Source organism: Centropristis striata, chromosome 14 (genome assembly GCF_030273125.1).
Source record: "Centropristis striata isolate RG_2023a ecotype Rhode Island chromosome 14, C.striata_1.0, whole genome shotgun sequence".
Taxonomy (NCBI): domain Eukaryota; kingdom Metazoa; phylum Chordata; class Actinopteri; order Perciformes; family Serranidae; genus Centropristis; species Centropristis striata.
In genome coordinates, this window is record NC_081530.1 from 28,065,314 (window position 1) to 28,125,613 (window position 60,300).

Consider the following 60,300-nt stretch of genomic DNA (forward strand, 5'->3'; position numbering starts at 1 on the left):
AGCAGAGCAAAGGGACCACGGGATGCGCTAGTTAGCTTAGTTGTTCACTTGAGTTCACTGTGCACTGTTATTCATGGACATAATGTTACCTTATGCATTAGTATGGTGGCTGGCATGAGACGTAGTGAGCTGGATCAATAAATTAGGTCTCCGCTGGATTACTATGTTGCAAAATGCATAACAAAATGATGGTGTGTGGCAGAAAAAATGCTTTATCACTGTTACTGAGTATATTTCTTTGACATTGAATGATTTATAATTACTCTCTGACCTATCGCCTGGTGTTTCCCGTGTTTCCCCTCAAGTTAGAACAACTAGAGACAGTTACGTTTATTTGATGCCATTGACAAACAAGCAAATGAAAGGCATCATTAAATTAATTTAAATGACAGATTTCTCTGGTGTTGAACAATTTTAGAAAAAATATAATAATGTAAATACTAACTCAGCAAAATATATAACATGGATCTATAGTTTTTAGACATTTTAATGTGGAAATACATATTATACCTTTAAATATAGATAAGATAACGGAATGTGCAAATAAGTCTAAGTGAAATGTACACTATGTTTTATTAGGACGACATTTTCATATTTCTATGTGTATTTTTATATTATCCATATGATTTGGACAGTGTGCGGCATTTGAATTAGGAAGCCCCCACTCAGCAGGTTTACCTCATTTGAATAGAGAAGCTGGAAGTCTGTTGCAAAACATCACGAAGACCATTATTCTTATCCTGAGCCATAGTTCACATGAAAACAAAATCATAAAAATTATGTATTCTTAATTAGAATTAATGTACCCTAAAAGAAAGGCTGCGCTGCAGCATCTCACTGAGGTTAAGAAGCAAAGGAGGAGGTCTATTTGTCTGTTTCTTGTCTGTGGCTGTCTAGTCACCCGGCCACATGCTCCATCATAGTTTAAATATTCATAGCCCTTCTTCTGAATATTCATGAGGCCCCTATTAATATTTATGAGCTTCACTTGTTGAGGTGTCACTCGATCTCTTGTACACACATGCACACACAGACATTTACACACACTGATGATCAAAGGGGATAGCTATGTCTACACAGGCAGATTCTCCAGCAATGGTGTAAGTTTCTCTGGAGCTGTGATGTAATGGTAAATAAAAACGGTGACAAATAACAGCTGTAAAACTGGTGCCAGGAAACAGGAAAAAGCTATCCTGGCTCGTCCAGAAGCAACTCTAAAGTGCACTAATTAACGTGAATTAATTAACAAAAAACTTAAGTGCAAAAGCAACAATTCACCATTTTACAGTTAAATGCCAAGCAAGGCTGTTCTCATTCGCTGTTTGTATTTAGGGATTTTTGTTGCAATACCGTGAGTACCCACTGGGAAAAATTGGCTGCAAGGCTGAGTGGCAGCATCATACTGAGTCCTGGCATCCAACCAGTATAGATTCAAAAAAATGTTCTCTCAGCTAAGAAAAAGTCAAACACACAATATTCTGTAAAATAGTGGTGCTGGTTGGCAATTTTGTCGTCTTAAGACTTTTTCCCTTGTTTCCGGTCTTTATGCTAAGCTAAGCTAAGCTAAGCTAAGCTAACCAGCTGCTAGGTCAAGCCTTATATTTACCGCACAGACTTGACTAATTGTGTCAAACTTCATCTAATTCTCGTCAGTGACAGTAATGAGCATATTTCCCCAACTGTGAGACCATCCCTTTAAAACGCATACCATGTAGAACAGAGAAACAACAGACACATACTAAGTCTTCACAGGAATGTAACACTGACAGCGTCCTTTTAAGGGCAATGTATTGGTCGATAAATATTTGATTTTATATGGACTTACTTTATGTGTCTACCAGACGAGGTAGTGAGTTTACCCTTCACGGCCCGCCGGAGAGGAGGGCCGCTCTGATCACAGTTCCAGTAAGGCCTTTAACAGACTTCCCTGCACCTCAGTGAGGCTCCCTGGAACTGATGTAACAGTATGACAGACACACACACACACACATATACACACAGTCAGCTGTGCACTTTCTAATGAGGTGAGTTTATATAACAGGCCACAACAGTAGCAGTATTTTAGTGCGTGAGCAACGGGAAACGAGCGCCACAGAGTCTCTATCCTGTGCGCGCACATGCCAACCATAGTGCCAGAACAGGCAGACAGCAGGTGTTTGTGTATGTGTGTATGTGTATATGTCTATCATAGGCCACTTTGTCGGACAGATTTTAGATTAGATTAGATTAGATTAGATATACACACCAGTTGTCTGTGGATGACTCCAATCAGATTTAGCTGCATTTGTGTTGACCATGATGTGGAATTGCTCCTTGTCAAGTCAATGAAGTGCCATTCAAACATGACAAACCAAAACAAGTGTGTGTATGTGGAGCGAGACAAGGAGAGATCAGAGGGGTACACACATGGCAATGTCTGCTGGCTTTTGGATGACGCACATCCTGAGGCCTGTGCATAGTCATCTCTGTAGTTTGTGGTTTATAACTCAGAGTGTTTGTTACCCCATAGATCATATATAGCATACAATATGTACTGTCAGGTATGCAACATCATCACAAAAGCAGAAATATATGTCTTAACTTAAATAATATATTTCTTCTCTGTATTTCCATACAATTATATTCATATATAACAGCTACTGAGAATAAGAAATAACAAAGTTCAAAGTTCTTCAGGCCTTGAGGTACAGATAAGATGCTACTAAATTTTATAAGACTCTAAAAGTCTGCCCTTGTGCTTTCAAGGTGTATAGTGTTTTTAATTAACTAATTTAACAATGAAGACTTCCTTTTCTTGGAGTACTTAAGGGGAATATTCTGAGCATTGATTAAGCGATAAGAGACAATATGTTGTTGTCTTAAGGGCCAAAATCATTTTGGAGATTCCCAAAACTATTAAAACAGGGTCCGGTTCAATATTGATATTAACTACTTCAGAAAGTTCAGAGCAGTAATTTTCTATCTTGGGACAAGGGGTGAAGCCGTGATGTCGGTTTTTGCTCCTTCAGGCTACATTTATCACATATCGGAGAGATCTCGGGTCCTATCTTGTGTAATTTTGTCTTTGAATAATGGAGTCTGTGAATGACTTTGAACTGAATGAGATGAGAATTAATGGAACAAGAATGAATCTGCTCTGCACTTGATGCTCCTATCTCCTCATAGATCTGTGTTTCCAGTTCATTCTACCATTTGGTCTTATTTTGTAGGAATAGATAAACATCATAGAGTGTAGTAAGGCAGGACCAGTTTTTTTAGGCGAGACGTGTCAAAAACAGAAACACTTTGAAAATTAGATGTGTGGGTGTGCACATAGTTTCTGATTTGCACTAACCTGAAGACATTTTTCGTAGGAAGTCCACATGTTTCTTGCAACTAAAAAGAAGCAGAAGTTACAGACAGATGAGGGTTACTGACAGTGCATGTTCCAGTGTCCTTCAACTGTGAGAAATCATTAACAAGTGAATATTATAATACTATAAAAACCTGTATGCATGGGAGGGAATGTAAGATTAACACCTCATTTTTCCCTAGGACCCTCGCAGGTTAAGCTGGCCATGCCCTCAATTAATTGTATTTGCCAAGGATGGGTGCAATCAGGGCTGCAGCTAACACTGGACATGGACATATGACCTCAGTATGTTTAAAACGGACCTGGCTGCGATACAGATATAAAGCTTGGTAACATTCAACTAGATGCCATTCATGTAAAAAGATATGTTATTACTTGCATCTGCTGTGGTGAAACCAAAGATAGATGAGACTTGATGAGTCAGCTTCAGATGGGCTCTATGGTAGGTGCAAACAGACATGTGGGTACAGATTACTCCTGTCCCCTTCCCCAAGGCTGCAGCTACCAGGTCACTGAGGTCCCATCGTCTCTTATACGCATCACACATGTCGTCTTTTAAAGATCATTCTTGAACTTGTTTACACAATTTTCATTTAAATAAATGTCTGTTCAGTCACCATCTATCATCAAATGTGGTAACACAATTGATTGAGCATGTGGTCAACTGATGCAAGCCCTTGCATTTGTAGTATGTCTGTGGTGATATATATTTTTTTTTTCAAGTGGAGCAGGGTTAGAGACCATTTTGCCATCATCCGACAGTGGTTGGTCCCCAGTAGAGGGTAGGCAGAGCTCCAATTGGCCCCTTCCCTACTTCCTACCCTCTACTTCTGGTGTCCTTGCTCTGACTCCAGCCACCTTTAAATTCAGCCTTCATTTGGATGTCAGCTACACACCTTTACACTCTTCTGGTTATGGTTATCGGGGGTTCGTGTTCGACTGCATCTTGTGTGGTTGTGATGTTATCGTGGGGACAAAATCTGTCCGCTAGTCCCAGTGGTGTCTCCAGGACCACATTCTGTCATAATGAAACACACAAACGCTGCTATTGCTTCTGGTAAAGAGTGAGATCCATAAACACACCTACAGTTATCATTTATTGGCATGTAGGTGCCACCAAAGACAATAAAACAGATATTATAAGATTGTAACTGAGATCTTAAAGTTTGATTGTTTTAAACCTGTTTTCATCAGTAATGGACAATTTTGAACTACTTCCAATTTTACTTCCTTTGTATGCTACCTTGTACTTTTGTTAGATACATTTTTACAGGGGAATGTTTGTCAACAGCACCACAGTCAATCATCATTCATTAGATATGATGCTCTTTTATAGATCACGCCACCATGATCAACCAGTGTGTAAAGCAGTAGAAATTATCCAGTTTTTAGCTGTTTTATATTGTGGCAGTTTTTATTATTACTGCACAATCCATAGGTCTTTGTATGTATAGATCCAGTCTAAGAGCCAGGAGATCTACAGACTATATTTTGTTGATCTACAGACTGTGTTTTTGAGTCAATGTCTTTTTTATATTTCAGGATGATTTTGTAGTATCTGTCATACTGAAGCAGTACCTGAAATGAAAGTGACATTCACAGTCTTCTGAACAAATAACATAAAATTCAAACATAAATACGTTTTTTGTTCCCAAGGATTGTCAGGTCTCTAGGGAACAGATGAAAGGCTGGCAAATCTTATTGAACGCTACAAGGCTCTCCCTTAAAATGCCTTCAAGGTGTATAGTGTTTATTAATTCATTATGGCTTCATTTGACCATGGGAACCTCATGTTTCTTCCAGTACATAAGACCATTGGTGGGGAACTTATTCAGCTCCTTTGAAGTACAGTAAAAATGAACAGTATTACAATATAGAAAATATGAAATTAGAGTCAGAAGTCATAGCTGCATTGAAAATGTCACTTAGGTAAAAGTACATAAGTATCATTAGCACAATAGCCTACTTACAGCATGAAGCAAAGGTAAGTTAAAGTACTCACAGTGCATACAATGGTCCTTGTGAGTGTTACAATATGCTATTATATTATAATGTGTAGGCAGCGTTGTAGCTGGTCGAGGATGATGCTAATTTTAACTACCTCTTATACTATTGGGTAGTTTAACCTATAACAGTGCCTTCTAGATTTTGTGTGTAAAATCTTCGTGTGTAAAGTAAAATAGGCTGTCAAATAAAGTACCCTCTGAATTACACAACTATAACTTAACATGAAATACAAAGTATTGGCTTCAAAATATACCTAAAATACCAAAAGTAAAAGTACTCATTATGCAGAACGACCCATTTTAGTTTAATATTAAAACATCAGCTGATTTATATTTGTATTATTAATCTGAATATTAAAATTAAATAGTAACCAAAACTATCAGATAAAGTACAGTATTTTCTCTGAAATGTAGTGGAGTAGAAGTATAAATTAGCAGAAAATGGCATTGTTCAAGTGACAAGTACTTCAGAATTGAACCTCAGCATAAGAGGAATATTTTACCTTTGATACAGCTACAAGAGAGTATTTCTTGCTGTGTCCCCTCAAGTGTTGAAGTCAGTTATTGCAGTAATATTGCAGTAGTAAAGAAGATTTAATTGAGTTGAAATCAAATGGAAGATAAAGACAGTATGGGAGTGAGAGACAGGGACAGACAGTATTGGAGCGAGAGACAGGGACAGAGTCAAACTGTATTGGAGCAAGAGACGGGGCAGAGGCAGTTTATGGGAGAGAGAGAGACGGGGAAAGAGAGAGAGTATGGGAGAGAGAGACAGGGACATAGACAGTATTGGGGAGAGAGACAGGGACAGAGACAGACAGTATTGGAGAGAGAGACAGGGACAGAGACAGACAGTATTGGAGAGAGAGACAGGGACAGAGTCAAACTGTATTGGAGCAAGAGACGGGACAGAGACAGTTTATGGGAGAGAGAGAGACGGGGAAAGAGAGAGAGTATGGGAGAGAGAGACAGGGACATAGACAGTATTGGAGAGAGAGACAGGAACAGAGACAGACAGTATGGGAGAGAGAGACAGGTACATAGACGAACAGTATGGGAGAGAGAGACAGGGACAGACAGACAGTATGGGAGAGAGAGACAGGGACAGAGACAGACAGTATTAGAGAGAGAGACAGGGACAGAGATAGACAGTATTGGACAGAGAGACAGGGACAGAGATAGACTGTATGGAAGACAGGGACAGAGACAGATGGTATGGTGTGTGTATATATATATATATATATATATATATATATATATATATATATATATAAAGAGAGAGAGACAGAGACAGAGAGACAGAGACAGACAGTATTGGAGAGAGAGACAGAGACAGAGACAGACAGTATTGGAGAGAGAGACAGGGACAGAGACAGACAGTATGATATAGAGAGAGAGAGACAGGGACAGAGATAGAGATGAGTGGGCTGCTGGTGAAGGGCTGGCTCTCGTGCATTCCTCGCGTGTGTGTGGGCGCGTGGCTCAGGGTTCAGAGCTGTCGGCCCTCCTCCTCCTCCTCCTCTCCTCCCCTCCTCCCCCCGAGCTCCCCCTGCTCCTCCCCTCCTCCTCCCCCCGAGCTGCCCCTGCTCCGACAGAGACAGGCAAAAGGCGGAGGAGGAGCAATGGACCTCACAGTCAACAGACACTGGGTGTGCGTACAGCAGTCGGTCGGTCGGTCGGTAGCTCCACCGGCAGCAGCCCACGGAGAGAGAAGACATCACCTCACGGTAAGCTCACGGTCTCTGTCCCCGCGAGGACATCTCCTCCACGAGCTGGTTACTCCACCGGTTGACATCGACGCCTTTTGCTGTCTTTTGAGGCTGTTTTTTGCGCCTTTTGCTTGCACTTTTGTGACATTAACCGCACCAGATCACGAGTTGAGGTGACGAGAAAACACAGTGAGTTAAGAAAATATTTTAAATTTAGCCGAAACTCCTCTAAGATGACGGTTGAATTCGGGGGTCTAACTAGCTAACTGCGCCCCGGAGCGCCGTCGCGTGTCCCCCGGGTCTGTAACGATAGCAACGCCGCTGAATGAATGATAACGGTCATTTAGGAGACAATAAACGTGTTGGTTTCTATTTCAAAGCTTAGGATGTTTAGCGCGACTTAAACGAAGAGGGCAGTTTGTAAAGGATTTTTTTCGTTTATTTTTTTATATTTCTGGTTTCGTGTGTGTTTGGTGTGTATAAATGTGAGTTTTAAGGCGATTTAAGCCGCGTATTCCGCCGTATTTATGTCGGGCAAGAGTCTTAAATAACGTTAGCGAAGTATATTGAGTTCATGTCCTCAGGGTTCATACGGATGCTTGAAATCCTTGAAAATGCTTACATTTTACTGTTGTATTTTGAAGGTTTGAAAAGTGCTTGGATTTTGGATAAAGTGCTTGAAAATGCTTGAAATTCTTACTGTATTTCTCGTGCAATCTGACTATAGATAATCACATGTTCAATGAAAAAATACTAAATTGAATATTGAGATTAGCAAACTGTACTTTTGGTTGTTAAAAGCGTAAAACCATCGCTGTTGGTATGGTTGAGTGAAATGACCCCTTTAGCATGTAAGTAGGCCTACTCATCTAAAACATGAAACAACAACCATTGTAAGATACTGGAAAAGCTTGAAAATGGACCTTGAAAGTCCTTGAAAAGTGCTTGAATTTGACCACTGAAAAACTGTATGAACCTTGTGTCCACCGTCCTCCGCGCTCCACATGCAGCTGACAGCACGGTGAAGTCCCGGAGCAGGAGGTCCACTCCCTCCCCGGGTGTAAAAATAGCCCGGTGTGTCAGCTTAGCCTGGGTCGCGGTAATGCGACACACAAACACACACTTTCAGACACGGCTCCCACCGGTCCCATCCCGAGAGTAGATCGCCCAAACCCGACCCCGCTCAGTTTGCCGGTTTGTCTCGTTATGTGGGTCAACAGGATGCCGCAAAACTTGTGCATGAAGATGACACCTGTTTGTTTTAGCCTACTTACCGCATCCTCCGTTTAAACGTGTGACACAGACAATATGCCATCAGTTTAAGAATAAGCCATAAAGAGTTGCTTAATTTTGTGTGAAACAGCCCTTTAACAGAAACACTTGCTATTGTACTGTATATGTATATGTATACGCAGAGGTTTTTTTTCTTGAGGTTTGAGTTCAGCTGCAGAGAGACACAGCTGTCGCACCCACAAGTGACTTTGGTAATAAAGCTGCGGTGGCTGCCCAGGTGCTGATGACTCAAAGGACGATGTAACCTGAATTTCTTCTCATGTGTAGCCTACTTTTTCTGTTCTTTCGGTTGTCTTAAAGTGGAGGGTGAAATAATGCATGGCCTTATTTTAACTTCCTTATTTCATGGTTTTATTTGACTGAAATATGCAGCAGCAAGAAAATAACATAAAAGTCTGTCCAGGAGGGAAATAATTCAGCTGCAAATGTAAAAAGTGCGGACACACAAGATGCAACAATATATATATATATAAACAATACAAGTGGAAACTCAAAATACCCTGTATACTGTAAGAGGGGAAAGGGAAGCAGCCCAATTACAGACTCCGGGGTAAAGCCTGCACAGATTATGGACAAACAAAGCACTGAATGCTTTGCTTTTGCCTCCAAATTTTCAATTATTATTTTAAACCACAGAGACCTGCTCTCTCGTTCTGAGTCTCTCGCTGAATCATTTCCTAATGAGCTCTGAGCTGAGGGAGAAAACATGAAATCCCCTTTTAAATTCAGCTGCAAGCTTAGAGACAAACCACAACAGCTCCTGTGACCATTGGCAGTGATGATTTCCATTTGCTGTTTGCTTTCCAAGAGATGGAAGGGTGCAGATAAAAAAGGAAGCAGTGCAGAATGTAATTAGAGATAAACATTTAAAGATTAATGTTTAAAAATACAGAAGGCAGGATAATAAACCCAAGCAAACACGGTTCAAGGGTATACGTTTGTGTTAAAAGATGCACAAACCACTGGTAATTATAGTCCTGGTATTGAAAGATACATTTTTCAGTGGTCTTAATTGCAGAATAGTACCGGGCTTAAGCACTTAGTGTAACTTGACAATGGCCATCTAAAGTAGCTTTTGGACAATTCCCTGCTGGCCTGCCTGTGTGTCAGTGTAGATGAGCCAGGCAGCTTTTGGCTGGAGAAGAAAGGTGTCCTGGTGAGTAGGTGTCTCTGAGGCTGGAGGCTTCAGGGAGAGCAGCAGATGGATGATGATGTAGCCGGTACTGGCGCTCCCTGCCTCCCGCCGCCATCCGTCACGCGCTAATGATCGTGTCACACCTTCTCCCCGGGCGGCCGGCCGCTTCTGCAGCGCTCAGCTCAAAAACTGGTAGCTCCACTCAAATCCCCTCTTCACGGCCGTCGGCTGAAAAGCCTGGAGACAGACTGTGCTGCAAGCCTCTCTATCACTAATTCTTCACTTCCCTCTTTCTCCGTCGCCTTCCTTCACCCCTCTTCACCTTTAAAGTCCCTGCAGACTCTATCCTCATCTTTCTTCATCCCCTGCTTCCCTCGCCTCCCATTCATCTTGTTTCCTCTGTAGAGCATCTGCTCCACATCATTCTTTTTCCTCTCTGTCCTGCTTATGTCATGTTCCCGTTCGCAGGTTTTGCTCTCAATTCACAGCTCTAACACAGCTCACTACCAACATGCTTTCTCTTATTTTACACACCATCTTTATTTGGTTGCAATGATTGAAGGAGATGTGTTGCTTTTTCCTTGACCCTCCCCTCTGGGAGGTCAGGGTCAGTTACAGTGGAGCTAGTCTGTTTGGCTAAAGGACAGCTCAGCAAGAACTAGCCAACAGCACATTAGGGAGTCTCCCAAGTTATTATGTCCTATAGAGTGTTTAGGTCCCTAGGCAGTATGCTGAAGCCCACCAAGCTATGGCAGCGAGATGGATCGGTTGCAGAGTTGTACCTCCTTGAATAAAATATTTTCCCCAAAATCCAAAGGTGACATCTTCAAATATATTATTTTGCCCAAAGAACAGTCTAAAATGCAAAGATACTCTATTCTCTGTTATAAAAGTCCATGAAAGCAGCTCTTTAAAAGCTGGAAATGGGAAAATTTTCTGCAATATTTACTTGAATTATTACAGAAAAATAGTTTCCCCTTTAATTTCCTATTGTTCAAATAATCAACCGAATGTTAAACGTCAAAAGGAAAAATGTGAATAGAAGTTGCCGAAGCATAAGACGAGTGATTCGTTGATCTTTACAAAATTTGACTTGATAGCCTAACAATGGCGTAGCCCTCATTGCTGAAATTAAAAAATCGAATGAAATCTTGACTTTGAAATTTAAAGTCTAATCAAATCGTGACATCCCACTTTATATCTAAAGTGCAGAATGTTTTTAACCCAGTATCATGTAGTTTTGATGATATTCCCATTATACATTTTTAAACAAACACACACAGATTTCAGGCGCCTCTCTACCATACTAAGAATATTTTTGCTGGATAGAATCACTGCTGTTGTGTATTGTGTTTCATTGAGGTGGCATGGGAAGTAAACACCACTTTGGTGGTTGCACATGGAGTGACAGAGGTTTTTTTTTTAAAAGTGCTATTATCTCCAGTCGGGTGTTAAATAACCATGTTATGGGACTCGGCATCCTCTGAGCTCGTTATTCTGTCCCAGGTGTTACAGGGATAAGTGTCCCCTTGAGCTCAGTGTTACAGCAGAATGTGTCCCCAGTGAACGCAGTTGGCCCTTCGGAAAAGGCGGTGGAATGCCACTTCCTCTTGTATGTGTGTGTCTATGTCTTTGGTCTCGGCAATATTCTCACCACTGGGATCAGAGACTCAGCTTGGCATTCTGGGAATATAAGTGCTGGCGTATCGGATGATGCTCTCCACAGCTGCTGTTTCTAAGAAAAGCTTTAGGACACACTTGCGCACACACACCAGACATGCATTCACATGAGCTACACACATGTAAAAACACAAGCAGATACAACATGCAAGCACAGGACTATATGTCACTGTCACACACACATGCACACTTACAGTAATATACTTTAAGCAGCAATTAACTGTCAAGCCAGGAGAGCATTTGGGAAGCCTAGACAGAGGTTACGCGGACACACAAGCTTAGCTACTTGATGTCATTTCCAGCAGCTTTGCTTTTATGCTCCGGCAACTGTTTGATGTGTGTGTGTGTGTGTGTGTGTGTGTGTGTGTGTGTTGTACAATGAGCGCTAACACTGTTTTTTCTCCTATGTTTTTCAATCTCTTCAGGCTATTTTCCATTGACCAGTAAAGAGCCGGCAGAGAGAGGAACAGTAGAGAAGGCGAGCACGGGCGGAGAGGATAATTGCATTTCTGGCTGCCCTGTGGGAACATGGGATATATGACCTCATCATTCACCTGTGAGGCTCTCCAGTAAACAACTCCAGATAGGTAGGAACAGCATCCGCAGACATACACAGACTCATGCAAATGCATGTAAAGCTATCTTTAAAGAGCAATAAAATATACAAATGTCGACATTGTGTGCGTAAACACACACAGCGTCATGAGTCCATGTTTTGCTTCGTTTAGAAGGATGACGGAAGCAGCTGTAGAGAGTGCACATGTCCTCCTAAAACCCTGTGATGTGACGCCATGTGATGTCATCAGCTGCCCCTCCCCACCGTCCTGCGATCAGAGGGAGAATGAGGAGTGTCGCCATGACAGTAAGAAGCAGCAGGAGCAGCAGGTGTGTGACACAAAATATTGTGTACAACATTAATAATGTGCTACATTAAAATAATGCACCAGCCACACACCCCACCACGCTTCACGTGTTCACTTTATGACAAATTGTGTCCTCACTTGCAGAAAAGCTGTAACCAGGTGCAACCAAAGAAAAAAGTTAAGGTAAGCTAAAATAATTCTGCCTCTCATTATTCATTCTTACTAAAGTTTCTTTTGCATTATACTCTGTGAACTTATATTGCTTACTTGTGTGTGTATTTCAGGCCAAAGGAAAGTTGGTGCGGAGTATGGCTGTCTGCGAGGAGTCATCATCATTTGAAGAAACCCAGGTAACACACACACACACACACACACACATTTGCCAAGATCATCTTCTAGCTCCTTAACATCACCACACTCAAATTACTTGTTTTTATTTTCCACCCTCTCAGGCATCTCCAGATGCAAACATCTCATCTAGCTGCCATGACAACGAGATAACTTCCTGTAAGGAGGAAGAACAGGAGAACAGCACAGACCCAAAGAAACCCTCACTGTCCAAAGGTGTGTGTGTGTGTGTGTGTGTGTGTGTGTGTGTGTGTGTGTGTGTGTGTGTGTGTGTGATTGATATCTCATAAAAGAGAGACAAGAGAAAGCAAATAAAATGTAATAAAATGGGATTCAGCGCCACTATTTAGATGTAGTTCTCCTGGGGTGTTTAATATTGCAGTGCGCTTTTTTGTATTTTTATTTTTATTGTCTTGTAATACATCCTGCCTGCCTGTGTTCACTCTCAGAGTCCAGTGTGGAGTACACCGACTCCACCGGCATAGACCTACACCAGTTTATTGTCGACACCCTCAACAGCAACCCCAGAGACCGAATGATGCTGCTTAAACTGGAGCAGGACATGATCGACTTTCTCACCAGCAATAGGTGTGTGTGTGTGCACGCGAAGGAGAATACATAACCTTGGGCACTCATTGAGCTATCAACCTGCTTAAACATGCTGTAATAAAACTTGTATTATAAATCCTATTAAAGACACGAATACACTATTATGAATACACTTTTATGCTAATTTAAGAAATGCTACCAGCTCATATATTATAATTCTGTCCATACAGCTTATTTAGTGTACTGATCAATATATTGAGCCAGTTATGTTAGTGTGGGTGTGTTTGAGCCACTGGGGATGAAATTGGACTGAAGCCAAAACAAACAACCAGTCTCAATCTACCTCCTTCTATCGCCTTGTCCTATCTCTCTCCTCCTCCCTCCCACCTTCTTTCGTTGCTCCCTCGTTTTCCTCTCTGCCTCTCTTTCTCTTTCTTCTCTTTCACTTGTATTTATATCCTGCCTCTCTCTTCCCACATCTCAGTTCCTTTAAGAAGTTCCCTCACATGTCGTCCTACCACCGTATGCTGGTCCATCGGGTGGCGGCCTACTTTGGCATGGAGCACAATGTAGACCAGACAGGCAAGTCTGTCATCATCAACAGGACCAGCAGCACACGCATGTAAGCATGCATAATGCATCTCCTCCTCCATGTAAAGCTTGGCCTTTTAGCGTTCATTGTGAAGTAACAGCAGTTCTTTGTCTTCAAGACCGGAGCAGCGTTTTCTGGAAGAGGTGCACAAGGACAAGACAGAAGAGATCCAGCGGTGGAAAATCATTTTGAAGAGAGACAACAGCTCAGATGACCAGGTCTGTCTGTCCTCTATCTCTATAGCTGCCTGTCTCTGCGGAGTTTCCTCTATAATTGACATTGATTGTATCCTATCAGCATTGTGACCTGTTCTCGTTTCTCTCCCTACAGACCCGACTTCACCCCTTACGGGAGAAACAAAGCAAGTCAATGGAGGAGAGAGAGGAGGAGTACCAAAGAGCACGAGACCGAATCTTCAACCAAGAGGTGAGACAGGGAGAAAGACAGAAAGGCAGTTATGACTTAGAGACATATAGGAGACTCACTAATTTCTCCGCTGTACTTTTACAGCCACCTTGCACCCAGGAGAGCGCCCATGCAGAAACCAGGTAACCTTGCCTGCAGTATATTCTCTCCATGTGCCTTTTCAGCTTTTTATATTTAGATTAGGACATTAATACATGTCTGTGTGTGTGCTGTGTGCAGGGCTGCGGAGGAGTACAATCCATATGCTGAGACCCAGAGGAGAAGGCAGCTCTTCAGGTAGAGCTCTGTCTGCACAGATGTGCAGTCATTTATCATCTTAATCTGGTCAGCCTGGCTGCAACAGAGCTTTTCAGATCATCTGCAGTGGAAACAAAATGAAGACCTAGATTTTTGTATCCCTTTAGGATACTCTGAAATCTTGATTCTAAAAACTGAAGGACATTTTTCATTGATAATTTATGTCAGTGAATCAAGGTTATAGTAGTTTTGAATGGATTTTTATTTCATGTCAGTATTTACTTTTCCCATTTCATTTTAGTTTAGTTAGTTTTCAGAGCACATTTGCTAATTTCGGGTTTGTTTCAGTTTTCAGAAGACTTGACATTCTAATGAGAGACATTGCAAAAGCTTACAACGGTTCTCATCTTTTCATTTTCATGCTACTTCAATGTCCGATGTAAAGCAATTGCTGCATAGTGTCCTGGAATGTAAAATTCAGTTTTTGAGGTTCAAGAGTTGACAGAAATGAATGTGCTTTTTGTTAGCGATGTATTATAGCTAAAATCTAAATCTAAAATTAATTTACGTTCATTCAGTTCAGTTTTAGTTTTTCTTAAAGGATGACAGTACAGTTCACTCCTTATTTTAGTCTCAGTTTTAGTCTACGATCCTATCCTTGCAGTGAATATATTCATGGCTCTCATTATGTGTGGCATACCAGCAGGTGTGGAAGCCATTTTTGTCCCCTATTCACATCCACGGCATGCAGTGATAAGGTTGTAGGATAATTCTGGATGTGCCTCACAGGGGGAGCCGTGACAGCTCAGGCTCCAGCTGGACAGGCAGCAGCAGGCAGAGTAGCACTGAGACCGACTGTCGCTATAGCAACGACCCCCGACCTTGGAGCAGCACAGATTCTGATTCGTCTTACCAATGGACGAGTCCCACCTCGAAGCCCCGCCAAGCTGCCAACCACAGCTGGGACGCACGTGGTTCAGGTGCGTCAGAATAACATTTAGAGACTTTTCAACACTTCTTTGTCGCACCTTAAAGGTGTAAATTCAGTCATCGAGTGAGGAGACACTTCACTCCTGTACCTGTGTGCAAGCAAACTTATTAGCGGATTTCATCACGACACCACACTTGGGAAAATCACTGTTTATAAATGATGCTGTCTGTTCTTTATTCAGCAGCATCTAATTAGCAAAAAGCGGTGAAAGTTCTTCTGGTGTGAAAATGTAACTCAATCTATGAACCTTCACACCATAGCTGTAAATTTTCACACAACACCTCCAGTCTTCTTTGCATACTCAAGAAAAACACGTCATTGCTAAGGGGCTGCACACACTAAGTTTTTAGCACAGGCAAGGGTGGAGTGTAGATTTATTGAAGTGGGGTTGTATGAGTTACTTATCCAAAGTCAGTGTTAGGGCTTTCACACTGACTATAGGATTATCAAGGCCAAAAAACTTCACGATAACGATATAATTGCCATATCTACAGCAAATTGAAACAAACGCACCCAATGCAATAAGTATAATTCATATTCAACTTAGTTTAATTGTGCGTTTTAGCTCTTTTTTGGCTTCTGGCTTTAACGTTAACGATAAAAATGCTTACAAGAAGTGTACAAAAAGATTAAAATTATTTAAAAGGAGCTGGTTTATTTACGCAATATAAGCATATGTATGTCATCAATATTTATTTCTTTAAATATCAGGGTTATCTATACCAGTATAGCGCAACACCTCTAGTCACTCTAGTAACTGCAGTAGACGGAGGTCGGCATGCCCTAGCAAAACAAGCTTGAACCCCTTAAAAAAAGGCCCACCTAAAAAAAAATCAATATCAGTTTAAATGTACGCTTTATTTAGAATGTTGTATTTTACCTTGCAAAATATTGGGGTTGCTGGTCTACTGCTACCTCAATTGGTTAGCTTTATTGTGTGACTTTGGTGAATCTGAGCTTAACATTTAAAACACCAAAGCCACACAATAACATAATTACACTAACCCAATGAGGCAGCGGTAGACCAGCAACACGTGTTCTCCATGGTAAAATTACTGGTTTTGTCAGTTGAGTCAGCTGACTTTGATAAGAGTGTAGATAACGGATAACAGGGCTGTCTCACGGCAAGGTAAAGCCAAAATCACCTAAATATAGCATACACTAAAACGGATATAGATTTTTTTTTAGATGGCAAAAACCATTTTGTTGTTGCTCCTGTAGCAGTACATTGCTTGACTTACTTGTTGGTGTGCCTGCCTGTTTCTCCAAACTGGCGTCGCACCAACTGCCATCTATTGTTGGTAAAACCCTTACTATGGATAAGTATCTCATACAACCCTACTTGAAAAAGCCCAAATTATCGCTTTCAAGTGTTGAAGTATGAATTTGTTATATGCTGCCATAATAAAGCTTTTCCTCTTCATTTTCTCATCTTTACTCCCTCTTCCACTTTCACTCTCTTAGGCTCCATCTCTCTTTACAGACTGCCATCCACCTGTCCCCACCCCTCCTCCCCTCCCATCCTAGATGAGCCGGCTCCTAACTCTGCCTACATAATGGAGAACGGGATCCCGCCTGGAAGCATACTAGTGAACCCACTTACTGGTACATAAGACACTAACACACACTTGCAAGTAAGATTACATGTACGACACATTCACGTTTTTTTACACTTAACCCTCTGACATCTTAGGGCAGCCTTTCCTGAATCCTGATGGGACCCCTGCTGTGTACAACCCTCCGGACAGTCAGCAGCCAATCAGGAGCCAGACTCAGCTGCAAAGCTCTCCCTCTCAGCACCAACAGCAGCAGGTAGCACACACACACACACACACACACACACACACAGCAGAAATTGTTTGATATTCCAGACATGTTCAGACTGACATACATACATGTTGCTGTTTGTGTCTTTATCTTTGTCCCCATATGTGTGTGTCTCTCTCAGGTGGTTCAGTATTCATCTGTCTCTTACACAGCCCCACAGATGTTGCCTGTCACTCCCTCACAGCCATACACCACAGTATGTATCGCTGTACAGTCTGATAACGGCTGCACATACCTATGTTTACAGTGTGCGTGTATGTTTACAGGCGTCCATGTGCGTATTGACCTCCTTTCTCTCTCTACCAACAGATTGAAGATCTCTCCTCGCAGCTTGCTCATGTAAGCTGCCAGTCGACGGGTGAAGCCCCGCCCCTCTACCCTCCCAGTCAGGGTTACATCTATGCAGCCCCTCCTCCTCCTCCCCCTCCCAACCCCACCAGCTACTGCCAACCCTCACCTCAGGTATGCACACACATGCACTTTATATTCTCATGTGCCTTTTTTGATTAAGTGCATGAAACATTTATTTTCTTGTCATGTATATTAAACCTTGCTGGTTTAGGAAAAAAAATCTGCAAACGTTCTGTATTGATTAGCTTTCAATTTTTGTTCCACAATATATGCCATTTAAAGGAAGAGTTTAAGGTAATTAATGGTAAGAATAAAGCTAGAATTTTTCATATTTTCCTATAGTTGCCTGTGTATTACTACAGCCAGTACCCTACCTCAGCTCAGCACCCATGCAAGCCTGTCTCACCCAGCCAGCACATCCACAGCCAGGCAGCACAACCAACAGGTACGTCTCACCTGTCTGTCTGTCTGTCTGTCTGTCTGTCTGTCTGTCTGTCTGTCTGTAACAGACGCAGGCCGTGGCAGTAGAGGAGGGGGCCGTTACACTGTCAGAGATGTAGTCTGAGGGTCTCACAGTGAACCGGTCTCTTTTCCTGCTGCTTCTATTCTTCGCAACGACAAACAGCGAGGAGACACACATCTCAACGCTGTCATGTGTCAGAATTTAGAGCATTTTAATGAGCAAATGTATTTGAGCACCGAACAGTCTGTCATCACCTTCTAGGCATAGTGGCTGTTAACAAAATAAACTAGAATAAATGTTTCTAATTATACAATACGCAAAGCGGCTACGTTGGAACAGAAATACAAATGACTCTATCAGCAGGACTGAATTAATGATGGAAGGAAATATGTGGATTTTCCAAGCAGTGTTTTTTGGTGCTGTTATCATTTAAGTGCAGTGTAAATACTGAATTGAAAGATTAAAATGTATCAAATGAACACCATATGAATTACAGATGTATATATATATGATTTTTATGTCAGTCTTCAAGTTAAAATAAATAATAATTCATAAGAACAGAAAAATACCCAAGTTCTTACATGTGGAGGATGGAAGTTGAAAATAATTAAAATGAGTCGATCAATTAATTTATATGTAATAAAATTTGCCAAAATAATATTCAAAATAACTATAGAATTTTTAAATTAATAAAATATGACATGAATTGATATTTCTGTTTGATTTTATTCTACTTTCCTATTTAATTTTCCCTTTTATTTATTTATTATTATAATTATAATTTTTTTTGTCAGCTTCCATACTTCCACACCAAGATAATAATAATTCAAAGAAAAAAGTCTTATTTAATTTATCAAGAAATAAACAATTTCTAAAACATTTGCCCTCTCTTTCTACGGAACAGTTTGTTACTGCTGTATCAAGGCTTCCTCTTATATACACGTCTTTATATTTGTTCTAAATAACGGCAAAACTCTCTCGTGGATCAGTTCTTATATTAACCTTTTCTAAACAAATTGCAGTGATGAAATATGTTGTTAATAATCTCTTTTATAACTGTGTGTTTGCAGCAGGTTACACCCCTGCTGTGGGGGTGCAGCAGCAGTCTTCACACCCCCAGACCCAGGCTGTGCTAGGGACCTACTCACCAATGGCCTCTCATCAGCGTAGCGTAGTTCAGGTAAACACAGAGCACCCAAAGGTCTCATTCTGCGTCAGCCTCCAGCAACTCAGCCCCCAAAAGAAGCGTTTAGCAGTTCAGAAAGTGCTTGTGGTAGCAAATTCTTCAACTTTACTTTCTTCTTTTTTTCTACAGGGAGGTGTTTCAGTGTCCTATCCCCAAAGTAAAGTTGTTGGTGAGGCAGGTTACTGCTGCGTGGTGGCCCCCCCACCCCTCCACCACGGCAGCTGCCATCCTCCCAGCTGCACCAACCTCAGCGCCCCGGCCTGGAGCGCACAGTACTGATGATGCCTCGACGGATGGAGCGATGATACACGAGTTCCTGCGTGAATTCACATGCATACACACACACACACATTCATAACATAAACACCTTTTTATCACACTCCCTCACCTACACCCGCCTTCCCCCTGACGATGCCCACAGGGTTCACACTTATAACAAGCATGCACACACACACACACACACACACACAAACACAAACACGCATAAACACGCACATATACACAGAAATGTACCACTGTACCAAAGCTTAATAGTATATATCAGAGCTGCTGTATTGAATGCATAATTTATATACACAAATGGAGTTTTATATTGATATTAAATTATATATTGTGTTCCAAGGAAATGCACTGTGTGAATAGAATAAAGTGCTGTGGCTGGATTGACAATGTCACATTTCTATATCATCTTGGCTCTTTGTTTCCTCCGATGTTAATGATGATAATACAGGCGCGGCGAGGTGCGTGCACCCGGGAATAAAGTACATTATAAGAAGACATACTTCATGTTCATAACAGTATCACATGATAATGAGAATGATGTGTGCACTGCGGGGAAGCAGAGACACGGGTTGTTAACCTACCACTGAGTTCATAAATGGGAGACGAACGTCGTTGACTTAATTTCTGAATAACAAGCAAGTGAAAGATTTTGCATTAATAGTCGATCATTAAGGGCATTAAGTTTTAGGGAATCTATTAGGAGCCAAGATGCTCACATGGTGGGAGATTTCTCACAGTCGAATTACATAAACAGCATAAACCATTGTCAGTTACTCTATCAAACCAGTGAAGGATTCTCACTGAAACATTAGCGCCCCCTCCTGCTTGAAAACTCTCAGTACACCACTGCTGTCCAACCGTGCTGCTGCAGGGCCACTGGCCTGCCAGCTTTAGGTGTCTCTTTCCTCTAACACACCTGATTCAAATGATCTGCTCGTTATCAAACAGCTGAAGCTTGTCAAAGGCTTGATGACGAGTTAAGCAGGGTTAGACAGCACTGCAGTACACTGTCCACACATAAAACAACAGGTAATTTAACAATTTGTTCATTCCCTCATTAGTTGTACAGAATGTTTCATACATAACTGATCAATTGTTAGCACATTTAGGAAGCAATTATTTGTTAATTTGAGAAGCTGGAATTAATAAAATGTAGAGGTTAGAAATGAGTGGCTGGATGTAACAAAGCGACTCAAGGTTTGTATGCAAGTTGAATATACACACAGATAAGCACACATATGCAGCGTAAATGTAAACATTTCAAAGTATATCTGTACCAAACTTAAGATTTTAGACTCATCAGAACTAAGGTTGTGGCATTTTTATCAAACTAAGTATAGTCTAGGGCAAAAATGGGTTAACAGGTTATTGAAATGTATGCAAATAGATTGACAAACTATTATTTAAAATATTTCTATCAAAGGGGAAATGGTGTACATTCAATCGTCCCTTTTTCACAGCATACATTTGAATTCATAGCAGGAAACGCACAGGTGTTACTAATAACATTAATGACCCGCTCTCTATTCAAGCGTTCATTCAGTCATGGCCGTGTGGCAGCGAGTCGTCATGCACAATAGCAGGACCCTCAAACTGAAGAAGGTACCGTAAATGGAATAAAACCACCACTAATTTTATTATTTGCACCTTTGCGTTTCCAATTGTGACATGTGAAAAGTCTGCTCAAATATACAGATCAATATCCAATTAAATTAGTCTTTACAAATGCAGAGAACAATTCCCTGCACCCTGAAGCTATGGATTAAATACCTCATACAACTTTGACAGGAAAAAAAAAATCCCAATTCACAAACAGCTGTGATCAGAAAATGTAAACATTTTAACAAATATAAAACAAAAACACTTATTTTGTATTGTAGATGTGTACTACTGACCCTGTACTAGTTCTACTTTTTCCCCATTTCATTTTATATTTATTTTATTTTTTCTTATTATTCATAATTACTTAGCTGTTTATATTTTTTTCATGTATTGTATTTTTTGTGTTGAACTTAGAATTTGGTCACACTGATTTTTTTTATGTACATATAAGTATTTATTACACTGATTCCATTTCTGGACACACAGAACCATTACATTTTGTAAAATGCTTTTCTACAAAACACCTTCTTTCATGCCTGAAAAAAACTGATAATAATAACCGATGATAAGCCGATGTGCATTATTGTTCAGATGCTGGGTAATTCATTTTGTACAGAAAGAGATTTATACTCTCCCCAACAAATTCAATGAAACATATCCATCATCTCCACAAGGCTTTAAAATTAAATTTAGATTTCATAACTGCAGTATTGAATGCAATATTTATACAGAGCAACGGTTTCAGAAAGCCAGCTCTATTTTTGTCCTTTCTACATTCAGACACGCACAAACACACAGCAGCAGCAGCAGCAGTGCAGGTTCCATGATCTTTAATAAAAGGCACATGTACAGCCATAGTGAGATGAGTGAGTCCACTGGCATAGAGACGAAGCATTAAAACACAAATACAGGAAGTAGAGGCCAGGAGGAGAGAGATCTATCTGCTTTACAGTAGAATCTACTTAAGTAACATCTTCTCCTTCTCGTTCAAGTAAGTCTAACACTAATATGTCACTGTGGTAAGGTAAACCCCCCCGTCCCTCCCCGTCCCCACCCCTGCCACGCACAAACACACAATCCATTACCACCCAAAGTCTGATCTTCCAGTAGGAGTCTTCTCCAGAGGGTCTTTGAGCTCCGAGCAGCTGAATATCGCCCAGAGAGACTCCCAGTTCGGGGTGTTGCCTCGTCCTCGTGGGTCCTTGCTGTCTCTGAGTTCATCCATCACGTGCAGCTCACACTAGGGATGGAAGCTTCCTTATATTTTGCACCGAGACCCAAAATCCAACCAGTACTTTTTTTTTTTTACTGCAATACAACCTGGCCCAGGTTCTCTGTATGTCTATTAGTTGGTGCATTTGATGAAAGAAAACTACCCAAAGAAACCCTAGTTATTAACAAAACTGGATCAAAGGTGGTTGGCTGTTTTTACTGATTTTTAAACCCATTTCTGCCAGTAAAAGGAAAAAAATAGGATTAAAACTTCTTGCAAGTCATTATGAGATACTTTCTTTAAATAGTATTGGAAAAACAATAAAAACAACTCATTTTGATATACTAAGTCATTATTTGGAGGCTTCATTATTTCAAAATACAAACATATTATTTTGAGTTTTTCCCATTATTCTTGAAATACCGAGTTACTATTTTGAGACAATTTCTCACTACTTTAAGATAGATGAATGAAGAATATTTCAACCCAATAAATTCGTATTTTGAAATACCATTATTTTGTGATATGAAGTCATTATGTTGAGTCTCTCATTATAATGTCTTACAGGATCTTTTAAATTTATAAAAATGAGCTTCCACAGAGACATATTGATCATATTCAAAAACATTTTTAAGTCTTTCTTGATGGCAGGAGTAACATTCCGTGACTGGAAAAATGTGTGAAAAATACAATGCAACCGATACTGATCTTTTGGGCTGATACTGATAAAGGACTTTCGAAATCTGATAATTTATTTGACGTAAAAAAAAAAAAAAATCTTGTACAATCTCAGTAAAATATACATATTTTTTCTAAATGATTGTGACCAAGATGCACACTAAGCTGAACACGTTACAGTTTTAGTCGTCTGGTGAACAAACTATGTATTTGTTTTTATTTCTGTACTGCAGTTTCATGTTACTCACTACAGCAGTAATGAACTAACATCGGCTAATATATCTCTTACTCTGAAATCAATAATATTTTTGAACAAAAATGTTAAATAAGAGCATGAAAAACTTTGCCAGCTAAAATAATAAAATGTTTACATTATAACGTTATAGGGACCCAGTTGTTACTGTACTGAATTAAATTAGCAAATAATCAAATTACCAAAAAGCTTCTGACACACAGTGAACCTGGGGGTCTGTTTGTAATCCAAAGACATGTCCTTAAGGTTTGTACTGTTTTTCACATAGGGACACATTCACAAGAATCTCAGTTATAATCTGTTTACACACACTCACTAACACACACACACACACACACACACACACACACAGGCAGCCAGTCACACGCTAAAAATCCAAAAAGAAAAAGTTCACAGGTACTTAAATATTTAGGGTTAAGAGAAATAAAAATGGTATTAGTGTTGAAGGTTAAATATAACCACAGCTGGAGGAAGAAGTCGAAGAACTAAAATATGCATGCAGCCAGGCCGTCTCTCCTCGTGATGAAAGGTAAAAGGGGGTTACTGGGGGGAACGCGGTCTTTCGTCTGTTCTGGCAAAGATTGAGGCGCAAAAATGGACACTCTTGCCAAGACAGAAAGAAATCGTTGAGTAGACTCAGGCATAAAGTGTGTAGAGGGAAGGGACAAACACACTCGCTCTCTCTCACTCACACACACACACACACACACACGTCCTCCACATCCATTCACATGTCCAAAGAACAGCTCAGTAGAGTCAATCACTCGAGTTTCACATTATCTTTGGGACATTTCAGAATAAAAGCAGAGTTTGGGCCACACGCCAGGGTCCGTCACTAAACTCTCTTTCAGTTATTCCCACACGCACACAAACACGCACACATGCAACAAATGTACCCAGCAAATCCTGCTTTGTTTGGTGTGTGTGCTACCTTTGGCTGCGGGTGTCAGGGGTGAAAGGTCAGACACAACCTGACCTCAGAGAGCCTCCACAGGTACACACCGACCATCCCAGAACCCCCTCCCTCACCTCCGCTCACCCCAACACCCCCCGCCTGTGCCTTCGCAGGTTTCATCCAACTCCTCCATCCCATAACAATGCCCACCCATCTCCACAGCAACTCACAGCTCCCCAAAGCAAGGGGTCTCACTATCTTGTAAAAGGAGGTAAGTGTAATTAGTGGTGTGTGTGTGTGTGTGTGTGTGAGTGTATGGAGGCGTGTGTACCCTGCGTGAATGTGTGTGTGTGTGTGTGTGTGTGTGTAGGTGTTAAGAGGTATCAGTGGTTCAGTGGTGTCTCTCTTTAATCTTCATCTTTTTTCTCTCTCAGACCCTCCGTCACCCTTCTTCTTCTTCCTCGTCCTCCCTCCTCCTCCTCCTCCTCCTCCTCCTCCTCCCTGCTCACTCTTTATTTTTGGACTTGGAAGATGAACAGGCGCAGGTTGATGTTTTTGGCGGCCAGCAGTTTGTTGCACTCCACCGAATCGGAGATGGGCAGAGGGACGTAGTCGGTCTCGTTGGCGTCGTTGCAGAAGGAGTGGTGGTGGATGACCGGCTTGATCCGCACATCGTCGTACGGCCCCTTCAGCAGCAGGAAGGAGCACTCCAGGGCAGAGTTCACCTGCACACACACAAACATGTTACTGTATGAGGCAGAGTCCACATGTACACGGGTATTTTTAAAATGCTTATTTTATCTTTTTAGATCACCCTGGAAGGACAAAAAGTCCTTTTCAGTGAAGATTTTCACAAACTCTGTTTTAGAGTTTTTGGCTTGTATCATCAGAGTTTGCGCTTCTATCTCCCACGAGGGCGTCACAAATGAGGCCACATTTCGTGCAACAGCGGACAAGACCAAATAGTGCTGGCTCTAACCTTGATTAAGATTATTTTTTGCACGCATACATTGAAATATAGCAAGCGGTGTATTTGCGTTCAGAAGAATATTTACTCTATGAAGATCTGCAGTTTTTGAAGAAGAATACAAAGAAGTCTGAAATCTTGCGTTCATATCGTCAGCGGCAAACTGTCAACAGATTACTTCCTGCTCTTCAAAATAAAAGTATTCCTGTTAACACAATCCAAATTAATACTACATTACCAACAGCAGGTAATCCTTACATTTAACTTTTTTTGGGGGTGGGGGTTGGACAAATTATTTAAATGTAACATTGTCGTTTCCATTATTTTATTGTATGTGTGTCCTTCCTGGAACAAGGAACCCTGAATGTATTTTATCTCAAATTAAGGGTGAAACATTATGACAGTAAAAGTAAATTCTTTTGAGGCAAAATTGTAATTTTATCAAATTAAACTGACATGGCATGAATAAGAGAACAGCAAAGCTCCCACTGCTAACCTCAGTGTTTTACTCAACTACATGAAAGCAGATGTGTTAAAGTTGTGGGCTTGTTGCTTTGACGCAAATCCTATTGAGAAATTTGCAACATGGATGGCAGCAAGAAAATAGCTTCTCAATACTGTTAGATAAGTAGTGGCAATCACTCAGTTGTTCTTAACCTCTTCAGCATCATCAGCCCTGAAAATAAGCATACACTAAAAAACGGTAAAAACAAAATAAATAAATAAACACGGACAGAGAGCAGGGTGAGTACCTTGCTTTTGAGGATGAGCTGGAAGGAGAGTGTGCGCTTGCAGGAAAGGTTGGGGTTGCGCTCGGAGTCATTAACGCGGGCCTTCAGCACCCACGTCTGGTTGAGAACGGTGAAGCGTGGCGTTTCATAGTACAGACGAGTGATGAAGTCATCAGTGCGGTACGGCCTGAACTGCACCTCTGAATGGACAAATAAGTGGATATGAAGCAGGACAGGTCATGTGGGAGGTAAAGAGGGTTTTTTTCTTATATAAAAGGAGGATATGTGCTGCATTGAGATAATTTCTCACACTTCACAGACATACCTGTCTTTATTTATTTTCTTTATCTACCTGTAAAGCCGATCTTTTCGTAGCAGAGCAGGCTGAAGATGCTGTTATAGAGCTGCATGTCTCTGCGGTGGTTCTGGTCCATCTCTCCCAGTATTCCCATCAGCTCTGTACCAGTCTTGGTGGGATGGGAGCACTCACTCTCATGTGCTGGCAGCTCGTGGAACGGACCTTGCCAAGGGCAGCCAATCCTCTTGTACTTACACTGCGTCACCCTGCCAACATAAAGGCAAGTGTGAGTTAGAAGAAGAACTAAAGGACGGAAAGAAGCGGCTTCATATAAATTAAATCCTTTACGTTGGTGCTTTGTGATGAATACCTGCACTTTCCTGCATCGAGTGGAAGGTACTAATAATATCAAGGTGCTAATTAACCCAGGTGGTGAACAAAGGCTAATTAATACTGTTCTAATGATATGTTTCTGCTTAGAGACAACTGCAAGGAAAGAAACCTGGATTTATATCTGTAACATCCTCGACTGAGGCGCTTTTCACTGAATACCTCTTACATTCTCAGCAGTGAAAGTGAGTTATTAATAATGTGAAAGGTACTAGTTAGCCTCTGTGGTGAACCATAGATAATTAAAACCACACTGACGTAAATAATTTGATGTAAAAGTTTTATCTTATACATTTAACTATTTATAGCTGTGTAAAAGTATCTGAAAGGGATGACGTAGTTTGGATTCGCTACTTTAAAATACCTGTATCTAAACGACTGAGGTTGGTACTCACATGGGTAAACCATCCTAAAAACCTAAAACATTTTTTTTCTGACAAGAACAACATCTTTATGCAAGAAGCAGTCAGGTCCTCTCAGGAGAGCAGCACATTTTTCTGTCTGACCTGACCAGAAACCTGGTGACTGCCTCGGCCGTTGTCATGGTAACATCAGCACGGGCACAGCTGTCCTAAGCAGGGTCACCTGTCGCCATAGCAACAACCTCATAGGATTTCACGCATCTGAATTCAAACGGCCTGAGCGTCACACACTCAGCAAACAAACAGTCTGTGATCACATCAGCTGGTTTTCTCCTCTGAAGTAGCAGGTCACATGCTCCCCCGCCTTCCCCAAATTAACCCCGTGTGATACTGTAACAAAACGCACACACCCATGTCTTAGTCTGTGTGTGTTCAGTTTGTGCACAGCTTCCGTTTTCATGTTTCTGTTTCGCTTTGTAATAAGAGTCTAAACTCACTTAATCAAAGCGTTTGTAGCCATTTTTATTTGAACATCTTTTGGGAAACTAGTCAATCTTTTGGAGACACTTTTCATACAAGTGTTGACTACAGTGAAAAGTGATTTTAAGGACCTGATTCCTTCTCACATTCTGCCTCTATTAAGCCTTTTCCACCATGAACTCTGGTTCTGTTCAGTATTCTTGGAGTCTTGGTGCTATCTAGTGAACCAGCCGGCATTTACACCAGTTTTGAGCGGAACCATTGTAATCAAGGATGTGTCATCAATGGGCAGTGTTGCACAACGCACAACTGTAGTAAACGGTTGTAGCAAGATGGCAGATTGCTCTGATTTCCTTTGAGATCTATTGTTATCACAGGAAAAAACAAAAACAAGCAGGGACCAACTATTACTGATAAGAAAACAAGTAAGGGCGCTTTCATAGCCGACAGGGCTGTTTGGTTAGTCAGAGTGAAATAGATCTTAATCCTGCTCTGGTGTTCCTACCAAACACATTGGGAAAGAAATGCTCAGCCTGTTGACGCTCTGGGTTGTCAATAATGTGTTGATCCATAATTTCTGACATGCTGTGATCAGACTGTATAATCAGAGAAGATGAGCCTCGATTCACTTCTACCACCATCTGAATCTTATTATTCTTATTTTGAGCATTACTTTGAGAAATCTGCAATGAGAAATTTGCTTTAGTTCAATGGTAGTCTACAGAGGGAAACTAAACAACACAAATTTCATCCTTATTTGATTAGGAGCCGACAATCAGCTGTGTTTTGGTTAATTTCCTTTAATTTAAAACGAGGACGCTCGCAGGTAAAAACGACAAAATATTTTAACGGAAGTGCCTTTCGTTTAGACGGTGACGGCGTTTTGGGGGCTTAAAGACGCAAAAATCTGAAACCACCTTCCAAAGTGGAAAAGTTAAATACGCTCCGCCGTATCGTGTCCGTCTACACTGCCAAGACGCAAAACTCTGCTCAGATCTGCTCACGTCACGTATGTGTTTACGTCACATACATGTTCCAGTACAGGAAAATAAACAAACGTGGGATTATTTCCATGCGTCGGACCTTCAAGCTGCTCTGGCAGCTCTAACAAACTTACAGGAGTCTTTCCGCCAAATGTACAGGATATGTACAGATAGTATTAGTGAACAGAGAAGGATCTGGAATTACCTCTATCACATTTTGGATGCAGCAATTCGTCGGAGGCGAGCCAGACGGCTGTGAACGAGACCTGGGAGATCTAGTGATGGTGGAGAACTTTGTGGAAGGAGAAGCTGATGAAAATGTGTGGCGTGAAAACTTCTGCATGCCCAAAGATGCTCTTATGGCTTTAAGTGATGCCGCCTGGCTGCATACAATCGAATTTCACACACTTTTGCGTCATCGTATGCACGCAGATTTCCTCCCGAAAATGCTCGTCCAAACGAGGAATAAAAAGTGAAGACGCGACGCCACTTTTGCATCTTCTGTTCAGACCGTCCTCGTGTAAACGTAGCCTTAGACTCCATCCTCTTTCCAACCTCTGGAATAAGACAGGCCCACTTTAGTTCACACTTCACGTCAAGGAAAACCTACTAATTTTTGGGGGATCCAACTAGGAACCAACTTTTAGCATTGCAAACAGATTTATTTTTGATTAAAACAATCACAAACTAGAACAGAACCCTGTTCTATGCCTGGCTTCATGATATTGATATGATAAAAATATTGCTCCCCTGGATGAATGTTTTATACATTTTAAAGTGAGCGTAAAGTGGGTGCCCATCATTTCTACGCACGGCTCTGCCTTTATCAATTTAAATGTGAGCGGAGGGCACGATCAGATCTCATGTCTGCTCTCAGCTTGTGTACGCAAATTTGAGTCAGCGTGAAGTCCACACGTCTGAGTCTGAGAATTGATCTTAGACAATTGTATCGATGCATGGAGCTGATAAAACTCTGCAGTGGTTTGTTATTTAATGGTGACAAACCAAAGCATGTTTAGGCTTCATCATTTATCATTCAAACATCGTTTAAAATGAATACACCCTGCGACCGTGAAATTCTTAAAACAGAATACCAGCCGAGGCTGTTAAATGTTGTTGTCTTCTGCTATTAGATGTTTACTGTTATCCGGCTCGGACACTGGAGCGTCAGCGTCTCCTCCACCCCTGGTGGTGCCCAGATAGAAACATTTACAAGCAGCGCAGCCCTAGCTCCATGTTGGTGGTAAAGGTTTATCTGTGCCACTTCTTCAGCCACTTCCTCAACACCATACACTGCCATTCCCTACCTGTCCACCAGAGGCCCCCATACTCTTTCACCAGACTTTGTCTTTTACCTGTTCTCACTTCCCTCATCAGTGACCCACAATTAAAAACCAGCCAAGATCATTAGTTCCTTTGCCAGCTCATTTAGTTGCCATGTTCTTTGTACTTTGGTTTCAAGCAACATGATGACTATGAATCTGCTCCTGGACCTGAATTTGAATCTACCTGCCTACTAACACCTGCCTGGAAGTTCGTTGCATGCATTATGCATTATAAATAATTTGCACCAGTCTTCCTGTTTCATTTGCCTTTGGATCCTTTCCCTGCTGCCCCCACTCCCTATCATGACATGTGCTTGTGTGTGTGTGTGTGTGTGTGTGTGTGTGTGTTTTGGTGAATATACCTGTCTTGGCACTCCTCTTTCTGGTGTCTCTCTAAGCTGGAGCGGGGGAACTGTTTTAGGCAGAAGGTGCATTCTGTCGGCAGCTCACTGACAGCTTTCTCCACTGCAAGGTTCCTGCAGCACAGGTTCTTGCTGATCTCACACCTGCACAAATGAAGGAAACCACACGTCATACCTCAGTGCAGTGGTAACATCTGTGGTATGTTAAGAATGTACATACTAGTCTGTGAACATTGCACAAGCATGAAACGCTAGTTACGTGATGCTTCTCTCAATCGTTGGTGGTAATTTCAACACATACTGTTCGTGTAGGACAGTATGTGATGAAACTCCTGTTGACATGCAAAACAACAAACAAGTCAATCAAGTTCTCCTGTGCTCATGCATCAGGGATGATTGCAAAAGTAATCTGAAGATAACAAATACGATCCAGAGTGGCTTTTGGGGGCTTCTTACCACTATAAAAAGTTTTTTTCCTTCTGTTTGAGATCATTTTCATGCTGCTTTAGCTCAAGCATATTTGTGCGTTTTCAAAGCTCAAATTGCTATTGGCTAGCGTCACATACTCCCTGACTCAGAAGGTGCAGAAAAGAAAAATCAAATTTTTGTTAAATTCTTCCAAGAGAGACATAATGTTGATTGTTTTCATAAATGACAAAATGGTGCGCAACTTTAGATGTTGTTTCCATAAGGAATTGTGGGACAGTATTCCCTTTTTTATTTTCGTGAAGGATGCTCCAGTGTGTCCTACGCTAACGGAGATAGGACAGGAAGCACTGAAGCACCGTTCCTCAGCATTTAGAGAGTTGAATTCATTTCATTTGACTGCAGCCTATGTCTACAGGGAGCTTGGTGTACCTGCAGTTGGGACATGTGGCCTGTTCCTCCTTGAGACGAGAATCAGCCAGGAGGTGGATAAAACAGCCTGCACACATCAGGTGTCCGTTGGTACACTGTTGTGGGTAAAAAGTTCAGGCAACAGTCAAACAAAATGTATGAGGAAAGAGCAAAAAATCATTACTGTAGATACTAAGAGGGAAGAGGCACAGGGAAAAAAATATAAAATAAAATAAAAAATATATATATATATATTTGAGTTAGTTAAAGCTTGAAAGTTGGGAAATTGGAATGAAACTTTCTCTTGCCAAATGTTGACAAAAATGTGAACATAATTTGTTACAGAGGTTGTGGTTTATTTGAATTATATTAACTGGGTCTGCTTAAAAATAGATATTTTGGGAAAGCATCCAAGAAAAAATGGGGACTTTTTTAGTATTATACCCAAATCATAACACATAATTTGGGAGAAATATCATTAGTTGTGATTGGCTAGGACTAGGTGTGTTTCTTTAGAGTCTATTTTAAATAAATTTTAATGATGGATTACCTAAAGCTGCCAACAACAATGGAGTAACAGAAAAGAGACAGTCTGAGCCTTTGGAAGTTGAACTGCAAAACAACAACCTAGGTTGTACTTTTATAGAGAGAGATGTGGAGTTGTATATTTTTAAATGTAAATCATGGCATGACAAAGTTGGTGGGATGTGTGGAGTCCTAATTGTATTAACTTGTACTTCTCTTAACACATGTTAAGATAAGTATCCATGTTGAGGTCAGAAGATTGTGTATGGTAAGAATGACAACTTGTGTTTACACAGTATTGTTAATAATTTTTTTGTGCTGCATGGTCCACGAGGGCATGTAAATGTTTAGGGCTAATTGAACAATTATTAATTACAAATGTGTTCACTTGACATTGAAGAGAGCAGTTTGAGGTCATTAAGGAGTGTGTTGTTGTGGGTTGAAGGAAAGGGCAAAAGATTATTAAAATTTCGGCTTTGGTTGGCTTCTGAATGTTTGCGTTTTTATGTGGGGTTTGTGGATGTGGCTTTTTATGAGGGTTATTGGATATTCACAGTATAATGTTATAAACTTGAGCCGGAGCAGCTGGCCACTCAGCCTGGGTGTGTCTGGTCTCTCAGCCTCATGGCTCAGCTTGCAGCATATAGACAGTTAGGGCCTGTGTAACCCTTAAAATAAATGGAGCTGGCCAACATATTCAACAGGTTGACTCTGGGGATTGGAGCCTGGGACACATGGGGAGTTTCTAATATGAGGTCCAGCTGTTTTGCTGTCGTTTGACGGTAGTTTTAGGGTTATGAGGGGAAGGTTTGTGATTGACACCACGTTTACCTGGTATACAGACGCCTTGGGCAAGTCTAGGCACACGGTGCAGCACAGCACTGAGTACAGTCTCTCCTCCAGCTTTCCTGACTCTCCCTCGGGCAATCTCACCCTCTTCTTGGGTGGCTCGTCCTGGTCAGGCTCGGGCCCTTCTCTCCGTATGCCGACCTCCTCCTGCATGGCTGCGACCCCGGCCACTGCCTCCACCGCTGCCCCCACGGCCCCGACCCCCATGCCGGCCGAGGAGGAGCCAGGGGCGGCCACACCGCCCACGTCTCTCTCTTCCAGCGAAGACATGACGACGACAGTCTAGAGATTCTCTGAGATGAACCTGCAGCGACCAGGCTGCGCCCCAAATGTTAGCAGGTTAGCTCAGGGCTAGCTTACAACCTGTCAAGCTAACGGTCAGCTGATACCTAGCTAACGCTAGCTAGGCTAACGCTACGGCAGCAGGCTGTCAGAAAGGAATGCAAGCTAACTTATTATTATTAATAACGCCACCCTCCACTTACGAACTTGGAATTTAACAAGCCAATGATTGTGTAATAACGAGATCATGTGCAGAATGTAATTACGACTTAATTGACTAGTTTAGTTGACTTACAGTGAGGCTAGCAGACTATGCGGCTAGCTACGTTGACAAAAACACAGCAGTCCTCTCCCTTAGCCCAGGCAGAACAAAAACAACTCAGGCGTCTCTCAGCTGTTGTTGTGCTCTCGACGCCGTTATTCGCAATGACAGCAGATTACACCGATGCACACCGACGGCCCAGCTCGGCTGCTCATCTAACGTCCCTGCTCCGGTACCGGCGGACTGTCCACGGGACCCACGGGACCTGTCGGTGATTAAAGCCGCGGCTAGAGACACTTCTGCTGGGACTCGTCTCTCTGGCTACACAGCCATCTTTGTTTTTTTCCTGTCCGTCTCCCCCGACTTCACCCTGCACAGCCTTTACGACTCCGGGTCACATTCGTTATTACTCAGGCAGGTTCTCGATCGTGGCTTATTACAAAAGTAGCGCATTTAAAAGTAAATATTTTGAATCTGTATCGGCCTCTGAGTGCCAGTCACTACTTCAGTGCAGCCGTGTATTGGCTGACAGCGGAATGTTTTATTGTGGCAGATGACTTGGGGTATTTAAAGAGTTTTTAAAGGCGCATGCGTACTGAGCACCTGCGGGTCAGCGTATGGCAGGACTTGAAAGGTGACCAAAACCTGATATGCGACAAATATAGGACAGGACGCATCCTTAATGCATATGCAATGTTTATGAACTGCATCTATATATGTAATGACACCTTGATGAAACCGTGACACCAAAAACTTTTTACAAAACTTCATAAAACACCTTGTTTCTGCAGTCTGCCAAAGTGGTTCAACTGGTTGTAAGGGTTCTGTGTTTGTGTGTTAAATCATGCATTAATAATTCAGCCAGAAAAACAGGCTGATTGAAGAAAGTCTTAACTAACCTTGGCCACTGATACTAGGTCATTTATAAGCTTATTCATCCCTTCACTGCCCCAGATATGTGGCTTAGCAGCCTCAAGGGCTGGGAGGGGTGCGTTTGTGTACAAGATGGGGGGTTGAGAGTGTGTTTTTTGGGTGGGTTAGGTGGGGCAGGATGTCAAAGTGTCAGCTGTCTGCCATCGGGAGGGACACCCGTAACCACTCCCATTGGATAGACACATACACCTTATTTGGTCTGTGTGGAATGGCAGTGGAGCCATACCACCCCCAACTATGCACAAGCAGATTAGCCAGTAGCAGTCTGCGGTCACACATTAAAGTGTGTTTTGAAAGCTGGACAACTCCCATTACTATCCAGTGGAACGTAACCACACTATGCTTATTTGTCCAAATGTTGCCACATAATTCTGATTCACTAACTGGTGATCTTCACATGGAAACAGTGCAAGGATAAATCAGCAAAACCAGTACAAAATATATACAATAAACACGTGAAAAGATGGCGTTCAAGAGTTTATGGCAAACTTTTACCATGACTAAAATGAAAAGTTCTTGGTACAGATATTTTTAGTCTATGAAGGTATAGTAAACAAATGTTGCTAGATAAACGATCCTCGCACAGACTTCTAGGAACTGACTTAAAGGGGAAGTGGTATTAAAAGGAGGATGGGTCAGTGTGATCACACAAGCACTCAAAAATAGCTTCCACTAGGAATGGCAGATACGATAACATAAATGGCTTGCAGACATTTTTTTTTACAACCAAAACAAAAACACTTAATAAATGTACTAAATACATTTTCATGAATACATCACAAGATTAGAAACCATGATTTAAGTCCAACTTGATCAACACTATTCCATTAATTTCAACACATTATTTACAGTGCTTCACTACTTCACATCCTCATACATTAAGTCATTACATCATCATTTTGTGATTGCAGGAAACATGGATTACACACACATTTATGAGATTTAGCTAGCTTCATCAATCAGATACTATTCAATCCAAAGAAAGTAAATCACATCATCTGCAGGTCATTCAAGGATTCAGCTGCTGGGAAATCAGTGGTATTCTCCGGAACAATGAAAGTGATGACTGATCTAATCACATGGTTAAACAGGAGATTGACAGTGAGGTCAAGACTGCACGGGTGGGTGGGGGGAGGTGGTGTGAGCGTTCGGCCTGTTAGCAGTTTCTGTGGTGGTAGGGGTCTGCAGGGTAGAGGTGAAGTTCTGCTGATGGAGAGAATGAGATGAAGAAGCTGCTGCTGGTTGATGTGTTAAGTGACCCGCTGTGGTTTGTTGCACTGTATTGGTAGGAGGAGGTGAATGAGGAGGTGGTTGTGTCTCAGAGGGGGCACTCAGGCTGACTGGGCTTCCAGAATCACAGTCTGGAGGACCTGGATCCTGTCTCTCGTGGCTGCTGGGCTCCCTGCTGGGTGAGCCAGAGTCTGTAGGGGTGCACTTTGGTTTCTGTTGCCCAGGTGTGGCCTCTGAAGGTGTGGGCACTTGGAGCTGTTGGGATACAGTGTGAGCTGTCTCTTTTGATTGTTGTAGTGGTGGTTTGTCCTCATCTTGTCCTCTTCCTGTGTTCATCTCAGTGTGATGTGTGATGTCTCCCTCACTGCTGGTGTCTCCCGGTGTTAGGTGTGTTATTGTCTGGACTGGATTTGTCTGAGCTTGTTTCTGGGCTTGTCTAGGCTTGTCTGGTTCTGCTCCAGTATCTGCTGTTTCTCTCTGAGTTTTGTCTGTGAGCGCCCTCTGCCTGCAAATTGAAGCCATAGCCTTCACCCAGGGATGGAGCGAGGTCTGCTCTGCTGTCAGCCTCACTGTGGGATCTGGCTGAAGCAGAGCTCTGACAAGGCCTCTGGCTTCTGCACACAAACGCACACACATAGTATTAAGAAACAGATTGTTTATCTGTGTTTGTGTGTAAAGCAGGGCTGCTTGATTATGGCAAATATTATAATAAAGATTATTTTGGTGAATATTGAGATAACTTATTTCTATCCCTATATATCTATTAAACAAGGTTACTCATTGACATTGAAAGCAACATGTATTTGATGCATTTTTTTAAACTTTATTTTTAACAATGGATTTTTTTTTACTTTCAATATTCTTCAACAGAAAAATGGAAAAAAATGCAAATGTTAAAATAAGATAAATATCTAATATATATACATTGTAATACATTTGATAATTTATTATATAAAAAACAAATGTGGCCAACTATGTAACGTTAATGCACTTCCAGAATCTACAAAAAAAAAAAAGTGCACCACTTGAAAAGAAGGGATATGCAGGATTTGAAACGCAAAACAAAATGAGAGCATCATTGTGAAATGGAATGGGGAACAATTATTGATTTATCATTATTGTTTTATTTTTATAATCGTTGGAAGCCAAATTGTAATTGAAAATATAATTCAATTAATCACCCAGTCCTAGTGCTAAGGCATTTGTGGTGTTTTTCAGTAGTTCTCACCTTCTGAGATGGGGTCCCAGTAGGGGGACAGGAAGTGAAGCTGTCCCTGTTTTATTAACTGGAAAAGCTCTTCCTGGTCCCGATCCCGACTGCGAAATGGGGGGAATCCACACAGCAGGATGTAGAGAATAACACCCAGAGCCCAAACATCCACTGCAACACCATAACCTGCCAGGACAAACCATAGTTATAATACAACTCAAATTTAGACTGGAAATTGGAATGTTTTGGGAATAGTTTTAAAATAAGAAGCACCTGTATTTAGTAATGAAATAAAGATTTAAAAGCAAAAGTGAATGTGAAGCAGTGATTTATGCAGCAAACAGCACTAACCTGTCTCACAGAGAATCTCTGGGGCTACATACGTGGGCGTGCCACATATGGTGAAGACTGGCTCAGTCACAACCATGGCAAGACCAAAGTCTCCCAGTTTCAGCCTACAGATGCCAGCAGCCACACGCTCTATCTGAGAGAGAACAAGCGCAACAAGACAGACAGGAGCAGAGTCAGGCACGGAGGCGTTGACACTATATTTTTAAATTTCAAATGTCTCTAGGGGCACCCACATGCTTGCCATAGAAACTTTTATAACTGACACTTTCCTGCATTTTTAATTTTTGAAAAAAGTTTACTTCATTAAGTTGATTAAGTTAAATATCTTGATTTGGTGTGACAACATCACAATATGGCACTGCGTGACTGGTATGGCCATACAAAGTATTAAAAAGATCAATAAAAGTTGGCTTGTTTAATCACACTATTAAGAAAGTAACAATTACGAATAAAAATTTAATTGTGGTTTTAGCCCAAAACTGTGCAGAAGCAGTCAATGCTCAATCTGCTGCCTTCCTAATGGCCAACAGGGGGCGACTCCACTGGCTGTAAAAAGAAGACAAATTGTAAATAAGTCTAATAGAAAATGACCCAACTTTCACTTGATTTATTATCTCAGTAAACATTTTTGAAATAAGTTTATGGTTGGAGTTTATAGTTTCAAGTCTTTTTTAATACAGCATGATGTTTTTTTTAAAATGATTTAGAATAAAATACATGATAAAGCAGGGTATGTTTTAGGGCGGGCTGCCTTGTGATTGTCAGGTCGCTAACATAGCGCACTGTTTTTATCTTAAAACTTACAAAAACAATAGTGTGCCAACAAACCAAAAAAAATGCCATAAGAATAATTTTTAAAGATGCAGCAATCACATAAAAATTCACATTTCCATTCAACACTGACACTCACCAGCACGTTTTCTGGTTTGAGGTCTCGATGGACGATACTTTTGCAGTGGATATAGTTCAGCGCTTCACTCACATCCGACACCATCAGTCCTGCCTCCGCCTCTGGAAACTTCCCCCTCTCACTGATGGCCTCAAACAGATCCCCCCCGCTCACCAGCTCCATCACCAGGTAGGAGTGAGTGCGTGTGTGGTGGTGCGCAAATAGCCGCACAATGCGCGGGTGGCAGAGGCTACCCAGAAGGCTCAGCTCATTCTGCATCATGTGCTCTCGCCCAATCAGCTTGGAGCGCTCGACAATCTTCACAGCGAGGGTTTGTTCATTGTCACGACGGCGACACTCTCGTACTACTGCAAAGTTGCCATCTCCAACTAAACGTCCAATTTCGTAGCAACGCTCGATATCTGCCAGAGTGACATCACTGCCATCTGAAGCAAGGTCGAAGGTCGTCCTCTGCTGTTTTTCCTTGTGTACTTGACCCACATCTGGAAGTGGATTTGAAAGTATTTGGGCAACGCTCTTCTCCTCATCCTCGCTGGCTGGCTGAGGAGGTGGAGGGCTGATGTGAATGTACGATTTTCTCACTTCCTGTTCTGTATAAGAACTTCCTTTTTGCTTCCTTGCCACAGGAGGAAGTGGGACCCTCCCTGACAGCAGATTGAGCTGCTCAGGACCCTGATATTTAACCCTTCTTGCTAAGCAGTCTTCACACAGTGTAGGAGAAGGTACGTCTGCTTCTCTAACACCTTCCTCGTGTTTAAAAGGGCAGATGACAGATGGTTGTCGATCCCTGACCCCACCCCTCACACGCAGCCGCTGCAGGTGGTTGGGCAGGTGAGCAGGTTTTCTGCATGAATTCTTTTTATGACATTTCCGAACATCTGAGTTGTAAATTTCAGGCCGGTGTGTGTCTATATGGTGAGGTGGCTGTGTACTTGTGTGTGTATTAGTATGATTTTTGACATGGTCAGTCTCTTGGTTAGTGTGTGTCTCGCTGCTGTCTGTCCCCTCGCTGTACCCGCTGTCAGCCTTAGCTGCTTTATCTGGTGCTGGACGAAGTCTTTTATCCCAGGCCCGTAGTGCGTCAGACCGGTAATGGGAATGTTCTGGAAACAGCTCCTCCAGAGCCTCCTGCACACCGCTCAGCTCCGGACGAGCCTTTCCCAGCGCCAAGAAGGCCACCTCACCTCGGAAGAAATCACATATACCTTTCACCTGTAAACACAAAAGTGAAAATGAACAACATGCATTGGTTGGTTACGACATTATGGCTTAGGATCAAAGTCCTTGATTCAGAATACGAATGGGATACTTTGTGATACTTTCACAGTATTTGTAGACCTGCGTTATAATAAAAGAAAAAACATGGGAATTTATTTTTGTACAATATGGGACCTTTAATGTGAGACAGTGCTGAAGGAAGCTGTTGTTCTACAGGAATACAGGAGTGTGTATTGTTGTATTTATTGTAATATTGGAGTTTTCTCTCTCCACAGGTGGTGCTCAACGAAGGGAATAACATTCAGTATCACTGCATGCAAATTGTGAAGAGGACCTTTTAAAATTCTCACTGACATTATGATGGTTTCATCACATCCCCTTTATTTCAGCCACCTGTGCTTTCCTGTTAATTTATTTGTCCCGCTCAATAGATGGGTGTCAACTGGTGATCAGTGCATTAGGTGTGTTAAGCCCAAGACTAGATTACCAACTGGGGCTTCATAACTTTATGAGCCTCGAAAGCTCCAGTTGTAATGTGTGTCAATGTGTTTAAGCATGTGTTTTAACTACAGTTACAGCTGCTCCCATACAAATGTTCAAATTTGTATGGGAGCAGCTGTAACTGTAGTGGTTGCAGCGTGGGAATAGCGGTTGAGCGTCACCTCTCGTGCGTGGGTCGTGTACAGGCGTGTGACTCTGGCTCTGTGCCAGCGAGGAAAGCCCAACGCCTCAGAGATATCCAATAGCAGTTGTTCGAAAGACACCACACCTCTACGGTTCAACAGGACTGTTACCTGCAAAAGAGGGACACGAAAATTACAGTTATGAAATCCTTTCCCATGTAAATTACTATGTGTTATAGGCTGGTAATGATTGCCAGGTTGTGAAATGTCCCTTTATTTTTGGTTCAGGATCCTTGTTTCTTTTTAGTTGATCAGGAAAACCTCACTAATGTACTGTCAAAATTGCAAAGCAGCTCCACCAAAATCGATTTATTTAAATTTAGAACTGCAGGCTCAATGGCTTATTAGCAAGTGAAATAAGGAAGTATCGATGTTTTACCAATATTAATAACTGCAATATTATTAAATTGATAGGATAAACCACAGCCATAGACAGAATATAAGCACTACATGCAAAATGCCACACCACAACTACATTAGTAGATTTTATACATTTGTGATGCTTTTGCATCTTTGTTGTCATTATTGTTATGTTGTTATTTTCTATATGGTCATTTTGTGTCTTTTTGTGGTCTTTTTGTGTCAATTCGTTTTTGTGGGGGTTTTTTATGTCTTTTTGCAGTTGCATGTCTTTGTCCTCATTTTATGTTTCCAAGTGGTTATTTTGTGTCTCTTGGTTGTTGTTCTGTGTCTCTCGTTGTGGCCACTTTGTCTCTTTATGGTCATGTAGTGTCCTTCTGAGTGTCAGGGGCCAGGGAGGGCACTGGTGCCCCTGGGACCCAACCACTCAACCCAAACATTGGTCTTATTGACACATGACAAATCAGTAAAATATTTATCTACTATATTGATGAAGCCATTAGTTACAATTTATAAAACCTTTAATGAACTGTGCCTTCATTTAAAGTGCTATTGAAAATGGTAAATATCAAGTTAACCTTGCGTAGTGTACTTTGACCACAAGGGCGGATGATGGTGACCAGATGGGGCCTCTCAGCGCTCTCCTCAGCATGGCGGGTGTGGAAGAGAGGGAGGTGAGGAGGAGGAGGTGGGAAGTGGGACCTGTGGACCTGTCCTGTAGAGTTAGGGTGAATTGGCCACGGCTGGGGTGCCCCAACAGCACGTTTTAACAAGGGGACTGGAGGAGCTGAAGCAGGGGAAGACGAGGACAGGGGTGGAAGCACAAAGAAAAGAAAGCAATAGCCGGATTATTCAAAGTGCATATAATAACACTGATGTCATCACATTGTTTCGTTCAGACGTGTATACAAAAGAAAACTCATAAGTAACACAACACCAGTTCCTCATCCTGTGTTTGAGTGTGCGCGCGTGTGTGAAAACAAATCCGGCTGATCAGATTTGAGTGTTTTCCATCACATGGAGTGCAAGGGCCATTTGAGATTCTTCAAGCACCTCGCTCCATCGGGTAAATAATTTAGGCTTCCTTAAGTCATACAAACCCACACACACACACACACACACACATACACAAAACTTAACAAAAGCTTGGTTGACCTGGTTAGGGCTCAGCTGAATCTGCATGATTAATGAAGCATTAGAGACACACACAGCATCTTTGACGTTTCACTTTCTGGCACTGAGGGAGACAGGGAGACGTTATCCGTCCAGCCAGTGGGGGTTCGTTTTTTGTTTTGTTTCCAGATACTGAACAGACAGAAACACAAGACCCTGTACCTCTAACATAACCAGTGCCCCCCTTTTAACAAGACACCACTGCCCCCCTGAGAGTGAGCAACAGCACACACACACACACACAGACACACACACTTAACAATAAGCTTTTCACAGTGGACATAGAAAAACCCTGTCCTTAAGCTTAAAGTCTCATAAAGAGCCAGCTGTGGCCGGCCAAGAAAGACTGAATCAACCTTTTTTGAGTGTCCTGGGGGCCTTGGAGGGTCTTTGTATGTTTGTGTGTGTGTCTGTGTGTGGTGAGCAATAGATAATAATTAATAAATCAAGACTCTTCTTATGGTAATAACACGTCATGTAAATCCAGAGGTTGTACAGTATTCAGATCTCACGTTAAAAAAAAAAGCAATTCTACACTGTAAAAATACTCATTTCAAATACTAATTTCAAAGTCATGCAATAAAATAATTAATAAATATAAAATCAAATAATATTTTTTTAAAAACATCATGTGTAGGCCAACCAAAAGTAAAAAAAAATAGTCATTGTGCAGAATGGTCCATTTCAGAGTAATATATATTATATTACTGGATTATATCAACAATGTGTATTTCTCTAATTAATTAATTAATGCTGCTAAAGTTGAATCTGATTTTAATAACTTTATATACTACTGGGTAGCTAAACTAACCTCTAATATATCATCATTTACTATCTGATAAATAATCTGTATTCATAGACTAAATCTGCAAAGTAACCAGTAAGTAAACTAAAACTAGAAAATAATAGGAGTAATATATTATTTACCTCCAAGATGTAGCCCAGTGGAGTATAGTATGAAGTATAAGTATAAAGTATGATAAAATGGAAATACTCAAAGTACAAGTACCTCAACATTGTACTTTGTAGTGTGGTCTGGTTCATATAGCAACCCTAAGTGCAGATAATTGAATTACAGATTAAAGAGAAATTATGAATTGTAAAAGAAAGTCGTGACTGTGACCCTCAGTGAAGTTTTAAATTAATTTAAGTTAAATATAAATCCATTCAGTCCGGCCATCACTCACCTGCTGTTCTCCATTTAGCGTTTCGCGCCGCTTCGCATCCATATCGAGCTCTCTGTGACGGCGTCATGACTCTCCAGAACTAAATATAATATATAATAAATTAAATATTTTTATTTTTTATTCCTTTTTACTCTCTGCTGTCATGTCCTCGGCTGCTCACAGAAAAGGTAACGGGACCTGCTGTAGCTACTGTGGTTACCATGGAGACACGTCAAGTTACATGACGAGAAAAAGTACCGGAAGCGAAGCGATCTTTCCTTCAAAGTAAAACATTTTGAATGATACGCTGCAGGGGGCTATCTATAGAGTAGCATACTTTTAAATAAAAAAATATTTTTAAAATCTTATTAAAACTACTATTTTCTCTTACTAGTGCACTGTAAGCTTGTATGGATAGCGAAGTTTATTAATAAGGTTTTATTTTGAATAATTTGACCGGAACTGTAGCTATTGTTTTGTACTGTGCGTTACCCAATGGAACCCCAGCCTCTTAATAAATTCATCAGTAGCAGCTAAAAGGTTTTATTTGATAATTTTCCCTAATGCTTTTTTGTAAAATATATTCAAAATACATTTCCAAACAAAAAATAAAATTATAAAATAGAAACAATTTAACTCTTCAATTATTATTTTTTTCACTTTCTAAGTCAAAGCCAGCAGCAAATTGGAATACTTAAATTTAGTTTCATAATTCCTCCAGCAGTTTATAAAACTAGTGTATTGAATTTTCGACATAACTCAAGTATTTTAACAAGCAAATAAGTAAGGTGCATTTAGGCCTAAATTAACATTCACAACAAGGTATCCTCTGATTATATGACCATTACAACAAAACATTTCTAAGTACAAAAGTGATGAAAAGAAAATACTACATGAATAAATAGCCTATAAGCAAATCCATTTCCACCTTGCATAGATTTTGATATCAGCAAAAATTCAAAGCAAATAGGCATCTGCTGCCCGGTAAGATCATGTGAGCTCAGCTCCAGATTTCTCCTCCTCCAGAAACTCCATAAAATGATCTCCATATCTTCTCAAAGGTATTTCCTCTTACTCATGCATGTAAGTTTTTCAAGGGCAATAAAGTGGCAAAGGGAAAGGAAAGGAGAAAAAATATATTTTGGCTACACAGACTTTCCTGAATATTTGCTTCATTCTTGTAAATTACTGGATAGTTTTACTTCTGTCAGTTTTTCCCAAATCTATTAAAATTACTTTATTTTAAAGGTTCAAAGGCCTAAAAGATTGGTGACTACTGGATTTGCTGACCATCAAATCACCCCCCCCCCCCATTCCCTTCCAACTTTCTGTCACTATCTAATAAAAGCAAAGATAACCTAAATTAATAAATAATATAAACCCATAAAGTATCCTATTATTATTGTGTAATTGTAGAAATAAAATAACATGCTTAGATATTTTAAACCTTCAAATTCAAACAAACAATAAGAACACTCAATGGTAGCTACTGCCCTTGTTAAAACCTGTTTCTGTGTCAACTGGAGAGCTAGTAATGGATTAAAAACATGCATTAATTATCACACAAAACCGTATTTGTATCACAATGACGGGAAGAAAGTTATAGTGTAAAATCACACTGACAGAGGGGGGAGAGGAGCTGCCAGCCTCAGGGGAAGTTACCATAGTTTCACTGAAGGAATCCAATACTCTGCCACACACACACACACACACACACACACACGCAGTGTCCGGTTGATCTTTTAATGCACTACCCCCCATGGCTCCCTCCGTCTCCCAGGATACTGTTAATATTGGATCAGGAAGCAACAACTCCTGTTCCGGCTTCTCATCCTGGACTCTCCACTGAGGCCTGAAAGTGCGTCTGCGTCTGCTGCCTCTTAGGTGTTGCAGTGTTTTACATCACTATCAAGCCACTTAACAAAACAAAACAAAACCCTTCATATAGTCTGAATTAGCAACATGCATCTTGGCCAAACAATAAATATCGCCTCCAAAACCAACAGAACACTTCATACAAAATAAGCTTGTGCAACCAGAACACTGGCAAAAATTCTCATTCAGAGAGTTTACATTAAGTCAAAACACACTGACTTAAAAAACACACACAAGGAGAACTGCACAACTTTTAAATGAACAACAACAACAGGACACAGGGGGAGGCTTTCAGCTAAAACTGCAACCAGTTGTGTTTGGAATTTTTATTTCATTTTATTGTAAATCTTCTAAGATTTATAGATTTTTTGGTAACGCTTTAGAATAAGGTCCTTAATAACCATCAATTAACAAGTAATAAGGAATTGTTGTCGCTTTAGATCCGGTAGTTGCAAAAAGCATAGTTAATTATAGTTAACTTATAATAGATGAGCAATAAAGTATATCTTAATATCAATAAGCAAACAAAATAAGATGTGTTTGTTATTAACACCTATATAAGCTTATAAACACACAATAATGTTAATAAGCATCTTGTTAGACTTACAAGGGCCTTATTACTTGTTAATTAATGGTTATTACAAGGACCTTAATATAAAGCGTTACTGATTTTTTAAATAGTTCTCCAGAAATGCACAAAAATGGCAATTTTAATGTGCAATTAATTTTTTTTTTTAAAGTATGTGAAAGCATTTGGAGAATGTGCTGCAAATATATTGTAATTTGCAGGTGGTGGAGTATTGTGGAAAATGCCACTGAATGCATTTAGTGTGAAAGCAAGAAAAATGTGGTCCATGTAGACTTCTGTTTCACTGACTTTGACTTCAGTTTTGACCAATGCATGATGTTTTCTCAGGCATGTTTTACACCATCATTACAGAGTGATAGCAGAAGAAACAAAGGGAGAGAGATTGATCATGAGATGCCACAAAGGTCTCCAGCTGGACTCTAACTGAAGACATTGTGAGTTTATCTTTAAATCATTATCATTTAAAAATTGTGGTGTTGATTATTTTTTGTTTTATTTTATGGGGTTAACCCTTTATCGGGCGAATAACTATATTTTGTAACTTCAGTGGATATCAAAATTGGGTCCCCATCACTCTCTGTGAGGTCGTAGAACCGCGTGGATTTCTTCCAGCTAATCAGCAAAGATCGTTACTAGATTAAAGTGGCGAATCTGCACGAAAAAAGTCGCAGATTTACGAGAAAAAAGTGGAAAAAAACAACTTTTTTTCTCTCAGATTCACCACTTTAAATCTCATAAATCTGCGCATTTTTTTCTCGTAGATTTGCCACTTTCATCTCGTCAACTTTTTAACCATTAATTTGAAACTTATTTCTTACAATTTTTTTTACTTTTTTTACCGTTAATTTGAGATTTTTTTTTCTCACAAATGTTAAACTTTTTTTTACCGTTAATTTGAGATTTTTTTTCTCACAAATTTGTCTTTTTTTTTACCGTTAATGTGAGATTTTGTTAATGTAAAATATTACCCCCCTCCCCCTGGTCCGTATGTTTTTTACACATTCTGGCTGTATGTAATATCCTCCAATATTCTCTAGGGTTGAAATATGGAATTTGCAAGTATTTCAATGAGTGCCCTATTAAGAGTCATTTTGTATTGTCCCCACACCAAAGTTTCTCACCATGTGGATATAAAAGTGTTGATTCTGCTTTGGGGCCAAAATCTTGACTTATATATTTAATATTTTAGTTCTTATTGTATTGTCCTTGTGGTCATTAAAATGTTGCAGTACCTGCCTTAACCAGCCAAATCAATAAAGGCTCTGTACTGCAATACTATTGTGCACTACTGGTGTTGGGCCAGCAGAGGGAGAGGTGTACCTGCTGTATGTCCCAGCAGCTGGAGGAGTTGCTCCCAGACATGGATAAGTGGTTCCTTGGATGAACTATCCAACTAGATTACCATTAATCCCTTTATCTTGTCATTTAATCATAATAAGTCTTTATTTTGACATTATGTTGTAAAATTCATGTTGTGCAGTGGTGTGATAAAGGTTTCATTCTGACAACTTTCTGTTTAACATAGCAACTCCAAATAAGAGGGAGGGGAATCTAACATGCTGACCTTGAATAACTCTAGCCGTCTGTTCTTTCCCCTCTTTTTTTAAAAGTTGCTGCTGGCTCACCAGAGGATTTACAGAACAAGTCAAGGAATGCAATCTGAGGCCCATCGTCAGAGGTAACACAAAACACATACACACATTAACACAACCCTGCAGTTCTTCAGTGTGTGCCAACTGCTACCACAATAAATGGTGACACTTTCTTACGAGGCAACAGGGTTGCCAGGTTGTAAAACAAATCCCTCTTGTTGGTTTAAACCAACTTCATGTACCAAAAGCAAAATGATTCTGTTTGGTGAATGGCCCATTTTGAAATATGTATATTTTGCTGGATTCTTTCCTTTTTTCTCATTATATTTATTGGTTTCTATCAATGACAGAACATGCATAGTCAAGAAAAAAAAAATACATACAGTCATGTAAAAAATTATTAGACCACCCCTGTTTTCTTCAATTTCTTGCTAATTTTAATGCCTGGTACAACTAAAGGTACACTTGTTTGGACAGATATAATGATAACAACAAAAATAGCTCATAAGAGTTTAATTTCAGAGCTGATATCTAGCCATTTTCCATGGTTTTCTTGATAATGATTTTGGTCATTTTGGTCTAATAATTTTTTACATGACTGTATATGATTCTCCAATACATTTTCTATTATTAAGAGGTATAGTATTTTTTTAAACATTTTTTAAAATCAATTTCACTCATTAATGAATGCATTAATTTTAGCCTGATCACATTGCAAGAATTGCATAAATGTGTCAAATATGTATCTGCATTTAGGTTATAATACATTTATAATATAAATATATAAGTAGTTCAGTAACTCAGTCACAGAATTTGCAAAGTTTTTGGTGTAAAAGTCCAATACCGCCTTCCAAAATGTGGTGGGAGTAGAAGTATAATGTAGCATGAAATGGAAATACTCAAGTAAAATACAAAAGTGTATTTATTCACAGCGCTTGTTTAAATGTATTTATTAACTTTCTGTCACTCCTTGTGGAAAAGATCTGCAGAAAATGTGAACAATATAAAAAATAATGGACTTGAAAAACTCTTATGGACTAATTATCATGGAAAAAATCCAGTTTTAATTAGATTAAAGCCATTAAGAAATCAATGAATTACATCTTATACACTGGTTAAAAAGATACTGTATTAAAAATGGTACCCAATAAATAAAGGCATGTTTAAAAGTCTAGTCATCTGTAATCTGAGTCAGGCAGAGCTGTGATTTCACACATTTAACTAATCTTGTCACTCAGGCTCCATTTAGACGAGGGAGTGAGAATGTGTGCAGATGAGCACCACCGGAGAAGTCGAGGGAGAGGCTGCACAATGAATGAGTGAACAAATAAATGCATGTCAGAGAAGGGAGGGACATGTCCAGATGTTTATGTATTTGAAGTATTCACACAGTCACATACAGATGCACAGGAAAGCCACAAGAAAGCTGGAAGAAGTATCAACATTCCTCGGTTTATGCCGCTCCCACTCTTCCTTTAGCTGTTCGGGGAATTAACCCTGTTCAGCATTTCAGGCCGGCCAGCTTTCTGCTTGTGTCAGCTCAATGCATTTAGACACACACACTTGCAGACGATGTGTGTGTTAAGACCAAACAGCAGTAGTGCAGGGTTTGCCTGGACAGTATAGCTGCTATAATCACGTCTCTGGTCAACAACCTCCACAGCAGTCTAGCCTGAAATATTGATTATGTTATGTACACAAAAATCATAGTTCAACTCAGTAGAAACTAAGATTCTGCACTGTTCATGTGATAGCTAATACAAAGGTTACCATTTGTGTCAATTCATGTGGTCTTGGGGCTCATTTACCCAGCCTAGCTAAACGCATTCGTCAGGCATGTGTTCTCAGCCTCTATGAGGGGAATTTCTTGCCTAAAACTGCAGAAGAAAATCCAACTTTATGTTAGTTACGACCACAGTGGCAGCCCAGAGCACTAAATCATAGGATTGCATAAGATCAAGCATGTTAAAACTCACTTGCACAGACACAGCCTATGAATGTATTTCAGGCTGGAGATAAATGATTTCGACCTTTCACCTCCTTTCTCCCTCTCTGTTTTTCCATGAGTCTCTCTCACACCTGTTTATGTCAAATGTCAGACCCATGCAGGCCACTGATTTGTCACACACACATGTGCCAGTTTAGACACACCGATAGACGAGAGAGAAGGGAGGCAACTAGAGGACAAGGGCAGTGGGGGAGAGTGTGTGACATCGTGTGATGTGATGTAACAGTATTCAGCTATTGACTTTATTTCCCCTCAACCACTGTTTTTTCTGTGTGTGTGTGTGTGTGTGTGTGTTTGTGTGTGGCAGGACTGAGTTTAGTTACAAATGTGTGCTTTTTATTACACAACTTCCAGAGATCATCAGACCATCTGCAGAGGAAATCAAATCTGCAGTGAAATTTCATCAGAAATGAGATAAGATAAGTAGACATTTGTGCTTATCAGTTAATGCTGGTGTGTGTGTGTGTGTGTGTGTGTGTGTGTGTGTGTGTGTGTGTGTGTGTGTGTGTGTGTATGTGTGTGTGTGTGTGTGTGTGTCTGTCCTCTAGCACAGCATGTGAGGACTGATTTGAATTTTAGACCCTGGGAGTGAGCCAATGTTTGGCAAGTAACGACGTGTCCCCACTTCTTTCAAGGCCTCTTTGAGAAGGACATGGCTTTAGGGCTTTAAAATTAGTTTTAAATCTACAATGTGACATTCTGGGAATTTTACCTGTGCTTTCTTGTCAAGAGTTGGTGAGAAGAAAGAGAGCTCTCTCATATCAGTACACTTAATATGAAGCTACCGCTAACATCATGAAGGATGGAAAGTCAAGGCCAAGAAATAGTCCGGCACATGATGAACACTACATTTACTCTCAGTGGTTTCTGTGACATAAGAAATGCAGTAGCACCTCCTGTGCTTGCACAGGGCCTGCATTCCAAAAAAAGTTGGGACGTTGTCTAAAATGTAAATAAACAGAATGAAATATTTTTTAAAATCTATTGTTACCTTTTGTTTTCAGACAATGTATTTTAATTCTTAAAACCCCCTGCCTTCCAGCAGGTAGCGGTTGGATCAAAATCTACCTCCAGAAGTCCCTGAAAACTTGTTTCAAATCTTAAATATCTCTCTATAACATTCATATACATGATTACGTATTAAATGGTGAAATTGCAGGAAAAAAACCTTATCTTAATCTAGTTGATTAGCAGTCAGAACTTGAGTGGATTAGCTTCATCAGGCCTGTGCTGCTGTGATTTGATCAGATATGATTCACAGTGGCCTGCCTTTTAAGCAAACAACTCTACACTTATCATCACATTTACATTCAAATGTTGCTAAATAGGCTAACAAAGCTAACAATGCATGAGTCTCTCTCTCAGTACTTAGCCTGTCTAATGTTAAGCAGTTAGCCCACTGGTTCTCGTGAAATCAGGTAAAACAGGTCACAGAAATACAGTATACTTTGATTTCAAAATATAGACATGTTTTAAGGTATGTAGGAGTGGTCTGATAAATATTTGTTTGGCATGGTTTTCCCCACATTAAATGTAAAAAAACAAATAATGCTTGGTTAACCTTTAAAGAGCTGTTCCCAAAAAGATCACTTCAGAGAAAACAACTGAGAAATTCAACCATACATGTTTAAACCTCACACAAATCTGCTCTGTGCTGGATGATCCATTCCCCTGTTTTTTGTATATTTGACAGTGATGGGCCTTTAAATTGAGAATATTTTAGATAAGTGATCAGAAGAATGTGAAAACACCTCTCTTGTGACAAACTTTGCACAGGTACAAAGTCAGTATAGTCAAGGGCACACATTTTAGTGGACATAGACATCATTAAAGCAAAATTAATTTTGGTCATGTTACTCAAACACAAGTAAGTAGTGCATTTGTTTTGGATTATTTTCAGTCGTGGATGGATACACAATTTGGTGCTCTTGTGAGTGCCGCACTCTGATGAGGATTGTTGCATGATATTTTACAGTACAAACGTTCATATTAAGGCGCGGCTGATTGACACGTTTCAAACTACTTTTAAAAATAATTGAGGTCAGTGGCACAGAGAACTTAGTGCCACAAAAACACACACACACACACACACACACACACACACACAACACAACACACAGGTTCACAGGCATTTTTACAGAGTTTGTTGATGACAAGATTTTCTTGGTTAGGTAATGGTTAGCCTTTAGAGGAATTAATATGAGTTAATACAATGTTCTCCAAAACAACTAAAACAAGTTCATCTACCATTATCGTAACACTCAGTGTGCCTGCCAGATAACTTGTTGTTCTCTGGCAGGCCAGACGGAGGTCAGTAAAGGTCAAATGAGAACAATTACAGGTGGAAAACCTGAGGAAGAGGAGAAACGAAGTGAAGCATGGAGAGGGGGCAGTGAGGACCGTCAGGGCCGTCTTTTCAGCCTGAAACCCCCCACCATGCAGTAAAAAAAAAATCAATCACCCCCGTCTCCCTCCTCCCCTCAGGCTCAATCTGTTTTTCTTCTCTGTCTGACAGTGAGGGGGATTGTTCATCACCTCCTCGCTCTTCTCCTCCCCTTCCTCCCCCTTCTCTTTACTCTGCTTTTATTCTTTTAAGCCTGGGTGTGTTTATGGTGGCCCTGCTGCTCTTTCTGATCCTCCCCCTCTAACTCCTTCAAAAATGTAAATGTGTTGTCTGAAATGTTTGTTTTTGAGGCCTAACTAGGTAGTTTTACAGCATACCATGTACCATGTGTAATCATTCAGAATGTAAGAGTGCCACATTCCTGTACACTATTTATGTTTCTACTACAACACTATAATACATGCAATACTACCAACAAAGTGGTGCAAACTAGGCATTTCAAATAGCATTCAAGTCTACTTTATACCCCTGGGACTAATATTTGCAAAAACAAGTATATCACACATGTACTCTGCCTGTCTTTCTCTCTTTTGTCTCCATCCCCCTCTCCTCCCCTCCCTCCCTCCTCCCCTGCGCTCTCTGCACAGCCTGATGACATCATGAACAGCCGGTATAAATCCAGCCAGTAGGGTTGCAGCACAGCTTGTGGTGGTGACTAAACTCTCTCTGCTTCTCTCCCTCTTCTCTCATTCTGTCTCTCCCTTGCTTCGCCGCCTCATACACACACACACACACACACCCTATCTCTCTCTCTCTCTTTCTTCCTTTCATACACACACCCTCTCTCAGCCACCCTCATTCCTCCACACCGCTGCAGATATGGCTGAAGCTTTCGTTGGCACATGGAACCTCAAGGAAAGCGTTAACTTTGATGGTTACATGAAGGAGCTGGGTAAGTGTGTGTTTTGTGTGTGTACTGTACATGTGTGCATTTGAGTGTGTGTGCGCATGCGTGGGTAACAGGAGAGGATGCAGTGCTGCCAGTGCTGCATGTGCGCACATGTGAAAACGGGGCAGGGGAAAGATAAATGGTTTTAAGGTGTGTGTGTGTGTGTTCAATCTGTTTAAGCAGCTGTGAGAAAAGTAAAGATAAAGGGAGACAATGGAGGGGTAAATAAGGGAGGAACCAAGATGGAAAATGGGAAAAATAGAGGTAGAAGAGAAAGGGAGGGTGTAAAGAAGAGAGAAAGAAAACAGGAGAGGATGGGAATCATGGGGGGAGGTAAAAGAGGAAGAGTGGTTGACCGCATGGTCTAAGTGCTGCTGGAAACCAGGGAGGGGCTCTCTCTTTTAGTGGAGAAACCCCCCGCGACTGTGAGAAATTCTGAATGGCAACAAACTGGCATTCACACACTCGAGCATAATGTGGGTGACCTTCGCTGAAAGCTGCTCATTGTTTGAGGCCATGGGAGGAGTTGAATATTAAGATGGTCCCAATGCCAAGGAGCCAATGGGACGAGAATGTACGGATAGAGTGGGCTTCGAAATATCTCACACACACTCCATGGTTTGGTGTGTGAGTGTGTGTGTGTGTGTGTGTGTGTGTGTGTGTGTGTGTGTGTGTGTGTGATGGGGGCAGGTGCTCGGACTTTTACAGCCGTGATGAAGAATGACACTAAACTATTTGACTTTGTGAGGTTGTATATGTGTGTGTGTGAGTGTGTGAGAGGTTCATGCCAACTGACCTCAGAGTCATATTAACAGTGACCTGCCTGCAGTGGTCCCCATGGAAACCAGAGATCCTGCAACCTCTAACCTCGATCCTCTTGATCAATGAGGCGTTGGCACACACACGCACACACACACACACACACACACACGCGCACACACACACACGCGCACACACACACACACACACACACACACACCCCTGAGGACACTCATTGATAGAATGCATTATGCTAATCTTAACTGTTACAACTTAATTTTAAAAGTAATCGTAAAAAACCTTTTCCTTAACCCTAACTTAACCCTAATTATATTTTTCACTGTAAAATCGAGTCCTAACCCTCAAACAGGCCTTTGAAGAAGTGAGGACAGCCTGAATGTCCTCACTTCCCAAAAAATGTCCTCAATATGTTGGTTAAAAACCTGTTTACTTCATGTTCACTATGAAGAAAGTACAAACACACACACACACACACACACACACACACACACACACACATTGACTTGTTGTTGTATTGACTGTAGGAGTGTAGTTGTTTTAACTCCTGGAGTTGAACCGGATCGTCAGCCTGTAAAAAGAACAGATTTTCTCCTTTCGAGACATGGGTGTGAGTCACTCTAACCCAATGAAATGAACTCTCTTGATCCCGCACACACACACCCTAAAAGAAAGCAAGGAATCATTTGCACACATGCATGCTCAGACAGGCAGTCAGGTCAGTGGGACCCTGCAGTGTTTGAAGAACATGTTGCAGATTTGGACAGCAGACAAACAGAGATTAGAGTGTGTGAACTGAAGGAGACTCAAAGGACGAATGCATTACTACACTTCATATTCTCACTCTGGTAGTATTAGTTTTACCTTGTAAATTAATCATAATGTGTGAAAGGGTTTTTGCAAATATGAATGTTAAGACAATTGGTTTGATCAACAGTGAACATGCAGTTACATGCATCCATTATTCCCACAGAATTATTTATAAAAGTGTTGGTGTTCCCTTAACATTTAATCTAGCGCCACCAGCAGGTCAAAGTTTTGATATTGACATTGATATCAGATATTTCAACATCTCCTTGATGCATTAGCACAGAGTTTAGCACAGATGCTCATTGACCCTGGAGGAGAAGTCATAATTGCTTCTGTGATTTCCTGACTTTTCCTTGAGCGCCATCATGAGGTTAACAATTTTGGTTCAGAGTGTAATGTGTTTTAAACTTTTGGATGGCTTACATCATGTAGGGGGTTACTGAATGGGCCTACTGGGCACAGGTCCAGCGGCCAGAGGGCGTCATGTTTGAAGGGACTATTAACATTTCTTGCCAAAGAGCCCATTCATCTTGCATAAAATCTGATAAAGACATTCATGTCTCTCTTTGGAGGAATTGTAGTAACTTTGGCGATCACTTAAACTTAGCGTTTAGCGCCACCATCAGGTCGAAAAGTTTGTCCAATATGACAAAATACCTGCAAACTGCTGACAACTGACTGACAAGAACTGCTGACACTCCCCATCAGCCTCAGGTGAACTTTGTGTTTACTGCTAATTTGCATCTTATTTGCTGTTAGCCTGAAGCACATCTGGGCGGTTAAAGTAAGGCGTTGTCCGTTTGTTCCATGTGTTCACTGGTGGAGCTGTTGGCGTTGCTGCAGGCTCTTAGTCCGTTTTTTTTTTGTGTCAGACGGTATAACTTGTCTGTGTTTGTTTTCTGCAGGTGTTGGCATGGCCACACGTGCAGTTGCTAACCTGACCAAGCCCACCACCATCATCCTAGTGGACGGCGACACGGTGACGGTGAAGACCCAGAGCACCATGAAGAACACAGAGGTCTCCTTCAAGCTGGGAGAGGAGTTTGACGAGACCACTGCCGATGACAGGAAAGTTAAGGTGAGAGGTCAAAGGTCAAATTGCATAGACAGAAAATCAGTGATGAATACCGACACTCAAGAACAAAACCTAAATATACACTCGAACACTTTCTAACCTTTATTAGTCTGTAAGTGGCTCCGTTTCAAAACTACACGCCTAATGAGTGCTTTAATTATCCATAATTAAATTACATAATTGAAAAAGTGATAATTACAGTCATGAGGATGATTGATGGCAGAACAAATAACTGTGGTTCATCACAGTTGGAGGTTATCATACTTGTTTTGATGTGAACAGGTGGAGGGAGGTCAGAGGTCAGGGGGGAGAGGTCAGGTGAATGCATCATAATTTGCAGCCATAATATCAAACATAAGACACAGGAAACAAACCTTATTCTAACTTGGAGGGTAAAGATAGATAGATAGATAGATAGATAGATAGATAGATAGATAGATAGATAGATAGATAGATAGATAGATAGATAGATAGATAGATAGATAGATAGATCGTTTTTCAGCCAGTGACCCATCACAAGATAGATAAGGGGCAGAGGTCTTAGCTCATACATAAAAAGTGTTTCAGTCTTAGTTCATACATGGGCTAAAAGAAAACAGAGATTCTGATTATTTTAAATAAAATACAGTTTGATAGAATAAAACATAATCTATGAACTACTTTAGATTTTAAAATGAACGGTTAGTTGTTGAATTATTAAGCCTTTTTCTAGAATGAAAAGAAAGAAATGAGGATGTCATCTTATTTAAATGAGTACATCTGAAATGTATTGTCATATGGATGGAAAGTCAAGTCAATTTTATTAATTAATATATATCAAAATATAGACACCCTTTGACCCTCACTTCAGATGAGGAAAAACTCTGAGGAGGGATTGACCTCCCAAGACGCACAGATGTGCAGTACATACTCTGTGTACAGAATAGACTAACATAACAATCCACATGACAACATTATGCCCGTAAAAAACGTTGTATTTGAACTACTTTTTCAGATGAGATAAACTAGAGACAGGAAACATTGTGGCTCATTATGAGTCAAATCATTTCTCCTTCTGATTCAGAACTCTTAACCCTTTATCAGGCAAAGAACTATATTTGGTAACTTCAGGTAATATCTAGAAAAAAGTTGCAAATTTACTAGATTAAAGTGGCAAATCTACAAGAAAAAAAGTCGCAGATTTAAGAGATTTAAAGTGGGAAAAAAGCAACTTTTTTCTCCCAGATACACCACTTTAACCCTTAATAGGGCACACTTTGAAATACTTGCAAATTCCAAATTTCAACCCTAGAGAATATTGGAGGGTATTACATACTGCCAGAATGTGTAAAAAAAACAAACAAAAAAAACATACGAAAATCATATTTTGAGAAAAAAGTTTACGAGATTAAAGTGGCAAATCTACGAGAAAAAAATGCGCAGATTTATGAGATTTAAAGTGGTGAATCTGGGAGAAAACCTCTAATCAATTCAATACATTTGAGGGTTTGTTGCTGCAGCTTGCTCCAGTATGACCAGAGGGTTATGAGCTCACATTAGCAAACAACAAAATGTGCAGCTGGCTATAACTACTGGGTTAGTTTACGGGCTTCATGACTTCTCTATTTGTTTCACTAAGTTTTAGCATTAATCATCATCCTGTAATGGTTTCTTGTGACCACAGAGGTCGCTGTTTAGCTGAAGTTGATGAATAACATATTTGTTTTAACACACAAGTATAATGACAGTATATGATACAGTTATTTATACTTCTTTCATAATTCTCTTTGATATTAGACTAATAAATATGTAGTGTATGTAAATAAGTATACACACTTTAAACAACTAAAAAAAGACAAAAATGAATAAACATTTTAAAAAACCTAAAAGAATACTACTACTACTACTAATAATAACAGATTTTTAAAAAAGTATTAAATAAATAATCTATTGTCAGTTTTTAATTTGCTGTAATTTGTTCCATGTTAAAGACATTTAAAAAAAATCTGTTTATATGTTCTTTTATGTACACTTGGGTGTAATAAGCTCTGACGGCTTGTCTCTCTCTTTGCTTTAGTCCACTGTAACGGTAGATGATGGGAAGTTGGTGCACGTACAGAAGTGGAAAGGCAAAGAGACCAGTCTGGTCAGGGAAGTCAATGGAAACTCCCTCGTACTGGTCAGTACTTGCACAAAATGCATAAATGTAACATCTGTATTTGTGTGTTTACTGTATTTTAATTTCTTCCTCTTTTACTCTCCATCACAGACGCTTACACTTAATGATGTCGTTTGCACACGTAACTACGAGAAGGCAGAGTAAAGCTCGACACTGAAAACTCCCTCCAGCATCTTCTTGCATCAACTGAAACCCCGCAGCCCTGAACTTTTTAACACCACTCGAACCCAGCCAAGCAAACCCCTCGTATGGCTGCTGCAGAACCCCCTCAGTCCTGTCATACTGTACGCTCAGTATTAACGTTACTGCTGACTGTGACCTCTCCATTATCCCCGTCCTTTTCTTTATACTGTATAACACTGAATGAATTCCAATGATGTGTTGTTGTTTTTTCTCTAAAAATCCAGTTCTGCACATTTTCCTTTTTTTAAGAAAAAGTATTCTGCACGGTGCCTGATAAACCTGGAAAACTGTTTAAAATTTAAAGTTTGCCTTTTGAGATCTGAAAAATAAAAATAAATGTGTCCACATTGTTGGATGAACTGGTATAACTGCGGGTTGTTGTTTTTTTTACTTGAGATCTTTAGTGTTTGTACATGGCAGTTACACAGAAAGTTAACTGACTAAAGACAAAGTTTACGAAACAGAGACCGAGTTGAGTAAACATCCTTTAGGGAAATTTCTAATTTTTCCCACTTTTTTTTTAGAACTTCAATCATTTAAATTATTGTCTGGGAAGCTGCGATTAATAGACATTTATGCAAAGCCATCCGGCCATAAATTAGAGTCGTTTCTGAGTGTTATGGGCCTCAAAGTATTCCATGCTTGGACTTGGTTGGTGTTTTATACGTATGAGGAAGCTGTGAAAGAAAACAGAAGGGCAAAAGAGCTCAGTAGGGCAACACATTTGTACAAGTATATCCAAATAATGTGACCAGAGTTTCCATTACAGTTGGTTTTACAGACATAGTTAATTATAGCTCCTAAAAACATCCTCAGTGTGTGTGTGTGTGTACATACAAGTGTGTATCTTGCCCAAGCCCTGGCTAGGTGAGAGGAAAGTTTTGTAAAAGCTTAGGTGTGCGGGTACTGTTATGTCCCGTACTTGTACGTTAGTGTGTGAGTGTGCTTTCTAAATTGGGATCATTCCCTCCCGCAGTGGACTGATGTCATGTGTTAGTGACAGCCTGCCAGCTAGAGAAAGGGTGAAGGGGTAAAAGGGTGCAGGACATTCAAGGGTAACTTCTGTTTCCACCTCCTCAAGTTACTCTGAAATTGAATGGTTATAAGAGAGGATGATGAGATTTTGAGTATAGTCGTCTTGTAATTAGCCACATGATTGGGTTCAGGAAGAAGGTAAACATACAAAAAGCAAGCAAGCAGAAAAGTTATATATAAAAATAGTATATAGTGAATAGTATATAGTAAAAAACAAAAACAAAAAACGTCCAGCTTTTGCCAGAGTAGAAGTCCACTGAAAGAAAGAGACAACATTGAAAATGGAAATTTTAAATTAACTTTATTATGGGTGTCAGTAGTTTACAGTCAGAGAACTTCAACGTCATATGACGAATTTAAGATTAAGAAGCACAAAAAGATTTTAAAGAATGTCATCAAATTGACTTATTATGCCGGACAGACACCAATTAATTGATTAATTTCTGTCAGGGGGTTCCAACAATACAGAGGCAAGCTTTTGTTGTGGCAAAAAATCGTAATTGGACTTGAGACAGCAGAGGCATCTTTACTTTTTTTTTAAACTTTTTTTTTTCTTTCTCTCTTTTATTTTTTTTTATTTAAATTTTAATTAATTTATTTATTTTAATTTTTGTATTACTATTTTTTCTGCGTTTCTGCGCATGCGCGGCTTTTTCGTTTCTGCGCATGTGCGGACTTCCCCGCTTCTGCGCATGCGCAGAAGCAAAAAAAAAAAGCCGCGCATGCGCAGAAAAAAAAAAGCCGCGCATGCACAGAAGCGAAAAAAAGCCGCGCATGCGCAGAAGCGAAAAGAGGCCGCGCATGCGCAGAAGCGGAAAAAGCCGCGCATGCGCAGAAGCGAAAAAGCTGCGCAGAAAAAAGCAGCTGAAAGAAGCAGAAAAAAAAAAAAAATAAAATAGAAAATAAAAAAAAAAAATAATAATAATAATAATAATAATAAAATAAAATAAAGAAAGAAAAATAAATGTAAAAAAAAAAGTAAAGAAGTAAAAAAGACAGTGGTGGAAGAAGTGTTCAGATCCTTTACTTCAGTAAAAGTACTAATACCACACTGTGAAATGACACCACTCCGCTCATTTTAACTAACTAATAAACTTTTAAGTGGTTTAATTTATAAAAATGGGTAATCATTTTAAATGTATCATGTTTTTCATTTTAAATCTTGATCGGAAAAGTAACTAAAGCTGTCAGCTAAATGTAGAGAAATAAAAAGTACAATATATGTCTCAAAATGTAGTGGAGTAGAAGTATAAAGTTACATAAAATGTACATAAAAGTACCTCAAAATTTTACTTTAAGTCCAGTACTTTTTTTTTTAAAGATTATTTTTTAGGCATTTTTATGCTTTATTGACAGTGACAGAGTGAAAGGGGGTGACAGAGGGGAAGACATGCGGCAAAGGGAGCTCAGGCCGGATTCGAACCTGGCTCTGCCGCAGCAAGGCCTCAGCCTACATGGCAAGCACTCTACCAGGACGCCCCAAGTCTAGAACTTGAGTTAATGTACATAGTTACTTTCCACCATTGCTACCTGCCTCTTCTAACTTATACATATCAGTTAAGAGTCCTCCTTCAGAAACTGTATGAGGATTAAAGGGATAGTTTGTGCATTATTATACAAAACTTAGTACAATTATTGTCAATGCCCTCCTTAGGATAACCCTTTAAGGTTTTATTGATCGGCCCCTAGGTGGCACTGTGATGGCAGTCTAATTTCATATTTGGTACCGTGGCCACACTATAACACTTAAGGCAATGAAATTCATAGGGGTGGTATAGACTGGCCCCTGTAACGCACACACCCCGACGGCAGCATGCCCCGACACGCGTGTACTGCGAGGGCCCGTTCAGTACTGCTTGCAGTCCTAGTTTAATTTAAAATTGAAGGAGTAGCGTATTTTGATGAGACAATATCTCTTATCAGATATTGCTCTCACTACAGAATCATTTTATAGCACACCACCACTCACTGCATGTATGCTGTGAGAAGATGGGGAGCATATTTTGATACTTTGTTACAATATATTTATTTTAAATTTCAGGGGTAGCACTTTTTAATTTTTTTTTCTAATATCCCCATTAATGATCCCATGCATGTGCATTGTGCAGAACCACAGTAGCACATTTCATCTCTTAGATATCCGCCTTCATGATGATGATGATTTATCAAAAGTATAATTCCTTGTTGAAGCAAAGGATTCCAATCACCATCCACCATGTACAGGTGCATCTCAATGAATTAGAATATCATAGAAACGTTTATTTATGTCAGTAATTCAATTCAAAAAGTGGAAATAACACATTATATAGATCCATTACACATAGAATCATTTCATGTCTTAATTTATTTATTTTCTAATTATTATAATTATGGCTTATATTTAATGAAGACTTAAAATTGAGTGTCTCCCAAAAAAAAAAAAAAAATTACAAAAGACCAATTTTAAAAAGTATGTTTAATATGGAAATGTTGGCCTCTGAAAAGTATGTCCATCTATATGGACTCAGTACTTGGTTGGGGCTATTTGACTTGAACTATATTATATTATACATTTTTATAAATTAGTTTAATTCTCTGGTCTGTAATTCTGATTATTTTTTTATCCAAATCCAAACAGTGTGCACAGATAAATCCCTCATGGAAGCAGAAATGTTAAATATGTCAAGGATGTCTTGCTCAGAGAAAGGAAAACTTGTAATACAAGCTGAACAAATATGTTCTATAGTTTTTACTTTTTAACAGTTTTTTTTGTTGAACAATAAGACAACACAAGCTCACAATCCTGGCTGTGCAAGTTTGAGCTCATTCTTAATGTTTAACTGGCCACATTAGATCCATCCTGTCCATCTGTCCGGTGCAAACAAGAGAAAAGAGAACGAAAGAAGTCCTGAGACTGACAGTGAATTGGAGTTGTGTCAAATCACTGCAGCTGGAAACAATCTACTTCTCTGCAGAGCTACAAGTGGGAGCTTTGAGAAAAGGTCAACACGGGAGAAAAAGACACAAGCTGAGATTCTTTAACATCGCCTTATCTTGTCCGACAGACAAAAGGTTATCTTGTGAAAGGAAAACAAAAAGCTACCTCGT

The 60,300-nt window shown here is 40.3% G+C and overlaps 4 protein-coding genes across 6 annotated transcripts; 2 read left to right on the plus strand and 2 right to left on the minus strand.

Moving 5' to 3' along the window:
• Positions 1-6,976: 6,976 nt before the first annotated feature.
• On the plus strand, positions 6,977-19,693 carry arpp21 (cAMP-regulated phosphoprotein, 21). Of its 2 annotated transcripts, XM_059350718.1 has the most exons (20): positions 6,977-7,085; positions 11,601-11,762; positions 11,904-12,060; positions 12,183-12,221; positions 12,323-12,388; positions 12,491-12,602; positions 12,836-12,974; positions 13,420-13,557; positions 13,646-13,745; positions 13,858-13,953; positions 14,038-14,075; positions 14,173-14,229; positions 14,980-15,170; positions 16,646-16,786; positions 16,875-16,993; positions 17,130-17,204; positions 17,318-17,470; positions 17,702-17,804; positions 18,893-19,002; positions 19,138-19,693. In XM_059350718.1, the coding sequence occupies exons 3-20, from the start codon at positions 11,908-11,910 to the stop codon at positions 19,285-19,287; spliced, it is 1,980 nt and encodes a 659-aa protein (XP_059206701.1). In that variant the 5' UTR covers positions 6,977-7,085; positions 11,601-11,762; positions 11,904-11,907; the 3' UTR covers positions 19,288-19,693. The 2 variants fall into 2 exon arrangements, with proteins under 2 accessions (XP_059206701.1, XP_059206702.1); XM_059350719.1 differs by lacking the exon at positions 17,130-17,204.
• A 2,012-nt stretch (positions 19,694-21,705) lies between these two features.
• Positions 21,706-33,102, minus strand: zftraf1 (zinc finger TRAF-type containing 1). Of its 2 annotated transcripts, XM_059350427.1 has the most exons (7): positions 32,618-33,102; positions 32,023-32,358; positions 30,688-30,782; positions 29,830-29,973; positions 25,982-26,193; positions 25,651-25,829; positions 21,706-24,656 (listed from the first exon to the last, which is right to left on the minus strand). In XM_059350427.1, the coding sequence occupies exons 2-7, from the start codon at positions 32,308-32,310 to the stop codon at positions 24,444-24,446; spliced, it is 1,131 nt and encodes a 376-aa protein (XP_059206410.1). In that variant the 5' UTR covers positions 32,311-32,358; positions 32,618-33,102; the 3' UTR covers positions 21,706-24,443. The 2 variants fall into 2 exon arrangements, with proteins under 2 accessions (XP_059206410.1, XP_059206409.1); XM_059350426.1 differs by having other exon boundaries at positions 32,023-33,102.
• Positions 33,103-33,986: 884 nt separating this feature from the next.
• Positions 33,987-42,030, minus strand: dclk3 (doublecortin-like kinase 3). The gene is made up of 7 exons (XM_059350242.1): positions 41,840-42,030; positions 40,058-40,266; positions 39,099-39,230; positions 37,219-38,430; positions 36,309-36,441; positions 35,976-36,143; positions 33,987-35,361 (listed from the first exon to the last, which is right to left on the minus strand). Exons 1-7 carry the CDS (start codon positions 41,904-41,906, stop codon positions 34,625-34,627), a joined length of 2,658 nt encoding a protein of 885 aa, XP_059206225.1. The 5' UTR covers positions 41,907-42,030; the 3' UTR covers positions 33,987-34,624.
• An 8,893-nt stretch (positions 42,031-50,923) lies between these two features.
• On the plus strand, positions 50,924-56,546 carry fabp3 (fatty acid binding protein 3, muscle and heart). Its single transcript, XM_059350305.1, has 4 exons — positions 50,924-51,178; positions 53,668-53,840; positions 55,894-55,995; positions 56,086-56,546. Exons 1-4 carry the CDS (start codon positions 51,106-51,108, stop codon positions 56,137-56,139), a joined length of 402 nt encoding a protein of 133 aa, XP_059206288.1. The 5' UTR covers positions 50,924-51,105; the 3' UTR covers positions 56,140-56,546.
• The last annotated feature ends 3,754 nt before the right edge of the window (positions 56,547-60,300 follow it).

Coding starts and splice junctions, on each gene's coding strand:
- dclk3 (XM_059350242.1), bottom strand. CDS start 41,906: ATGACGCCGTCACAGAGAGCTCGATATGGATGCGAAGCGGCGCGAAAC. Junction 40,267..41,839: donor CGCTAAATGGAGAACAGCAG/GTGAGTGATGGC, acceptor CCCCTGCTTCAG/CTCCTCCAGTCCCCTTGTTA. Junction 36,442..37,218: donor TCAAACCAGAAAACGTGCTG/GTGAGTGTCAGT, acceptor GTTCTCTCTCAG/ATAGAGCGTGTGGCTGCTGG.
- fabp3 (XM_059350305.1), top strand. CDS start 51,106: ATGGCTGAAGCTTTCGTTGGCACATGGAACCTCAAGGAAAGCGTTAAC. Junction 51,179..53,667: donor TGGTTACATGAAGGAGCTGG/GTAAGTGTGTGT, acceptor TGTTTTCTGCAG/GTGTTGGCATGGCCACACGT. Junction 53,841..55,893: donor CCGATGACAGGAAAGTTAAG/GTGAGAGGTCAA, acceptor TCTTTGCTTTAG/TCCACTGTAACGGTAGATGA.
- zftraf1 (XM_059350427.1), bottom strand. CDS start 32,310: ATGTCTTCGCTGGAAGAGAGAGACGTGGGCGGTGTGGCCGCCCCTGGC. Junction 29,974..30,687: donor GCCACATGTCCCAACTGCAG/GTACACCAAGCT, acceptor TCATTTGTGCAG/GTGTGAGATCAGCAAGAACC. Junction 24,657..25,650: donor AGCTCATCCTCAAAAGCAAG/GTACTCACCCTG, acceptor GTGTGTGTGCAG/GTGAACTCTGCCCTGGAGTG.
- arpp21 (XM_059350718.1), top strand. CDS start 11,908: ATGACGGAAGCAGCTGTAGAGAGTGCACATGTCCTCCTAAAACCCTGT. Junction 12,389..12,490: donor CATCATTTGAAGAAACCCAG/GTAACACACACA, acceptor CCACCCTCTCAG/GCATCTCCAGATGCAAACAT. Junction 12,975..13,419: donor GACTTTCTCACCAGCAATAG/GTGTGTGTGTGT, acceptor CCCACATCTCAG/TTCCTTTAAGAAGTTCCCTC.